The sequence below is a fragment of the Chlorocebus sabaeus genome, chromosome 21, assembly GCF_047675955.1.
Source record: "Chlorocebus sabaeus isolate Y175 chromosome 21, mChlSab1.0.hap1, whole genome shotgun sequence".
NCBI lineage: Eukaryota > Metazoa > Chordata > Mammalia > Primates > Cercopithecidae > Chlorocebus > Chlorocebus sabaeus.
The window spans coordinates 127,994,772-128,065,791 of record NC_132924.1 but is presented as its reverse complement, the minus strand read 5'-3'; the positions used below and the strand labels follow the sequence as shown (position 1 = coordinate 128,065,791).

Genomic DNA, 71,020 nt, shown 5'->3' with positions numbered 1-71,020 from the left:
GTTCTGAAATGCACACCTGCATTTTTCAGGGTTCTTCAGAGACACAGAAGCAACAATGTGTGTGTGTGTGTGTGTGTGTGTGTGTGTGTGTGTGTGTGTGTGGTTTATTATAAGGAATTGGCTCATATATTTCAGGGGTCTAGAAGGTCCATATTCTGCCATCTGCACACTGGAGGCCCAGGAAGCTGTGGTGTGGGTCAGTTCAAGCCTGAAGGCAGAGAACCAGGAGCGCTGATGGCATATGTCCCCACCTGAAGGCAGGAGAAGCTCGATGTCCCCGCTCAAGCAGTCAGGCAGAGAGTGAATTCTCTGTTGCTCAGTCTTTTGTTCTATTCAGGCCCAAATGGACTGGCCGAGGCCCACCCACACTGGGGAGGCCATCTGCTTTTCTGAGTCCATTGATTCAAACGCTAATCTCATCTGAAACACCCTCATAGAAACACTCAGACCATGTTTAGCCAAATATCTGGGTACCCTGTGGCCCAGTCAAGGTGACACATACAATCACCCATCGTGAGACCCATGGGAAAGCTGTGTAAATCATGAGACGCCACTTTTGTTGGCAAGAGAATCGTAAGAGCCACTGGGAAGGGAGGCTGGGGATCCTCAAGTGCCCCAGAAACGTACAGAAGACCGGGGGAGGGCGGCTCTCCGCCTGCAAGGAGTTCCATCATGAAATCAGGGCAAGGGCCCTCGGCAATTTGCTCGGAAATTTGCACTGTGGGCAGGGGAGGCAGCCTTGCCAGGAGCCTTCGCCACGGCCACCTGGCCTCACGGGAAGCCTGTCCATGGAGCTGCTCATCCCTGAGCTGACCGTGACTGAGCCTGCTCAGTTGTGCTGAGGCCCAAGAGGCTGCTTCGGTGAAAACGGAGAACCACGCTTTGCACATCTTTGCTTTGTAACTAGAGGGACTTTCCATCCTCAAAGATTTATGTTTGAAGCCCTTCCCTCGGCGCGTTTTCCTGCTGCGCAGCTGCTGTCTCCTCAGCTAATTCTCCCAAACCCTCCTCATCTCTCTTGCCGACTTCTCCGTGCTCCTCTCTTGCTTGGGAGCCAACAACTGAGCTTTGATATCCGCTCTCACAGCTGGGATTCAGGCCACTTCGCAGATGAGGGGTAAACCTGTCATGAAGTCCTTAGCCCTGAGCCTTGGAGAGTTTAAGGGTAAGCCCTAGGTATTTATTAAACCACAGGCCTGACAGGAAAAAGGTATCTTTAAAAACATAATAAAATTCCTGTCAGTATATGCCCCGTCCCGGTTTGCTGAGTTCTTAGAGGCCCGGCGAGGGTACCCAGAAGCAGTAAGTCCTTCCCTGGCTCGTCGCCTCCCTGGTGGCTCTGGAGACTTAACTGGGGAGGAGAATTCGGGGTTCTCTGCAATATGCCCCCATGCTTTCAGGGCTTTGCTTACTTGGAGCTTAGAGTTTTTGGGTGTGTGTGTGTATGTGTGTGCACATGTGTGTGTTTGTGTGTAAATGCATGTCTATGGATGTGTGAGTATTGTGCATGTGTGAGCACACGTGCATGTGTGTACATGGCTGCATTGTGTGTATGCACATGTGTGCATGTGTGTGTGTGGGTGTGCATGTGCAAGTATATGTGCATGTCTATTGGTGTGTGAGCATGGTGCATATGTAAACACAAATGTCTACGCATGCGTGTGTGGTACGTATGCATATGTTTTGGCCATGTGTCCGTGAGGAACAGGAACATGGCTGCCCTCCTATGTTCCTCTCTCCAGGCAGAGGGAGATCCTCTCATGCAGATCTGATCAGGGATAATGGGATCAGAAGGCCCTGCTCCATGGGTCCATATGGGAGTAGCGGCCCTCCCGCCCCCACTCTCCCTGCATGCAGAGCTGTGGCCCAGCCTTCCGCCGACATGGGGATGAGCCAGTTGGCAGCGTTTGAGGACAGATTTCATATCCAGCAACTGGGAGCCCTGCCTCAGGCTGGGTTCCGCCTGCCATGCTGCAGAGCAGGACTTGGGTGCTGGTGGCAGGAAGCCCTCATCGCATGGTTCTGGGGCCTTGGAGAAGACCGTCCACAGCCCTCCTGCTCCCTCCTCAGCAGCCAGGTGCACAGACCAGAGACTGTCCCATGGGGGACTCCCTGCGCTGGAAGAGAAGCGCTCCCTCCTCCACCATAAATGACTCCCTAAGGCCTCTCAGTTCACGGAGGAGGAGACTGAAACCAAGATAAATCATGGAATGTGCCAGCTCCACAGGGACTTACTGGTGGAGTCTGGAGAAGAACAAAGCCTCAAGTCATTAGTTGTGAATTTTTTAGCATAACCACATGTTAAACATAAATGTAGAGCAATTTTTAAGCCTTTTTGAGGACTAGGAGTTCACTCTGCATCTCCCGCGGGCAGTTTGGGAGGAGGGCAAAGTGCAGGATGATAACAGTTCCCTGCAGGGGAAGAGCCCAGGGGCTCCAGGTGCCTGCGTGGAGCCCGAAGGTCAAGGGGACTTCACTCCGAGGCCCACTGCCTGGAAAAGGAATCAACTAAAGAAGGAAAGAGCTGAGCACAAAGAATGCAACAAAATGGCCTGGTCACAGCAGGGAGAGAAAGCAGCTGGGCAGGAGGGAGAGCAGCCTGGCAGGGTTGCGCATGTGTTGGTCTGTAGCGCGGTCCGCGGTGCGGTCCGTAGTTCTGTGGCGCGGTCCGCGGTGCGGTCCGTAGTTCTGTGGCGCGGTCTGCGGTGCGGTCCGTAGTGCTCCCCGGATGCAAGGCTCCAATGAGCTTCCTGTATGGGCTGGGCATGGAAATGCCCTTTCAGACCCCTCCAGGGGAGACCCTGACCTCCAGCGCTGGGAGAGCAGCCTCAGATACCTCCAGCTGTCCCTCCTTCAGGCTGCCTCAGCTGCAGATGGTCACTTTACCCAAAGTGGCCCACACCCGGGACCAGCTGTGGAGGGTATGAATGTCCAGCCCTTCCCGCCCACCATGCAGCAACTCCAACAGGCCCCACAGCCCAGGGCTCCCTGCGGGTGCCAAGGCTGGACCAGGGTGCATCTTGCTGGGCTTCTCTCTCTGCCCCTTTCCCAGGCATGGGTCCCTGATCAATATACTGCACTCTAAACTCCATCTTAGCATCTGCAAGCAAGCAGGGGACAAGACGCTGTCTCAGCTTCAAAGAAGACAGAGAACTGATAAGGGCGAATGCCAAGACTGGGCCAGGGAGGGTGCAGCAAAGAGCCACGACAGGTGGGAGGAGTAGGGGGGGCTGCCCCTGAACAATGGGGAGCAGGGCTGGGGAGGATGGGGCCCTACAAGCCTGGTTACAGCCAGGGAACAATTCCTAAGCAAAAAAACCACAAGCAGTGAGCCTAGAGGGACTGGGCCTGGGGTTAAGGGGAGAAGGAGAGGTGGTGAGAGCAGTCAGACAACCCACTCAAGGGCAAGGCATGGAGGGCTTGACTGGGTGCCGTCTCCCAGATCCAGGAGGAGCAGCAGGAGGCCAGAGGTGGCTGCGCCATTTCTTTCCTCCACCTGGCCCAGGGCTTCCTGACTCTGAGGAGCACAGCCCTGTAACTGGCCAAACAAGGTGCAGGTGGTGAAAACATGTCCCTTTGCCACTGGGGCAGCTGTCAACAGCATTAAGGTGTGTGCTATCTTTTGAGCTCCATGTTCCCTGTGGTGAAGAAGGCTGGATGCCTCCAAGAAGGCAGAGCGAGATGGGAGCAGGGGCCGGAGAAGCAGGCAGCGGGAGATGGGAGCAGGGCCCGGAGAAGCAGGCAGAGGGAGATGGGAGCAGGGCCCGGAGAAGCAGAGCAGAGGGAGATGGGAGCAGGGCCCGGAGAAGCAGGCAGAGGGAGATGGGAGCAGGGCCCGGAGAAGCAGGCAGAGGGAGATGGGAGCAGGGCCCGGAGAAGCAGAGCAGAGGGAGATGGGAGCAGGGGCCGGAGAAGCAGGGCAGAGGGAGATGGGAGCAGGGCCCAGAGAAGCAGGCAGAGGGAGATGGGAGCAGGGCCCGGAGAAGCAGGCAGAGGGAGATGGGAGCAGGGCCCGGAGAAGCAGGCAGAGGGAGATGGCAGCAGGGGCCAGAGAAGCAGGCAAAGGGAGATGGGAGCAGGGGCCGGAGAAGGAACTTGCCTGAAGCCTTCTCTTCTGAATCTGTGTATAACTATTGTAACCATCCTTCATATAGAAAGAGAAAGTATGTATTGATAAGAGGAAAATGATTCAATAGAAAAAAACAAGGGAAGGATCTGCACAGCTAATTTCACACGGGAGGAAATCCAGATGAAAGCAACTCAGGGCAGGCAAGCACCAAAATTAGGGCTTGCCCAGGAGGGAAGAACTCCAGGGCGGGCTGGGGGTGCCAGACAGCAGCTTTTGTGGAAGCAGCCGTGCACAGTGGCGGCAACGGAGGGACTGCTCTTGGTAGAGCAGGGCTCCCCCATAGGCATTGTGCCCAGGGTAGCAGCTCAGCAGCAGGTCTGCAGTCATCTTTAGATCTGGTTTTAATTATATGCAAATTAAGGGGTGGTTTATGCAGAATTTTTAGGACAAGGGTGTAACTTCTGGGTTTCGGGTTATTGCCATGGAAAAGGGTGGTATTCCGGGTATCACCATGACAATGGTAAACTGACATGGCACACTGGTGTTCTGCCCCACCCTGTTTCAGCTAGTCCTCAATTTGGTCCTCCAAGCAGGGCAGACAGTGCCGCCTCTGGACTCATGTCCCACCTCCTACCTCAAAAGCAAAGGTCTGAAGGTGGCCGCACCACACTAGCGATGAGGGAGATGGAACCGAGGCCACTGAAGTGCTCCACAGCCAGACACGCACTAGCAGAAGCCGTGTGGCATTCTCTGACATTGAGGAATTAACGGGGTAGCACCTAAGTTGCTAAAAAGTCTTGGAGCATTAGAAATGCATATGGATGTCTATTGGTGAAATACCATAATGTTTGGCAGGGATTTGTTCTAAATATATTCCAAAAAATGGCCAGGGAAACAGACGCGATACTGTTAGTAAAAGCTGATGGTGGTCACAGCTAGGTGGTGAGTGTGGTTCGTTGTTCTATTCTCCGGACTTTTGAGAAGTGTATGTTTGAGATTTTCCTTAGAAAGAGTTGAGAAACGAACAAAGAACCATACACCTGTCTGGTGAGAATGCGGGGAATAGTTCTCTCACACAGTCTGCTAAAATGAGGTCATGGGGGGGGCCCTGGTCCAATCTAACCGTCCTTATGAGAAGAGGTGAGCGCACGGACACACAGAGGGGTGGCCATGGAAGGACGCTGGGAGGAGACAGAGTCCACAAGCCATGCAGGGAGGCCCCAGGAGAAACCAGCCCTGCCCACACCTCAGTCTCAGACCTCCAGCCTCTGGGGCAGGGAGAAAATAAACTTCTGCTGTCTATACCACCTGGTCAGTGATATTTTGTTAGGCAGCTCTCGGAAGCTGATATATTGACCCTATTTTTATAAGAACAAATAATAGCATGAGCGTGGATACACTTGGACGTGCGTGTTTGTGGGGGTGGCAGAGGTGGGGGGTCTGGGGAGGGGCTCCACTCATCTTCACGTTTTGTGTATTGCTTCCCGCCGGCATGCATTACCTTTGTCACTGAAATAATAAATGGCAATTGTCTGAGAATCAAAAAGAAAGAAAAGAGAAATGAAAAAAAAAAAGTCGGACGATGTATCAGGACAGTGGAATAAACTGAGGCTGAAAATTTCTGGAACTTTCCAAAAATTCCTTATAGAACTACCTTTAAAAATCATTTAGTTGGGTCTATGAAGTGAACATTTATAAAAGAAGGAAAATGTTCCCGTTTCTTTTGCTAATGCTTTTTGCAGGTACAGAGTGAGCCTATGATATTTACCATAGGACCATGACACTGTGTTATATATATGATTATATACACGTTGGTTTGCTCATCATAATACCACATTTTGTCTTTCAATAAGGAGGACATTTTCTTGTAGTTCTGTAGAGAATCTGAGAATCACAGTCTTAAGAGGAATCCAGTTCCAAACCTCAAACCTTCCTACACATTCTTTCTCCCTCTTGGCCTTGAAGCCTTTCGCCCCTGGCGAGTCAGTGAGTCTCTCATTTCACCTCTCATGGGGAATGAGTCTGACGCTGAAGGTGCTCCTAGGCCAGTTCTCTAAGGCCTGGTCGGGAGGGTGGCGGTGGGGGACACACTTGTCCACTCACCTCTGGAGCAAAATTCAGCAACATGCTGGGCTTCAAGTCCAGTGATTCGGAAGGATGACAGTAACTAGCATGGGAAGCCCCGGGGCCCAGCGCAGCCACGCACTGGTTCTTTGACGTCCTGTCTGCCGCCTCTGCTTTGCCTCTTTGTACTTTAATAGGACACCGCGATTTTGCATTATAAAATCCTCCAAGTGCATAATGTTTTGAAATCATTTATGAGAATAAAGAACCACCACATGCTGTGAAAGGAAAATAAATCTTGGGGCTCCAAAATCACTAAGCTAAAGGGAAAAGTCAAGCTGGGAACTGCTTAGGGCCAACCTGCCTCCCACTCTATTCAAAGTCACCTTCTGCTCACTGAGATAAACGCATCTCTGGTTGCCTCCTTTGGAGAGGCTCATCAGAAACTCAAAAGGATGCAACCATTTGTTTCTTATCTACCTGTGACCTGGAAGCCCCCTTCCTGCTTCCCGTCTTGGCTTCAAGTTGTCCCGCCTTTCTGGACAGAGGTCCCAACTTCCCAGACTAAGCCAATGTTCATCTTGCATATGTTGATTGATGTCACTGAGGCCCCGCCTTTCCGGACCAAGCCAATGTTCATGATACATACGTTGATTGATGTCACTGAGGCCCCGCCTTTCTGGACCAAACCAATGTTCATGTTACATATGTTGATTGATGTCACCAAGGCCCCGCCTTTCCGGACTGAGCCAATGTTCATCTTACCTATGTTGATTGATGTCTCATGTCTCCCTAAAATGTATAAAACCAAGCTGTGTTCTGACCACCTAGGGCACATGTGGTCAGACCTCCGAGGCTGTGTCACAGACACACATCCTTGGGCAAAATAAACTTCCTAAATTGACTGAGACCTGTCTCAGATTTTGGGGTTCACAATGCTAAACACTAAAATAGAAGTTTTAGAGTCAAACATGTTTTGGTTTCCTTCGAAACCAACATTTTAGGGGAAAAAGAGAGATAAAATCATGTATTTTTATTTCTAAGCATTTATATTAGTTTTAGACTCCACCCATGAGTGCTGGTTATTCCCCGGAGCTCAGGAAGCAGCTCATGGAGTCTCGGTTGCTCCACTGATGAGTCAGACATAGATGAAGACCTTGTGGTTGCTCTGAAAAAAAAAGCGCCAGAAGAACAATGGTTATTGTTACTCATTTTAATCACTGGAATTGAAGCTCCAGGGGCAGGGACTTTTGTCCGTTTTGTTCACTGCAGTGCCCAGAATAGAGGAAGCCTCAGTAAATGTCTGTCCAATGAATGGATGAACACATGGAAGATTGCGTTCTTCCCAAAGTGTACAAGGCCAGGTCCTCCATGCACTCATTGAGTCCATCCGTCGATCCTGCTCCTCCCCGACTCCCAGCTCCTAGCACGGCACTCAGCTCACAGCAGGCACTCACCCATTATCTGCGGAATGAGTGAACATCACAAAGGAAAGTTAGGGACCCCTGCCCTGGACTTGCTCCCCACCCAGGTGGACTCCTAGCATTGGAGAAAGAAGTCGGGGAGGCGTCAGTGCCACCCCTGCTGCCCGGGGACTGCTTTCCTTAGAACCTCACCTAGACAAGAAACAGCTTTGAGAGGCGAGAGCTTCTCTGCCTGCTGAGCTGGTGCTCTGCCTCTCCCCAGAGGATGGCCAGAACACCCTCACCACTGTGGTACCCTGCCTTTCCTGTGCTCGTCCACTGGGCCCACCGGCCTCTCTGACCCCAGGGCCACTGCCTGACCAGCCACGAGGAACCTTCCACAACGAACACTTCCCTTCCCCAAAGACCCTCATCATCATCAGAGTCACAGCCACCATTGATGCCCAGCTACTACGCGCCAGGCAGGACCCACATGTCCCGTCAGCCTCAGAGCCAGGGCCTGGGGCACATGGGTTACCCCCACGTCATGGATGGGAACAGCAACCACTCCCTGCAGTGACTGCATCTCAGGGTGCGGCTCCTCCTTGGCACCTGGTGTGGCTGCTCTGGTTCCTCCCCTGTTGTCACCACAGCAGCCCAGAGTGGGTCCCCTTCAGCCTGTTCCCCTCTCCTTCCTCACCCTCCCCTGTCCTTAGAAGGCTTAGTAAGCCTTCTAAGAAGTGAGCTGGTTCCCACGGCTCACAGAATGGATTGCAAACTCCTCAGAGGGAATGGCAAACCCTCCCAGCCTGGCTCCCATCATCCCTGCACCACCACTGTGTGGCAGGTGCACTGGTCCCCGGCAGCTGTGAATTCACAGGAGACCACCTCTCCCTTTCACCTTCTCTGCCAAGTAGATGCAAGTCTCCGGACTTGATCAAGTGCCCTCGGGGGGGCTTTCCTGTGCCTGCAGACACAGGGCACAGCAGCACTCCCACGTCCTCCCTGGCAGGGTGTGCACACCCGATGCCGCCTTCTGTCCGAGGATATTGGAATCATTCGGGTCCACATCCAGGTCTGCCACGTGATGCTGAGGTTCTCCAGGGCCAGGGCAGGGCCTGGGTCATTCCGGGTCTCAAGCACCTCCTGCATGGGATGGAGCCGCACTCTACACGCTGTCCCTGTCTACAGAGGTGATATCTGACTATTGTCACAGGAACAACGTGCAGCATAGAGATGCAAGAACTGCCTCCGGCATGTGGAGACCTGGCTCTTCCACATGCAGCTGGGTGGCCTGAGGCATGCAGTCCACCCTGCCATACCTCTGTGTCTCCAGGGGTGACAGGATGAGGCGAGAACATTCTTGACTATTCTAAGCATCCAAGGAGGGATGCCCAGGGATGCCTGGGCTGTGAGGCCCTGGGGTGGGATGGCCTGCTCTTGTCTCTAACACCCTGCCTTGCTCCAGACACCTCTCGCTTCCATGCCATTCACATTGCACTTCTGGATTCTCAGATCTTGTTGCAGGCTTAGTATGTGTGAGTCTCACCCCGTCACGTGACATGGGCAGGAATCATCACCCTACTTGACAGGCAAGGAGGATCTGCAAGGGACAAGTGACACAGTCAGACCCCAGCACTTGTTGGTGGCAGAATCCAACTCAGACCTAGGGCTCCTCTTTCTCATTTGGCTCCTTTGATTTTTGTGTGGCCAAGTCCTGGCAGGGGCCCACCTGCATTCTCATAATAATGCCGATGATGATGGCCATGAAGATGATGACGACGATGATGGTGATGATGATGGCAGTGAAGATGATGGTGATAATGATGGTGATGAAGATGATGGTGATGATGACAATGAAGACGATGGTGATGATGATGGCTATGAAGATGATGGCAATGATGATGATGATAGTGGCAATGAAGATGATGGTGATGATGGTGATGAAGATGATGGTGATGATGGTGATGGTGATGGCGAAGAAGATGATGACGAGGATGACTGTGAAGATGATGGTGATGAAGATGATGGTGATAATGATGGTGATGATGATGATGGTGATGATGATGGCCATGATGATGGTAATGATGATGGCTAACTTTTACTGAGCATGTTGCTATGCTGAATATTCATATTATTTCAGTTAATCTTCGCAGCAGCCTTATGAGGTTGGTACTAGTATTAGCATCCCCATTTCCCAGATCACAAAACCGAGGCACAGAGAGACCGAGTAACTTCCCAAATCACACTGTTGGCTGGAGGGGCCAGGCCTTGGTCGCTCTGTGGCTCCAGCAACGTGTTGGATAGGTGGCGGTCATCTTTGGGGCTGACAGTTGGGTTTTAGGGTGTATATTTAAGACTATCGAATAAGGAGGAGGCACTAAGGCATCCCCACATCTGCAGTGAGTGTCTGCTGTGGGTGAGCCCTGTGGGGCCTTGGTGGTAGGCAGGGGATGCACATTAGGGCTGGGCTCTGCAAGGGGTCTCTGGAAGGCCTTCACAGGAAGGCTCACTGAGTTCCTCAGAGGGAGGCTGTGGGAAAGCAGGAGGGGAGAGAGACCCCCCAGATGACCTGGAGGGACCCTCTCTTCCCGGGAAAAGGAGGTAAGAGTGGTGAGGAGGCGTTGGTCGGGGACTGGCAAAGGTCACAGTGAGGGAGAGGCACATTATGGGCCCTGTAGCAAGGTCATGGTGGTTAGTGAGGAGGCAGGGAGCCCCGGGGACTCCTGGCCAAAGAAGAGGGAGGAAACTTGGGGGTCTCTATTATTAGATGTTGGCAAAACAGTGGCTTCTCCATGATGTCCAAGATCAAATCCCTAGAACCTGTGGGTCTGTTGCCTTACGTGGCCCTTATGTGGCCCTTATGTGGCAGATGAGACTGAGGCCCTGGAGACAAGAGAGTGTCCTGGGTCTTTCCTAGCTAAGGCCAGGGGCAGGTGTGACTAGGAAAGATGGCCAGACACAGGCAACTTTGCTGCCTGTGAAGATGGAGGAAAGGGCTATGTGCCAAGGAATGTGGGCAACCCGAGAAGCTGGAAAAGGCAGGAAACTGTTCCCCCCTAGAGCCTCCAGAAGGACCCAGCCTGGCCAACACCTAGACGTTAGCCCAGTGAGACCTGGGCCAGCCCTCTGGCCTCCAGGACTGTAAGGTAATACATGCGTGCTGTTTCAAGCCACTAAGCTTGTGATTTGTTACAGCAGCCACAGGAAACTAGGAACGTGATACAATATGCAACAGGGCTTCTGGCCAGGAGCTATTCCCCAGTTGGCCAGGTCTGGAGAAGCGGGAGCTGCATTCCTATTCATGGTAATTACAAGAGGAAGGGCGTCAGGCGAGGAATGTCATCTCCTCCAAGGCAATGCAACTTACAACAAGGACTAGCCTGCCTCTGGGACAGGGGAGCAGAGGCATGGGTTAACCCTCGGATCTCTCCAGCCCTGCTTCCAGGAGAGATGCTATCTGAGCAATTTCCTCTGCATGGTGCCGTGCAGGTAAGTCATCAGCCAGGTGATGCAGGGCAGGAAGGGGTGGCTTGACTCTGTGACTTCAGACGCAGCCATCTGTGCATTCCTGCTGACCCTTGGCTCTCTGCTTAGCATGGAGCATGGATCCGTGTGTCACCAGACTGTTGGCTGGCCCAGGTGCAGGGTCCTCAGGGAGTCCCAAAGGGTGCGTGAAGTGGAGCCTGGGCATTGGAGCGTGGCTCCTCTCCAAGGTTACCTGTGCGCCTGGACCAGGCCCGTCCTGCGCCCCCTCCCTGCATGAGCCGTGGGCAAGGCAGGGAAGTAGGTGGGGGACCCGAAGGGTAAGCACGTGCATGCATTCACACAACACACTCTTCTATACACACAGACACCTGTGCTCTCACATGCGTGTGCACACACCCTTACAAACACATTCACACAAACACAGACACGCACACAAGCACACACACACAAGCACCGACACACAGGCACAGATACACTCACACACAGAGATACACTCACACACAATCACACACAAGTACACTCACACACAAGCACAGGTACACACACAAGCACACTCACACACAAGCACAAACACACCATCCTGAAACCATTTCAAAATTACTGAACCACCGGGACTGCCTCTCAGAGCTATGACATGATGGCTCCGAGCAACCGAGTCTCCTTGGGTTTCATTCTTTTCAAATGAAACCCCTGCACCCTGGGAGTCTGATTGCCTGTGCAGCTCCTGGCCCCTGGCTGAGGTACTGAGCAAACACCAGCCAGGTGACAGCCAGGTAAGCACAGCCTCAGGAGGAGGGGCTCTGCAGATGCAGGGGGCCAGGCTAGGAGGGGGCAGCCCCATGAGCCCACAGCCTGCCCCACGTGCCACAGGGTGCATCCCTCAGGAGACATGCCAGCACCAGTGTGTCATGGCACAGAAGTGGTGGCAGAGGCTGGGACACGGTGGGCCCCTTGCTGCAGGGCGCTGCCTGTTGGCCATGCAGGGCTTGCAGGGTGTCCGCTGCCCTCCCTGCAGCTCACATCCCTGTGACTGCCCAGTGCCTCTCTCTGAAGGGACTGCTCTTTTCACCCTTCCTGTCTGCGGTGGAAGGTCAGCGCGACACGCCAAGTGCACAATATCACGAACGTCAGCCTGCGCGCCCACCTACCTATGACTTGGACCTAGATCCAGCTGTTTCCCTCGGCAGGCCAGCTTCCCTCCGGCCTTGGCAGTCAGTTCCCTTCCCCACTGCGGCCAGGACTCTTTGACAGCTGCACAGCTTTGACAGCCTTGAGCAGCACTGTGGGTTAGCGTGAAGGCAGTGGGGGTTCCTTCCCCACCCCAAGGAGTTCCCTGCCGTGGGTGCCACTGTGTCTGGAGCTTCACTATTAGATACCCATTCCTTTAGGCGACTTTTTCCTTACTCCCAACAGGTACAGTAAGTCAAGAACATCTACACTAAGGTGTTGACAACTGTCAGGTCCCGAGAGGCGCTGGGTCAGGCAAGGAGAAGGTGGCTGGGGCGGGAAGAAGCAGAGAGCCCTGGAGGAAAGGAAGAGCTGTTGTAGATCTTTCCAGCCCAGTGTGGCCTGCCACAGTCCCACATCCCACACTCTCACACCCCAAGTTCCCACACTCCACACTCCCATACCCCACACTCTCACACCCCAAACTCCCACACCCTACACTCTCACACCTCACACTCACACCCCACACTCTCACACCCCAAACTCCCACACACCCTACACTCTCACACCTCACACTCACACCCCAAACTCTCACACCCCACACTCTCACACCTCATGCTCTTACACCCCACACTCTCACACCCCACACTCTCACACCCTACACTCCCACACCCCACACTCTCACACCCCACGCTCTCACACCCCACACTCCCACACCCCACACTCTCACACCCCACGCTGTCACACCCCATGCTCTTACACCTCACACTCTCACACCCCACACTCTCACACCCCACACTCCCACACCCCACACTCTCACATCTCACACTCTCACACCCCACACGCCCACACCCTACACTCTCACACTTCACACTCACATCCCACACTCTCACACCCCACACTCTCACACCCCACACTCTCACACCCCACGCTGTCACACCCCACACTCTCACACCCCACACTCTCACACCCCACACTCCCACACCCTACACTCTAACACCACACTCACACACCCCACACTCTTACACCCCAAGTCCCCACACCTCACACACCCCATGCTCTTACACCCCACACTCTCACATCCCACACTCTTACACCCCAAGTCCCCACACCTCACACTCTCACAGCCCACACTCTCACACCCTACACTCACACCCCACGATCTCACACCCCATGCTCCCACATCCCACACTCTCACACCACAAGTTCCCGCACCCCACACTCTCACACCCCACACTCCCACACCCCACACTCTCACACCCTACACTCCCACACCTCACACTCTCACACCTCACACTCTCACACCCCACACTCTCACACCCCACACTCTCACACCCTACACTCCCACACCTCACACTCTCACACCTCACACTCTCACACCCCACACTCCCACACCCCACACTCTCACACCCCACACTCCCACACCCCACACTCTCACACCCTACACTCCCACACCCCACACTCTCACACTCCACACTCCCACACCCCACACTCTCACACCCTACACTCCCACACCCCACACTCCCACACCTCACACTCTCACACCCTACACTCCCACACCCCACACTCTCACACCCCACACTCCCACACCCCACACACACACACCCCACCCCACACTCCCACACCCCACACTCTCACACCCTACACTCCCACACCCCACACTCTCACACCCTACACTCTCACACCCCACACTCTCACACCCCACACTCCCACACCCCACACTCTCACACCCTACACTCCCACACCTCACACTCTCACACCTCACACTCTCACACCCTACACTCTCACACCCCACACTCTCACCGCTGCTGCTCCTCTCAGAAAGCGCCTGGCAGCATTGGCTCTGGGTCTGGGGCTGGTCTCTTCATAACCGCAGCACATGGAAGAAATGAAGAGTCATCCCTGGAGCAAATACACCTGAAAGCCATAAGCACTCGGCCCAGACCACTTGGATTTGAACCCAGCTCCACCAAGCGTGAGCTGTGTGGCCTTGACTGAGCGTCTTAATGTCTCCACACTCCAGTTTCTGCATCTTTCCAAGGTGACAACAATAACACCCACTTCATAGGATGGTTTCAAAGATTAAATTAATTTCGTTAATATTTATTAATCACACAGCAACATGCTTGGTACGGGGTACGCGCTCTATCTGCGTTTGTGAAATAGGTTAAAGGAAACGGCGCTGTCATAGTACAGTCAGGCATTTGATTCATTCCTTCTGATCTTTGATTTTCCACGTATACAACCAGGAATTTTTACATGCATAATTGCCTGGCCATTTCAATTGCATGTGGTAGCACTTTCTGCTTTCAAACCATTTCTGAGGTCTGTAGGCCCCCAGTTCTGCTAGGTGCTTTCACAAGTAAACACTGAGAAGAATGCCTGATCCTTGCCCTCGGAGAGGTCAGTGGATTTGGGAAGACAAGAAAGATCCACATGGTTCAGGAACAAAACCTGTGGAAAAGGCTGTAATGAGGAGCCAAACTGTGTGTGGCCAAGTGGAGGGGCGGGCAGGGTTGAGGTGGGGCCAGGCAGCAGCCTTGGTGGGGGTGGCAAGAACCGCAGCCCCTTCTTGCTGGGGCCTCCTGTGGGCTTCACGAATGCCACCACCTAGATGAGGACATGAAGGCTCAGAAAGATCACACAAGACACACGGTTCACAGTGGGGAGGTGGGGCCTTCTGCCCATCACCTGCTCGGCAGCCCTGGTCCTTAAAGAACACCCTGGTGAGGGGACCTGCACGGCCCAGCTGAGCTGGAGTGTGGACTCCTGGAGACAGTCCAACCGGACGGAGAACGTGTCAGGAGGAAGCCGCTGGCAGTTGCCACCCAGCCCGGGTAGCACAGGCCCCCACAGGCTGTGGGCGGGAGCTGCCGAGGATTTCTGAGCCAAGGGCCTCTTGAGGAAGACAGAGGCCCAGAGCCATTGGCACCTCTGAGCACGGGTGACCAGGCGAGGACTGAGTCTGGGGTCCCGGAACCAGTCGGGTTGTACTGGGCGAGTTGAGGGGACCGTGCTTCAGCACACAGGTGGGGGTTCAGGGGCAGCCTGTGGCTCTCCCAAGGACCGGCTGAGTCTCCCCATCTAGCTCTACCCTCTTCTGTATGTCTAGCAAACACCACCCCACGGACGGTGGGAAAAAAGATTTCCGAAACTGGGAGAATTGCTGTCAGGCTTCCAAGCCAGCAGCACAGAAAAGCCAGGAAGACACCAGCACGGTTCTCTCGAACTCAGTTTAACTATGGCGGGATTTTGTCATTGTTTTAAACAACAAAATCTCGTTTGATATTCTCTTTTTAATTGATTCTTCATATTTTTCTTTAAAAAATAATTCATGCAGCTGTCTCCTGATAGGAGAGAAGCAGGGAACTGACACGCACAAATTCCTCCCGAGTGGTGGTGCTAGGGCCGGAGCAGCGGGGCAGGTGACCCCAGGCCTAGGACGCTCACCTGTGCTGCCTCAGCAGGTCGGGTGGGCTTGAATCCCCCTTCTGGGGCCACAGCCAGCAGAGCCACCTCCTCGAGAGACCACAAGCAGGCCTGGGCAGGCATGAGACGGGCAGACGGGAATGCTGACCCTGAGCTCAGCCCTCAACCCAGTGGTGGGGCCACAGGTGCCATGTAACGATGATGGGTACCACTTGGGGATGAAGGCGGGGGCCTGTGCCAACTGACTTCTGACCCACAGGAACCCTCTCCACAGCATGAGCAGGGACAGGACCAGCTGGCAGCACCTCCTGGGATGGGCTCTGGTCCTGGCACCTCTCTGGGCTAGTACTGGGCCTGCTTCCTCCCCTGCCCAGTGGAGAAGACAGCAGTTGCCCTGGGGGAGCTGTGCTGGGGAGAGGGCAAAAAAGGGACAGGGAAGGCTTTGAAGGGGATGCTGGTGCAGTCCCTCAGGCACCCCACCTCTCGGGAAGATGGGCCCCGCTGGGGAGTCCATGGTTTGGAGGCCACGCTGCTGCCCGAGCTGTGGGACCCGAACCCGCAGGCCCCAGAAAATCAAAGGGCGGAGTCACCCGCCTCCAGCCTGGGACTGCACCAGCCCAATCCTCAGCCCCAGCAGGGCTGCCCACCTCCAACTTCCCCACCCCACGGCCCTCCTCCTGCTGTCCTCTCCCCATCATAGTTCCTGCACCACAGGTCTCTGGAACCGTATAAAGTTATGCATCTGAGTGGCTGACAGCAGCCTCCAGGCTAAACTTTTGATCCGCTGTGTGCTGACATCTTCAAACCAGAGCGGGTCTGTCCCTCTCTGTTCCTGGGTTGGCGGTGGCAGGTCTCCTGCAGGATATGGCATGCAAGTAAGCAGGCCTGCGCTGTCACTCCCTGGCTGCCAGACCCCTGCCTGGAGCCCGGAGCTGGCTGTCCCTCCAGGCCACCTCCAGCAGCGAGGCCAGAGCCCTGGGTCGCTCCCCGCCCCTTTGTTTCCTTTGGGTAGGTGCTGGTGACCGGGGCTTAGGAGGGCACCTGTCCCTAAGAAGGGGCTCCCCCAGGGATCCCCGCAGAAGAGAGGGGGCTGCTGAGGGGTGGGTGGGCAGCGGCTGGGGACTGCCTGCATGGACTGAGCTTCCTCCCAGGCTCAACCCCCACCCTCCATCAAATGCACCTGACTCACAGAGGCTGTTAGAATTGGGGGGCCGTGAATCTGACCACCTGTCCTGTCCTGGTCCCATAGCTAAGGCTCAGCGGGAGTCTCAGCCCCAGCTCCTGGCATGGGGCAGCTCAGGAAAGGGGTTGGAGCTGATGGGTGTGAGGAGGGTGGGTGGGTGAGGTGGATTTGGGGCCAAGGGGAACCTGGGAGACCAGGTGAGAGGTGTGGGAGGCTGCAGTGGGGCCAGGAATCCTGGGTCTCATCCTTGTTCCCATGCCAGCAGCACCAGCTGACACTTTGTCACAGATCTACTGTTTCCCCACACCTTAGCCCCTCTGTCTAGCCTCCGCAGCCGCTGGGAGTGAAACCCTTTAATCTGAAGACTTAAAAACCCATCTCTTCCTGGAGCCAATGAGGACCAAGTGGCTGCCAGTGAGGGTCTGCCGCCAGCCCTCCCTGCTGGGCTCACCCATGGCTCCCACCAGGTACACAGCAGCATCTGTGGGCTCCTGCCCTGGCTCCTGGGTCACTTCTGTCTCTGGGAGAGGCTTTGGACTTGAACCCTGGCAGCTTCATTGGAGAGTAGCCCCAGCCTGCATGCCAGGCCCTGTCAGTGTCCTGGACAGTCCTGTACTGGTCCTGGTCTCTAACCCTGTGCGAGGCCGTTTGGGCTTACTTTTCTCTCTCCCAGATCTGCTCCTGGGTTGCAGCGTGGTGACTAGTGAAATCCTGCATTTCTCTGCTGTGCCTCCAATCCCTTTCAAGAACATGGCCTCCTGGGATGCTCTTGGCCCTCCAGGCCCTCTGCCCGGTTCCCTCCTCACCCACCACGCCAGGCGCACAACACCCCAACACCACAAAGACTTTCGGTCAAAATATCCTCCCCTCTGGAGCTTGCAGTGAGCCGAGATCGTGCCACTGCACTCCAGCCTGGGCAACAGAGCGAGACTCTGTCTCAAAAAAAAAAAAAAATCCTCCTCTCCCTGCTCCTACCACCCCCACAGCCTTGCTCTCCCTCTGAGGTCCAGCACAAAGGTCATTTCTTCTGAGAGGACCTCCTGTTCCCATGGCTACAAAATCCTCACTATTTACTCCCGTCTCTGTGGGCACCACCAGAGACAGCACCGCTCTTGCCTTTCTTATGATGAAGATCAATGGGACATCCTAGTGGTCTTCTGGGCATCTATGTGATGGCGTCATGGGTTATAAGCCCCCAACAGAGAAAGACTGTGCACCTGGACCGTCTCTTCCCTCTGTTACGCACATAATCTGCCATCTTACAGGTTGGGGGAAGCACGTAAGAAGGTGTGTGCTGTGGGCTGAATTCCCTGAATTTGTATGTTGGATCCTGATCCCCAGGACTTCAGAACGTGACTATGTGTGAAGCTGGGGTCTTTATAGAGGTCATGAAGGTTAAATGAGGTCACATGGGGGTCCCTAGTCTAACATAGCTGGTATGCTTATATGAAGTGGGGATTAGGACACAGACACACACACAGGGACACCCTGTGAGGACGCAAAGAGATTGCTGACTGCAAGCCAAGGCAGGAGCAGGGGGTTGGGGGGGGGGGGTCAAGAGAAACCAGCCCTGCTGACACCTTGGCCTTGGACTTCCAGCCTCCAGAGCTATGAGGAAGGAAAGCTCTTGTTTAAGCTGTCCACGGTATTAATATCTGCTAGGGCAGCCCCCAAAAACTCAGTGCATGTGTGGTAAACCAGAGACAGCTCTCAATTCTTCACCACCTGTTACAGATTGGTGCCTGTCTGACCTGTGCCATGGGGTTCTGCAGGGTGCCCGCTGTGGTGGACGGAGTACACATTCCTGCCCTGAGACTTGGCCTTGGCCAGGTGAGTTCTGCCAACGGAACATGAACAGGAGTGACAATATCACATCTAAGCAGAGGCACTAAGTGTGATCCATGGTCTGGTTTGCTCTCTGGCATCTCTGCCATCCACTCAGGAGAGCGTTCCCAGACCCCACTGATCCCAGAATCAGCAACATGTGGAACAGACTTGACCAACGGCCTGACACAGGGCTCCTCATTGCCCAGAGACTCCAAAGCAAGACAAACAGATGTTTGCTGCAGGAAGCCATTTCCACGTCAGGGCCATTTGTTATGCAGCCTTGTCACAGCGGTGGCTGACTGACACCTGAGCAACCTCGTTTCCTGTCCCACACCTGCCTCATTCCTTCTGCTCTCTACACAGGTGGCCACTGTTATTAGTTTTAAAAGGCATTTGCTTGGTGAGGAAGAATCAAGCAAAGGCATTTGGACTTTATTCCACAGGAAACGTGGACCAGTGGAAGGTTGGTGAAAGGGAGGTTCCATGATGAAATGACGGGGGGATTATTCTATCCATGCTCCCCAGGCTTCCGGAGAAATGAGGGAGGAAAAACAGATGCGGAAAAACCTGGTCATGGTTTTTATTATTTCTCTTAAATTAAGCTCCACCCCATCTCTTCAAAGAATTTTCCTCTTTGATTTTAATGATGTGCTTAAGCCACAAGTTGGACAGTCTTCCATCCTCAGAGCTGTCTTCTGGCTGAGGGAGGCTGCTCTGGGCTTGGTGGGCAGTAGAGGAATGGGTAGGGGTGGGGAACTGTGTCACAGCTGGCCCAGCCACTCTCCCTTTCTTGGGGTGTACTAATCTGACTCCCAGAATGGTGCCGAGTCTTTCCAAGGCTTCACATTCCTCCTCCTCTAGCTCGGGGGAAAGTGAGTCCTGATTTAGACTTCTGTAGTCATGCAAAGAATTTCTGAATGCAGGGGGCTACTCCAGGCTGGATTAAAAACCCACTTTCATGCCAGCTGGGTTTCTGACAGAAATGCCACAAGCTGGCACCTGGCAGTGTTACTGGGCTGGCAAAGTCAGAAAACTTTGAATTTGTGCAGCTCACACAGTGCAGCCTTCAGCATTTTACAGACGTGCCCATGTGACTTGCATCTTTGAAAGGGGATGGTGCAGGAAGTCATGTTCGATGCCCTCTGATATGATTAGGAGCTAATGGTGTTATTTGAAGTTCCAACTCAAGTCCAGTCAGGTCACGGTCACTGCCGCAGATCAGGAAATCATACTGACCTGGATTCCTTGGTTCCCCCATGTCTGTTTAATTGACGGCCACTTTCTCATCAAGGCCATCAGCAGCCAGCACTCAGGCTTTTTAAAAATTAGGCCTTAAGAAAGAACAATAACAAAGTAAAATCTTTCCTGATTTTTAGGCTTAACTATCGAAAATGTTATCTCTCTAAAGAGAAGAGGTGCCTTCAGTCCAGTGAAGAGCACTGGGTTGCTACCCGAAGCATCTGCACGGGAAGGAAGCGCGGTGAGCCGGTGACTCGTTGCTGCGGGGGCACGCATGGTACACGCAGCACAGCACCGGGAGCTGGAGCAGCCTGCACAGGGCAAAAGTCAACATGCACACGATGGGCTTGGGGGCTTCCGCGAAGGGAGGGAGGGGGCAGGAGAGATGCTTGGGTGCCAGTCCTGAAGGCACCTCTTCTCTTACATGCTTGGACTGTGTGATTGTGACAAATTCCTCTCCCACGATGAGGAGCATCCAGAAAACGGGGTGACCTCACAGCCTCCCTGGAGTTCTGTGGGCGTCCAGTGGACACCATGTGGAAACCCCTAGCACCGTGGCTGTTTGTGAGTGTAGAACCGTGTGCACGAAGTGAACAGAGGCTTCCACGTTGCCTTCATCTCTGCTTCATTCGCAAAGCAAACCTTGCCTCCAAGATGACAGCCACTTTGGGTTTTACACTCTGGGGCTGAGTCTGCTAACTGTCCCTCGGTGTCCAGACTCCCCTAACTCCTTTCAGCAATGGAACCTGGCCAACAAGTGTCAGCGGGGCTGCAGCTGGGGAGGCCAGGGCGGTGAGCAGAGACGCCCTCCCCTCAGGACTCGTTCTCGTGGAGGAAGCTGCTTGCCATCCGCTTTCATTTCCCGATCCCACCACCTGGAGCATGATGTGGTGCTGTTGCCCCTCAATCACCCAGGTGAGGGTGACACCCCAGGCAGGGCAATGGGACATGGGGAGCCCGGCCCCGGGCACCCTGGGAGTGTTGTGGCCTCTGGGCTTCTGGTGGGAGGGAGTTTTCTCGGGCTGCCTCCAGGGTGCTGCCGCATCCCAGCATCACACAGGGTTGGTCCTTGTCCCCTCATCCTCATAACACCTGACCGAGGCGAGCACTGTTACCTCTGTGAGAGAGGAGACAGAGGCGCACAGAGGTTCACCAGCTGTCTAGAAGCACCAGAGCTGGAGTTGGAGCCTGGCTGACTGCCCCGGAGTGTGAGCTTGTGACCATGATCAAGACTGGCTGGCATCTATCAGAGTCAGGCACTGTGTTCGGCTCTAGGCATAGGAAAGCCAGGTCCGCAGGGGGACCCCAGTCAGAGGAGAAGGGAGACAGGCTGTCCTGAGGACAGCAACGTGCTCAGTGCTAGGGCAAGTGGGCGGTGCTCTCAGTGGGTGGGACGGGCATCTCCGAGGCAGGGGTCCCAGGTGCTGTGCTTCCTTTCACATTCCTGCCTTGAGGTTTGTGGCCCCACCTGTCACCTGTCCTTCCTCAGCCTTTTCTGGTTGCCAGAACATCTCCTTGAGTAGTAGTAGTTACAACTACTGAACTCTAATAGTTACAGGAAAATTGTCAGGTGTTAAGTAGAAGTGTAAAGTTGAGACTGCTTCCCTGGCATAAAAAGAATTGAACATTCAGAGTTGTGGAGAGAAAGACATCTTGGTCGTGGAGAAAAAGTTCTGTTTATCTCTTCTTGGAAAACTCGGAAACTCTCGAATGCCACCTTAGAGAAGCCACACAGCTCAAGAGATGTGCTGGGTCTCCACGCAGCAGGCAAAGCAGGAGCAGAGGCAGAGCCGGAGAACAAGAGGAGCAACCTTACAAGTGTGTGACTGGCAGCTGGCGAGGCTGTAGCCCATGCAGTGGGGGGATTTGACAGCAGGGACACCCCGCAGCCCCTGCAGGGGGCAGCAGTGAGCAGAGCACTCCCTGGGTGGTGTGAGGAGGCCCCAGCTCCAGCCTGGCTCCGGTCTCCCACATGAACACGGAGGGCTGGCCCCTGGCTTCCCACTCCTTCCCCTCCTGGCGTCTTTGCACAGTTCATGGCTTCCTAACTTCTTGAAGACTCAGTGTCTTCCTCTGTGGGGGCAGCCTTAACAAAGTGCCGCAGACCAGAGGGCTGAAAACAGTGGAAGTGTATTCTCCCACAGGTCTACAGGCTGGACGGCAGAGATCCAGGGGTTGGCAGGACTGGCTGCTTCCGGAGATTTCAAGGGATGGTCTGTCTCAGGCCCCTCTCTTAGCTGCTGGTGCCACTAGTAACTCTTGGCGTCACATGGCTTATGGATAAATTGCTCCCGTCTCTGCCTCGGTCTTCACTTGGTCTCCCCCTGGGTGTCTCTGTGTCTCCTCTGGTCTTAGAAGGACACAGTCATATTGGAGTAGACCCTGCCCCACTCCAGCCCGACCTCAGCGTAACTCATTCCATCAGCCAGGACACTACTTCTGAATACGGCCACGCCCTGGGGTGCTGCAGTGAGGATTTCCACATAGCATATAGGGATACACAATTCAGCTTGGGGCACTCGGTTTCCTTGACTTGAAGGGAGACACTGTTACCCACCCAGTCGGGTTTTTGAAAGGATTAAATGATTAATGCATAGAAAGTTCTTTGCACTAGTGCTTGGCCCATCTTAGGAGCCGCATAAACATGACCTATTATTACTGACATCTTGGAAAAGCTTTGTGAGATTTTGTGCCACATTAAAGCGGAGGGTTGGGCTTGGGAGGTGGCCGGTCTGAGGCCATGGAGACCCAGGTTTTCTGCTTAAATCTGCACTAAGGCCTTGTCAGACCTCAAGGGTTTAAAAGGCAAATGCTCAAAGTCTGTGTTCACTTCCCTTTGCCACGGGGGCACCGTTGCTGCTCAAGAACCCATTCCCTGGGAACACAGCAGGAGTCCAAGCAGGCTGTGTGGAGCCACGGTCATTAACCGGCTCTGGGGCACCCCACGAGTTGCCCCCACCAAAGCCAACTTCCAGCCTCAGAAGAGAGGAGTCTGAACCCAGCGCTACAGAGATGTGCACGGCTGGCTCCTGTGAGCCAGGAGCCAGCTCCACCAGAACGTAACTCTAAAAGCCTCCCACCACCTGCTCTATCCATGCGGAGTGTTTCCACCGTATCCCTGTGTCCTATTTCATAATCAGTGGCCGTTGCCACTGTATGGCTACTCACGTTGCAAACTGCAGTCAGGTCCCCCGTGGGAGGCAATGTGTGTAAGCAGAGATTGAGAGTGTCCAGCTTAAAGAGGCCACCAGGGTGGTTCCAATTCACCGCCCTTCACCTCACTCTTTCCTCCTCAGGTGAGATCCCGTCATGCATTCATTGAGCTACGTTTTTTTTTGTTTTTTTGTTTTTTTTTTTTTTTGAGACAGGGTCTTGCTCTGCTGCTCAGGCTGGAGTGCAGTGGTGCAATCACGGCTTACTGCAGCCTCAACCTCCTGGGCTTAAGCAGTCCTCTCGCCTCAGCCTCCCGAGTAGCTGGGACCACAGGTGCAACCTTTTTTTTGTTTTTGTGGTACAGATGAGGTTTCATTATGTTGTCCAGGATGATCTTGAACTCCTGCACTCAAGCAATCTGCCCACCTTGGCCTCCCAAGCACTGGGATTACAGGTGCGAGCCATGGCACCCTGTCTATTGAGCTACGATTATGTCTCAAGCATTGTGGAGGGTAAATGAAAACAGAGAGTAACAACTAAACCAAAACAAGGTCCACGCCTGCAGGAGGTGTCTTCACCAGCTAGAAAACCCAGGGTCCCACCGGGTGACAACCTCAATCCATATCTGGCAGACAATCATGAAGTGTTGAGATGCTGGTTACGAGCAGTTAAGGAAGGAAGAGCTCAGAAAGGGCAGGGAACAGAGTGATTAAACGGCCTGGGGACGGCTGGGGTAGGATCCAGGGAGTTGGGGCACAGTGGAAAGGAATAAAGATTCCTGAACAGTTGTTCTCCATCTCTTCACTACTAGAATCCTTTTTAAAAATTTCTCCCCAGTGTGTTTTCATTTTGAAATGAAATTGTTCCTCTAACAAAGAGGACACGAATTAAGAAGAAATTAGTTCTCCCCAGTTCTCACACTCAACATCGAGCCAAGCACTGAGTGGATGCCATTTTAGTCAGACGCAAGGACACCTGCTGTTTGTCGGCCCCACAGCGTGAGTGCTGGGACCTCGGGGGCCTGGGAAACTGTGGGAGGAGCCAGGAGGGCACCAGGCAGTGCCAGTCAGCAGCGGGCCCCAACAGAGGCCCAATGCAAGGCCCCGAGCACCAAGGGGACAGAGGAAGACAGTCCCAAAGGAAGAGGATGGGGGCACAGTTCCCTGCATTGGCTGTTCTGTGGGGTCCAGGGAAGTAGCTGTGGAATTTTCAAAACAGGGCTTGGTTTGGAGCAGAAGCCCTAGTTTTGGTTTCAGCCCTTGTTAGCTATGAGATCGGGGCAAATTACTACATTTGTCCAAGCCTCAGCTGCCACATCTGTGAAGTAGGCAGAATGCCAATTGAGCTGCCAACCCTACAGGGCAGGGCGAAGTCTTTCGAAAACCAACCTACAATAGTGTGTTGCTTGGTCAAGGGCATCATTCAGTCTCCTGAGCTGCAGCAGCCCGAGGCAGTCACTGTCCCCTGCCCTCCTTCCTTAGCGCTGCCTTGGTGATGCCTCTCAGATCTGCCTGCCACTTCCCTGTGCCTCCCCTGGCCCCGTGCCATCCTCCTCTGGACTGTCTGAGTTGCCTCTGACAACTTGCCGGCCACCTCCATCCATCCAGATATTCTTGGCAAAATTGTTCTCCTGAAACAAAAAGATGGCAGTGTCATTCTCTGATCACACGCCCGCCCCCCACCCTCCGAGCCCACGTTCCCCTTCCCCACAGGGTAGAAGCCTCACATGCTGCCCTGAGCCTCATCTCTCCTACATCTGCCCACCTCGAACCCCCAGAAGCTCCAGGAACATGCCTGGCCTTGCCATGGCCCTGTGCTTTGAACTTCACCAAAATGTCCTTCCCTGCCTCCCTGGCATCCCCCAGCCCCAAACTCCCTCTTGACCACCCCCTGAGAAGTAGCTCCTCCATGGAGCTGTCCCATTCCTCAGCACCACACTCGGGTGGCGCCTGGAGTCAGCATTGGCCAGACAAACTCGTGCCCCCTTGCCTTTACAGCTGTGGGACCTGTGAGCTTCTCCAGGGCAAAACCATGAGTGCCATCTCTCCCTGCTTCCACCACCATGGAGTAGGTGCTCCACAAGCCACCCTGTGGGCAGGAACCCAGCACTGAAGCTCCATGCAAAAGCGATGCCATGGGGTCATGGTGGTGGCATGGTGGCACCGAGTGTGTTGGTGTGTCGCCATTTTGTTAAGGCTTCAGACCCAGGATCTCGTTTAATACTTACAACATCCCTTCATGTTTAACCACATTTTACAGATAAAAAAAATGGAAGCTCGGGAAAATTAAATCCGTTACTAATGTCTCACTGCTGTGCAGCAGCAGGATTCCAGCTCGGCTGTGCTGACTCCAAAGCCCGTGCACATCCATCTCCAGCAGGCTGACTCCTCCTGACCTTGAGTCTCTTAGAAAGTGCTGGGTCCAGGCCAGGTGCAGTGGCTCATGTCTGTAACCCCAGCACTTTGGGAGGCCGAGGCAGGAGGGTCGCTTGAGCCCAGGAGTTTGAGACCAGCCTGGGCAACATAGTGAAACTCTATGACTACAAAAAATTTTTAAAAAATAACCAGGCATGATGATGCATGCCCATAGTCCTAGCTGAGGTAGGAGGATTGCTTGAGCCCAGGAGGTTGAGGCTGCAGTGAGCTATCATCGCACCACTGTACTCAAGCCTGGGTGACAGAGTAAGACCCAGTCCAAAAAAAAAAAAAAAAAAATTTGGCTGGGTGCGGTGGCTCACGCCTGTAATCCCAGCACTTTGGGAGGCCGAGGTGGGCGGATCACGAGGTCAGGAGATCGAGACCATCCTGGTTAACATGATGAAACCCCGTCTCTACTAAAAAAAATACAAAAACATTAGCCGGGCGTGGTGGCGGGCGCCTGTAGTCCCAGCCACTTGGGAGGCTGAGGCAAGAGAATGTCGTGAATCCGGGAGGCGGAGTTGGCAGTGAGCTGAGATTGCGCCACTGCACTCCAGCCTGGGCGACAGAGCGAGACTGTCTAAAAAAAAAAAAAAAAAAAAAAAAATTAGCCAGGCATGGTGGCAGGAGAATTGCTTGAACCCGGGAGGCAGAGGTTGCAGCGAGCTGAGATCCCACCACCACACTCTAGCCTGGGCCAGAGAGTGAGTCTCTGTCACAAAAAAAAAAAAAGAAAAAAAAAATTAAGAAAATTCAATATAAATTGCTGGTTCCCTTTGTAGAGTAAGTTCCCTGTTTCTAAGAAAGCTTAAGAATTAAGTATTAATAAATAAGAACGCTCAACCACAGCCCAAAATTCCCAGCCAACATTACCACTGACTCTTTTCCCTTTACATGGCAGGGATGGGGTAGAGGGGAGACACATCGGAAGGGTTAGGTGGCAGGTCTGTTTTCTCCCTCTTGCCCTGTATTTGTAGACCTCATGTGGTGGGTGAGTACGAAGTTCTGATATGCCTCACTGCTCCTTAGTGGCTGAAAGACACACAACTCTGTAATGAAGCCGGGGGTGGCAGCAGCTGCCCCTAGGGCTAACCCACGTACTTTCACATTTGTGAGTTCAATTCCTTTCCGAGAGGGTTTTTACCTGTCCTCCTGGCCCCTGGGGCAGGAGGAACCCTCAGAGGTTGCCCAGGCCCTCTGCCCAGCAATCCCACAAGGCCACTGACTACCTTGTATGATTATGAGCCGGCTCCCTGGCATGCCATTGTTAAAACATCCTTAAGCAGGGATTATTTTTTCGTCAAGCTACAATTAAATATTGTAAATTCAGAAACGTGGCTGGAGGAACAATGGGCCCGGAGAACGGGAAGAGACACCAACTGGGGTAAGTCACCGCGGCACGGTCCTCTGCAAAGTGGATGAGATCGAGGCCTCTTTGTCTGCGCCCGTGGGTGAGTGCTCTGCGGCTGCCGGCTTTCTGATGTGGGACTTCCAAGCATTCACACACCGATTCACAAAATACTCACAGCAGAAAATCGTGTTTGCTCAGGGTAATGCCTGCCCCTGGAACCTGCCCCAGTCCGTCTCTTCCAGACAATGCCGTTCCCAGCCATGTGAAGAAAAAACCCCGCGCTATTGTTTCCAGAAGACACCTTCAGAATGAAACCTGCCTGGTGAGCACCTCCAAGCAAGGACAGCGGGAGGCACCTGTGTACCCGGTCACCCCAGTCCCCAGCACGCAGAGGCCCTGCAGGCAGGTGGGAGGCCGGGCCTGCCTCTCAGCAGCTCCCTGCTGCTCCCCGGTTCTCCTCCTCCCTAGGATTACTTAGGAAGAAAGTGTTTCACACAAAGACCAGACACAGGCTCAGTGTTGATGCTTCGGGTAGAGAAGTTGAAGTTGGCCAGGCGGATGAGGCCGTGCTGTTACAGAACGCCAGGCAAAGTCCATCATGGGGGAAAATGAGAAATGGGCAGCCACCTTTCAACGGCTCCTGGGACATCTACCCACAGGCAGAGCCACGCCCGCAAAGAATCCGCGGGGATTCCTTCCAGGTAGCATCTAAAGATCACCCATCTCAGTGCAAAACCGTGGTTTTCCCAAAGCAAGTCTGGAAAAGGTCTTTCAAATTGGTCTGTGCAAAATGGCATTTCCATCATTGTCACCAAAGACAGCAGCAAAACGCCTGGCATCTGACAGAAACATCAGTTCTGCCTGCGCTGGTGAGGTGGAAGGAGAAGGCCCTCCCTCGCTCTGTGGATTGCCCCTGAGCTTCCGACTAAAACCATTTGGTTGATATCTAAGGAAAATTTGATCTCGTGCTGCTAGGGCTATTGGTACAAAATGGAGATTCCAGAGAAAGCATCACTAATTTAAAATTGAATTTTAAATTGTCTTTTCCAGCTTTCAAAGCCCAGTCCAATTCCTAAAGCAACACATAACTGGTTTTTCATACTTTCCATGAAAAACAAATGCACATATTTTATACTCTTTCTTCCGAGCAGTGGTAAATGGCTCTTTTCTTGACTTTTTGGATTTTTACCCTTTTTCCCAATGCTTAGGATGGAAATTCCAGACACTTTGCAGAATTACACAGTACTCTAATTTCCCATTTGGGGAGCGCTTTAGCACGTGGGCTGACTTGTGAAAGCTGCAGTCTGAGAGTATTCGGTCTCTAGGGTCAAACCCTCATGGACTTGGGCCCCATGGGGGAAGTGACGCTGAGGTCTGTTCCCTGCAGGTGGGCTGGACACGGGGCCCTGGGTAGGCAAGGAGACTCCTGGCTCTCCTCCACATCTCTCCAACCTGGGACCACTCTGGCCATCCTCCCCACCCCTGTGCAGAGCCCTGGGTACCCCCAGCTCTCCATGGAGTCCTGATCTTTATTCACGTGGACACACCGCACAGATTTCAGAAACAGGACTCTGCAGGGGAGGCGTCTCCTGCCCCGAGGGAGTGGAATTTGCAGGGGTGCCACATCAGCCCTTATTGGGGAAGGGTTTTGGATGGGTCCTCTTGGCCTCCTAGGTCTCAACATGTTCATAACTGGGCTGGGCCCACCTAAAATAAACGGACTGCTTTAACTCCCTCAATTTATCATGAGGACTAATATGAACATAGAAAAGGAAAGAAACGTTTGGGTTTCCAAATGATTGCACATTTTCTGAAGTCATTGCCACTTCGAGTTTAGGCTCCTTAAACGTTTGACTCCGGGCCATTCACATGCTGGCTTCAGGGACTGCACTGGCTACGCTTTCTCTGCAATATCCTCCACAGCTGTAGAACCTGTGGTTGTGAAGGCAGATGCATTATTAATCCTGCCTCCCAGGCTGTGCATATTGAAACTAGCTCTCCGACATTTTAGACTCCAGCAGGCATGGACCCTTTCAAGACAGTAGGATTTTGAGCTCAGTTACGTGAACTGTGAGCTCTCAGCCACGCCAGCATTAGGTTAGTATACAACCCTTGTACACAGGGTGTCACACTCGGATTTTAATGAAATTGGGAGATATATGCATTATGCTTTTCTTTTTTGTTTTGTTTTGCTTTCTTGAGACAGGATTTTGTTCTGTTGCCCAAGCTGGAGTGCAGCGGTGTGATCAGGGCTCACTGCACCCTTGATCTCCCAGGCTCAAGTGATCCTCCCACCTCAGCCTCCCTTGTAGCTTTGACTACAGGCACACGCCACCACACCACACCACACTACAAATTGGTGTATTTTTTGTAGAGACGGGATTTTGCTATATTGCCCAGGCTGGTCTCAAACTCCTAGACTAGAGAGATCCACCTGCCTCAGCCTCCCAAAGTGCCATTTTGTGGTATTTACCAAGAAACACTATAATGTGAATTTTTATACTTAATGATTTCTTCCCATTCAAACATACTCAATTTATGAATACACACTGTTTGTTCTCAAGAAATAATGTTGGCCAGGCACAGTGGCTCACACCTATAATCCCAGCACTTTGGGAGGCCAAGGTGGGCGGATCACTTGAGATCAGGAGTTCGAGTCTAGACTGACCAACATAGCAAAACCCCATCTCTATTAAAAATACAAGAATTAGCCAGGCATGCTGGCACGCACCTATAATCCCAGCTACTCGGGAGGCTGAGACAGAAGAATCGCTTGAACCTGGGAGGCGGAGGTTGCAGTGAGTTGAGATCACACCACTGCACTCCAGCCCAGGTAATAAGAGCGAGACTATCAAAAAAAGAAAAAAGAAAAAAGAGATAATGTTGAATTTATTTGGACATGAATGTCTTTAGTCACCAACATTGATGAGAATCCTCCTTGCCCTTGGCACATAGCACAATGAGTTGAGCTGTGGTTTGAGTGAGAAGCAAGTTGGTGCCTCTGTCCACGCATCTCCGAATCTCTGGCTGTGGCTCCGATGAAGCCAGGCAGTGCTAATGGCCATGGGCACTCGACAAGCGGATTCCTAAGCTTTAGGCCAAGGTGCTTTTGCTCAGATTTCCCATTCTATTTCATGGTATAAACATGACTGGAGGACTTCACAGAGATAAATGAGAGAGTTTGGCTCTCCCTTGCTTAGTTCAAAGACCACATCATTTCAGCAGCTGATGTAAGCAGTGACAGCTTCATCTGTGCCAACCTGTCATAGCCACCTCCCACTTAACATATGATCGTTCACAGAGTCCACTCCTCTAAAGACGGCAGAAATTGAGCATTTCACCTGAATCTTTCCAGAGTTGGTGGTGCATATCATGTGGTTCCAGGGGAGAGATGGGCCCTGACTCCCAAGTCCTTTCAGGGACATCTTTCCTGATCTTCTCCCACCAGGCAGCTGCTCTCCAATTATCCTCCCAGCTTGGATGCTTGTACCTGGTCCACGTTCCTGGGGAGCAAGCCCCGACAACCACACCCCAGTGCGTCCAGCTGGGGCTGCCTTGCTGGGGTGTGGCACCCATGCCTGGCTTGCTCTGGGAGCCCCTCTATGTACAGAGGATCTGGCTTGTGTCTAGGAGGAGAAGAGGCTCCATGGCCAGTGCCTCTTAGCCAGGCAGCACCAACCTGGGCTGAAGGTTGACTTCAGCATAGAAGTTAAGGTTTGGCCAGCTTTGGTATCAGGAAACCTGGATTTAAATTCTGGCTCCATGCCCTGCCACCTGGTGACCACACCACAAATGATCTGTCTTCTCCACTGTAAAATGGGGAACTACGCTTCTTCACAGCACACAAGAGACACACTTTCCAAGGTGTGGGTCAGTGCTGCCTGTCCTTCCCTACCTGCTCCCATTTGACCCCAGAGGACGTGGCATGGCCTCGGGTTCCAGGGGCTTGCCTCACTGCCACCCATGACCTTCAGCAGCTCATCTGCTTCCTGGGGCTTCGTTCTTCCCTTTCTCTGGGACGGGAGGATGTTACAGCAGCCCTGGCCCACCTGCCCCGCTGCTGGACAACAATGAACACAGCACAGTCTGCACACAGAAATGGCTCAGGGAACCCGGTTAGTAGGGGACCCCCGAAGGCTCGCTCAGGCCGGCTGCAGACTGCCTTTGGCTTCTGGGAGCCACTGAGGGCAGCAGCCAACCTTCTGGTAGGGGAACCACTGCAGCTGCTGGGGCAGACAGAGACCACAGGAGGGATGCTGGCACTGAGCTGGGAGGACCACAGGAGCAGGAGGAGTGCACGCACCTTCTACAGTCTTCAACTGTGAAAGCCACTGGTCCTGCAAGGGAAAGCCTGGCAGGTCCGGACTAGAAGGATGGGGCACAGGTGCAGAGGAGGCCTTCTCTGGTCAACCCCTGCTCTCCTCTGAGCCCTCAGAGAGGCCAAGCCTCCATAGAGCTTCCCTCCCTTCCAGGAACTCCTACCACCGGGTACACTCTCCACAACACTGAGCCCTTGCCCTCTCCTTGATGCTTCTTGTCAGTGGTTTTGTCTTCCTAACTGGACTGAAAAATGTGCAGGTGTGACTCATTAGCACAAACCTGTGGATTGATGAAATCAGGAAGAGTGGGAGAGTAAGCAGCTCTCAGGTAACTCACTGGACCACTGAGGACTTCAGTTTCTTCCGGAAACTGATGGGATTGGAGGAGTGTCTGCTTTTTGTTCCTACGGCCATAGAGCGGGCACACCCTGGTGATGCCTATGCTTTCTTTTTTTATCCTAATTCTCCCCTTGCTAAAGGCTAGCCTGTTCTTTTTTTAAAAAAATCTTAATCTATTTTATAGTTTAGATAAATTCCACCTAACGCTTCTTCATCCAATGGCTACATGGCCCCAGAAACCTCAGACTAAAAGGCTTTTCCATGACCAAAATTACAGTCCCAATAAGAATGTGTTGTTTGTAGAAACAAGTGGACTGAAGGAAAGACAGAACATGAATGAGAATCAGAGACCATCCTTAGCCACAACAACACCCCCAGAATTCCCACCCGATGAAGGCACCTCTTCGTCCCATCTTCAGATATAAAATGTCAAATATTTTGAGCTGAGTTATTATAAAAGCACCCTTAACATAAGCTGCTTGAAAACATCTTTTGACAGGCTGAAGCCCACGTGGTCTAACTCCCGATCCAGCTCTTTCCCACACTAAGGAAAGGCAGTGCGTTCTGGTCTAAACAACTGAAACCTTTTGCCCCAGGTTGTTTGTGTTGTAAGGATCGCTCACTTTGAGGACAACAGATGGCTATTGTACACAGCTTCAAACTTTCCAAAGCACTCTCCATTTTCCCCAATTGGTTCGTCTCAACAACCCCACAGGGTAGGTTTTAGTGGCCCTGTTCTGTAGATGAGAGGACAAGGCCTGCTTGAGAGATGCTGTGATGAGACCTGGCTCTGCCCAACCCCCCACTGCCTAGATCCTGGCAGCCAGGACTCCAGCTGGACATACCCTCTCCCTGGGCTGGGTTCCTCCTGGCACAGCCACCCAAGTGCTGCCCTCAGCCTTTCTGCTGGAGGCACAGGATCCATGTGGATCTGCCCCCAGAGTGCAGATTACCCCCCCAACAAGACCTGCAGTGCGTATTCCCCTGGGTGGAGATGGGCAGAGGTGGCCACCAAGCAGTCAAGCTAAGTGGATTCCCCAGGAGCAAGGCCTTGGCTTTGGCCCATGATTGCCCCTCATCCCCACAGCAGAGCCCACACTCCAGCAGACACTGGCCTGGTGTGTCCCGGGCCCTCCACACATCTGTTTCCTCATCTGCAAAATGGGGTGATCTCAGGCCACCTTCACAGATGTGTCCTGAGGACCGAAGGAGTTAGTTGCACGTGGGAAGTGTGCACACAGTGCCCGGCCCCTGTGCCTGTCGCCTAAGTGTTTGAATTATGGCATCCATCATTTCTGCAGGCGTGCATTCATGCAGCATCTCTGTCTGCACAGCTGCGGGCCTACATCCCTGTGATTAAATCCATGCTCAAGTTCATGTGAACTGCAAGCATAAATATTCTAGCACGGAGGGAAGATCATCCATCCACGTCCACCCAAGACTGGGGAAAGCCCAGCAAACTCTTTGGGAGGCAAAGGAGTCCTATCTGAGATCATGGCCTTGGGATGTTACCCACAGCCTGAGGCATCGCCCTGTGGTTTGGGACTGAGATGGCTTTCAGGAGTCATCTCCCAGGGCTGCAGAGGGAGGGGCTTGCAGCCGGCTGTTCTAGCTGTTTTCCATCTGCAGCACCACCCCTCTGATGGCAGTGTCTGGATCCCCGCACATGCTAGCTGGAATCCTAAATGTTCTGGGTTCGTGGTAACTTGTCTGGACTTTAACCTACATCTCTTTCTTCCTCATTGCAACAAGACTTCTCTTCTTGTCCCTGTCTATGGAGTTGAGAGTGGGAAGGACGCCTTGATTCAATGCTACCCTATGTCATGTCTTTTTGGAATACAACTTCCAGGCAAAGCAGAGAGCTTCCTCATCCCCGTGGACAGAGAGGTGACCAGGGTTGCATTCACACCCATTTGTTCAGCACCTGCTGCCTGCAGGCCTGTGAAAGGCCCTGTTGTCCTGGGGATACAGAGACAAGAGGCCTAGCCTTCAGGATTTGACATCAGGGATAGGCCTGGAAACACAACATGGGGGCACACTGTGACTGGGGTGGAGGCAGACCTCGGAGGAACAGAGGAACGGAGAGACGCCATTCTCAGCCTGGAGCTGGGAGGAAGCTGGGGAGCGGTGCCAGGAAAGGTGTCCCCGGGGCTCAGAGCTTCTGTTTCTGTTCCAGATTCCCAGACTCACAGCCCAGGGAGGGGCTTTGTGCTCGTGGCTTTTTGACACTTTCAAAAAACAAACAAAAACGGTATGGTCTCTGGAAGAAGTGGAGGAGTGACTCACAGGCGTCACCCTTCTGCCTGTCTCTAGGCACCTGGGGCCACCAGAGTGCTTCTGCCCTGGGCTTTGAGGGAAGCTGATCACCCCGGTCTTCCTGGCAGGAACTAGCAAGCAGGGGCAGGTTTCAGCAGGTGGAGACCCCAAAGATAACCTTGGTCTCAACCTTGATGCTATTTAGAACTACCCAAAGAGCCAAAGCCCCCAGGTGATGAGAGACAGGACTAACTGGATTTCCTAGGCTGACTAAGAATCCCTAAGCCTAGCTGGGAAGGTGACCGCATCCACCTTTAAACACTGGGTTTAAAACTTAGCTCACACCCGACCAATCAGGTAGTAAAGAGAGCTCACTAAAATGCTAATTAGGGGAAAACAGGAGGTAAAGAAATAGCCAATCATCTATCGCCTGAGAGCACAGGGGGAGGGACAAGGATCAGGATATAAACCCAGGCATCCGAGCTGGCAACGGCTACCCACTTTGGGTCCCCTCCCTTTGTATGGGAGCTCTGTTTTCACTCTATTAAATCTTGCAACTGCATACTCTTCTGGTCTGTGTTTTGTTACGGCTCGAGCTGAGCTTTCTCTCGCTGTCCACCACTGCTGTTTGCCACCATTGCAGACCCGCCGCTGACTCCCATCCCTCCAAATCTAGCAGGGTGTCTGCTGAGCTTCTGACCCGGCGAGGCACCCACTGCCGCTCCCAATCGGGCTAAAGGCTCGCCATTGTTCCTGCACGGCTAAGTGCCTGGGTTTGTCCTAATGGGGCTGAACGCTAGTGGCTGCGTTCCATAGTTCCCTTCCGTGATCCACAGCTTCTAATAGAGCTATAACCTCACCGCATGGCCCAACGTTTCATTCCTTGGAATCTGTGAAGCCAAGAACCCCAGGTCAGAGAACAAGAGGCTTGCGGCCATCTTGGAAGCAACCCACCAGCATCTTGGGAGCTCTGGAGCATGGACCCCTCCCCCATAACAGTGGCACTCAGCCTTGCTCCTAGAACTCACACACCCTGTATCTTGTTTGATCTTCAGCCCAGCGGGTACTTAGGATACAGAATGGTCTTCCCATCTCACAGAGGAGAAAGCAGATTCCTGGAGGCCAAGTGAATTCCCCAAACACCACAGACAGAGCAGGAGCCAGGTGTGGGGTCTGAGGTTTGCAGGCCCAGCACCTGCCCCTTCTCCACTCCGAGTCAGGGGACACAACCTGAAGTCCTGGCTATGTGCTGCCCGGCATGTAGCCAGAGACTCGGTGGAGATGCTGCCAAAATGAGCAATGGAGGGTTTCCCAGGGCCCCTCTCTTCTGAGCCCCAAATCTTCTCCAGTTATTGTCCCCATGCACCCGTTGTTGGTGCTGCTGTGCTGCAGTCCTGGCTGGACCTGGATTCTAGTCCAGGACAGATGCAGGCACAGGGTGCTCCAGGGTGTGAGGGCCCAGGAGGGCGTCAGGGGTACACTGAGTGGTGGGGAGAGCAGCCATCCAGCATCCCACCGTTCTCCCAGTGCCCTCCCTCAGGAGCCAGGAGGGAAGGGCAGACACACACATTGTGAGAGCCACAAGATGAAGTCAGAGGTGGCCTCGGGATGCTGCACTTCTGAGTCCAGGGAGCAAGGGTTCCTGGAGACAGTGGAGGCTGACAGGACGGGGAGGGCCCTGCCCACGCCTGGACTCTGGACTCCGGTCCTGTGAGAGAACATATTCCTGTTGTGTAGGCTCCCGGTTTGTGGCACTTTGCTAAGGCAATGCCAGGAAGCTGATGCAGATGGGTAAAGTCACAATCAGGTGGTGATTTCCCACCAGGTGAGCAGGACTGGGGCGGCGGCCCAGTCCACCTCCAGCACCCACAACTGCTGAGAAGCCAGGCAGGAGGCAGTGGAGCGGGGTGTTGAGAAGCGTGGAGACAAGCGGATCTGGGCCCTGCTCTGCAGACCAGACACCCCCCAGAGAGGGGGGCACAGGAAAAGAGGCTAGGCTGGAACTAAACCTGGGTGCCCCTCCTGGGAAGCAGGAGGACTGTGAACACCTCCAAGGTTCTCTCCAAAGCTGTACTGTAGCTCTCGGCCTCCCCAGCCCCTGCTGGTGTCTGGAACACAGAAAGGGGTTGGGATAATCTAGCAGCTGCTTGCAGTCCCAGGCTGGCCAGCCCCCACAAAGTGTCCCCATCTGGCCTCACCCTGTGCAGGCAGCACTAGCAGCCCCCCGTGAGTACTTCGCAGGCTTGGATGGATGGGCAGAGCCGAACCAGCTTCAGCCAGTGGAGGGAAGGCCTTGGCCTCTAAGGTAGGGGAGGACAGCTCAAGACCAAAGATTTCCATCAAATCCTGAAACACCTTTGCCCAGCCCGGCCACCCGAGACTGCACCCAGCCAGGAGCACTCCCCAGGGAACCCACACGCACTTCCAGGTCTTCCTTCCCAACCTGCCAACTCAGTCGCAGCATCACTGGTTTTGTTTCACTTAAAAAAATTTTTGTTTCCCAGCACTTTGGGAGGCTGAGACGGGCGGATCACAAGGTCAGGAGATAGAGACCATCCTGGCTAACACGGTGAAACCCTGTCTCTACTAAAAAATACAAAAACACTAGCCAGGCGTGGTGGTGGGCATCTGTAGTCCCAGCTACTCGGGAGGCTGAGGCGGGAGAATAGCGTGAACCCGGGGGGCGGAGCTTGCAGTGAGCTGAGATCGAGCCACTGCACTCCAGCCTGGGCGACACAGCAAGACTCCGTCTCAAAAAAAAAAAATTTTTTTTGCTTCAATTTAGCTTCATTTCATCATTTCAAAGAACAAGTTGCCTGTGCCCCCAGGCAGGGTTATTTTCTACGTTGCCCATCCTCTGCATAAGGTGTCACTGTCCCTGGGAATATACAAGGACTCTATGCCTGGCCTCGGAAAGTGAAATGAAATAAATTTCCACCATGAGCGAGTAAGTCCAACTCTGCACAAATTAAAACAAAACAAAACAAAAAATGTTTCAGCCAGAACTAACATTCGACGTGATCTACCCCCATCAGCTCCTTTATAGGTGAGGAAGTGGAGGCCTAAAAAGCTGGAAAGATTTGCTTAAGGTTATGCTCAAGGTCACATCCACCTCTTCCTGCAGGGTAGAGGGTGGAGGGTCTCAGAAAGGCTCCCTTCCTCCCTTCCTGCTTCACAGCTGAAGACTGAAGGCCCAAATGCAGACCCAGAAGCTGGAAAGAAATCCCAGGTTGTGAGGCCCGTCCGCCCACTCAGCCCCCAGTTCTAGGCCTGGGACCCTCCACAGGCCCCCAGGCACCAGGGGGCCAATCGGGATGGAACCAGCCCCTCAAGACCAAGGGCCACTTCCTAGCAAGTCCCCCCTTATCTGGGTTGCCTATGCCCCCACCTTGCCTTCCCCAGGCCCTGTGCTAGGGAGCCCTGCAGCAGCACATGGCGGGTGGCATTTGTGGCCCGCTGCCTCTTTCTCCCTCCCTCCCTCCCGGCCTGCCCGCTGCCCTTCAAAGAAATTGAATTCCAAGGAGGAAGAGGGGAGAAAGAACACCCAAACCCCTGCCTCCTCACTGCATAAACACCTAAATCCTGGGTCCTCCAGAGCCTGCCTGGAGTCTGCCAGCCGCTGTCTGGGGTCCTGCCCTCTGCCTGAGGTCCAGGCCTGCACCTCCTCGTAAGGCCACACTGGCGGTGCTACGCTATGGGCTCCCCTGGGCTCCCTCCCCCGCCCAGCCTGACCTGCACATTCCACTCGCGTCGCCCACCCTTTGCTGCAGGAAGGGGCCAGGGCAACTCTCTGCAGCCCAGAGCTCCCGTCCGTTGAATCCTGCGGGTGGAGCAGTGGGGAAGGGGAGGCCAGGCGCGCCTAGCCCCCGACCCGCAAGCAGGGACCCTCTGAGCGGCGGCCCGCACAGGGCAGGGGCTGCTGCAGACAGGCGGCCTCCAGACACTCACCACGCCATGCCCAGCGCGCGCCAGGGCTCCCATCAAGTCCTCTCAGAGCCCGCAGCAGGCTCCCACTTCTGTTTTTCTCTGACAGCCATGCAGGCAGCAGGCCTTCAGCCAGACTCCCCGCCGCGCCTTCCTTCCACGCACGCACACTCACACTCACCCTCGTGCACATGTACACATTCACACGCTAGTGCACACTCAAACTCACACCCACGCCCACGCACACTCACGCTCGTGCACACTCGCACGCCCACGCACACTCACGCTCGTGCACACTCGCACGCATACACTCGCCCGCGCTCACACGGACACACGAACTCGCCCCGCTGCACGCCTCGCTCCCGGGACACCTGGAGCTGGGGAACGAGGGCCCCGGCCGCCTGCGGCCGCCAGGGGAGGCCGGAGGGGCCGGCAGGCGCAGGGAGCAGCCGGAAAGGCGGTGCCCGGCCACCAAAAGGCCAATTACTTGAGGGGCCTGAGGTGTCGAGCCCAGGCTGAAGATCCTGGGTCTGAGGAGGCAGCGGCCAGGAGGCCGCCCTAGAGCCTCGGGAGCGGGCGGGGGAAGGGGGTGTCCGCGGAGACCAGAGTTGGTGGCTCTGACCGAGGAGGGCCTCGCCCTCTCCACGCCACTTGGCAGGACTGGGGACACTCGCCTCTCCCCGCTCTCCCTGGGGCCGCGCAGGGCTGTACCCCGGCTCTGCCCAGATCCCCTCGGAGCGGAAGATGCAGGTTGCCTTTTGTCTGACCCGGTCACACAGAGCCGTTTTGTGGGATAAAGGCTTAACGCTCCGTGAACACGCAGAAAAAGCTGCGCGCTGGCCCTCTGACAATCCCATTGTCTCAGGCCTGAGCCCGGCGGTTTGGTCTGAAAGCGCCAAGTTCATGACATTTCAAAGAGAAATGATACTGGGAGAGGGGGGTAGGCAGGGGAGGGAGGGGTGTGCAGGAGAAATAAATTCCCAAAATACGAAGTAACCGTATTTGACTCCTTCGCCACCGTGTTCCTCAGCTCAGCCCCCCGCCCCACCCTCCACGTACCCATTCAGATACGTCTCCAGTCCCGCGTGGACCCAGAGGCAGGCTGAAAAAGTCAGGATCACCAGGGACTGCGGTTGGGAAGGTGAAGGTGTGAAAAGATGCCCAAATAGCTGCGTGGAAGCTTCTGGACTGTTAGCAGAGTGACAGCAGCCATTTAGCACAAGCTCCCATTGTCTGCATTGCCTTGCAAGATAAGAATTTGCCAAAAAGGACTTTAGGTGCCCACATAAGTTTATTTTAAAGAGCTAGAGTGTTACTGTTTTCTTTCATTTGTATTACTGTTAGTACCATATCCTTTTAAAAAAAACCTATTTTCTGAGCCAGGAAGCAAAGGAGCTTCCATTTTTAGTGTTTAATTTGTTTTATGTGCCTCTGCAAAAGCAAATAATTCCAGAGAGAAAGCAGAGTCCTCAGGAAATTGAATGTGTTTTGTCTCCAGTGAAGTTTCCCTTGAGTGATTTCGTTTGCTTTCTGTCTCGCCAAGCAGGCTCTGCACTGGGACCTCTAGCAGGCTGGGGCCAGGCTGGGCAATCTGCAGCCCCTGTCCCCACCTTAGGTGGTGGGGCTTCTCTGATCCTCAGCCCACTGACCAGGTAAACCGTGCTCCCAAAGAACAAAACGTAGCTTTGTAGAGTCATTCTAATGCGAGGAGAAAATAGGATTAGGCCAGAGTGTCAGCCAGGTAAGTCGGATTAACAGCAAGGTCCAATACATTTTGGCATTCTTGTGCTATTTTTAATTGTACAAAGGTATATGCTTCCCTTCCCTGGCTTTATTTAAAGGGGCTGTTTGTTTGTGCCCAAGAGGTAAATGATGAGCCATAAGGCTCTGTGTGGAATTGGAAATGTATAACCTTGCAAAATGACATTTCGCCCTGGAAAGTGTGACACGCACGCACGGGTAGATAAAGGGAGAGTGCGGAGCGGCCCGGCTTTGTTAACGCTTCTTGCCCCCTGGCGTTGCTTTGATGGAAGGACACCCCACGCTTGGCTGCCGAGGTGTCTGCCAACGGCAGGAGCTCCTTCCCTACAGGCAGTCAGGCAATGACTACAAATCGATTCATTTTTTAAAAATATCCAAAGTCAGGTGTTAAAAAACGTATGAACCAGCATGGTAGATCATTAAACCGCGGGAGAAAAGAGTTGGCAAAAACCTGCTTCTATTGTTTTTTAAAATATATGTTTGTATTGCATTTTGCCACCTGCAAATTTAGTCTAGGTTTGTTAATCAGGCTCGTGTGAGTGTTTCATAAATTAACATGATTTCTTTGGGGCAAGTCAAGAGAGAATGTATAATTGTTTAAGTTTGCAAATCATTTAGCAATTAACTTGGGGGGCAGAGGGCTGCAGTTCCCCGGGTAGCCAAGGACATTCATGAGCCATGTGGAAGTTACTGAGTCAAACTGTAACTGTCCATGGCATTTCTGAACATCCTTTCCAGGCCAAATGACAGACAGAAAGCCAGAGGGGACAGCATTGAATCCAAATGCTTTTGCATTCTGGGTGAGTGTGAACGGAGGGCACAGAAGCTTGGGGCCAAAGGAGAAGAAAGTTGCATTTGATCAAAGTTCCCCCTCTTGGGCAGAGGGCTGAGAGTGAGGATGACCAAGGGGTTTTGGCTTCCCTTGCAGACTCTGCATATGTGAGATGGCAGGGCAGGGATTAGGAATGTCATTTTCCATAGATAGAGAAGGGTGTTCCCAAAAGATTTGTCCAGGGGTCAGGATTCTGGGAAAGCCATAACAGACGTATGTCTGTGAGGGCTTCCATCAGCTTGTGGAATGTTTTCTTCCTGTTGCAGAAACAGAAAGAGAAGTTTGTTTAATCTGAGAGTTGGTTTTGCCGACCTTGTTTAACTGCTGTCTGTCTGAGAGCTTCTTGCAGAGACTGCTAGAGAATTCCTGGGGCGGGGGTTATTTCAAGCTTGAGAATCTATCACTCCATTTCGATTAATCTGGTAAAGCGGGATTCTGTTTCTCTTTTAAAGTTTTTCTTCTTCTCCATATTTGACATAGATATGCATGTATATGAGAAGTAATGGACATTCAAAAAGCCAGATCCTGCTGATTCCACATTTCAATGGCTTGGTTTGCCAACTCATGCATGGGTGCCTCTAAATACTAATCAGTAATCCAGTTCATTGCTAAGGCTGCAGAGCTCCAGGATCTGTTATTTTCTCACAGGTGGGAAAAGACCTCCGACCTTCTTGGTCTAAGCTCTCTTCTGGTTACTTGGCACCCACATGTTTACAAGGTATTTATTTTCATTAGACATGTGATCGTTCTAAAGGCCTGCAGAGCCTGACCCTTCCTGCCTCCTCCTCTCCCTCTCTTTAAGCTATAAAACCTTTGGGGAGTTTTCCGAGCTGTTCTCCAAGTTTTTGTTTTCCCCACTGTCCAGCATGGTACCTGAGAGAGTGCAGGCGCAGCCCACAGGACAGAGTGGGCCCCAGCACCAGCTTCCTCTCCATCTCTACCTCATCCTTCTCCTCTGACTCATTTTGCTGAAACTCTGCGCTTAATCTGGTGAGGAAGGGTTCTTTAGAATGTAGAATGTTGAACAAAATTCTCGCTAAAACATGAGGAAGAGCTGGCTGTGGGGAGTGGGTTCTATAGTAGCTGCAAGTTGACCAGGCATGTAGAAAACATCAAAATGTGTCTCCATTCCCTTTCCTTGGGTCTGGGAGGAATGTCCCTGGGCTGTTCTTCCCAGCCGTTTGTAACCAGTGGATGCATCTGTTAGAGAGGTTCTGTTGTTATCCCTGTTCTTAGCACTGTTCCTTCAGCTAGAAATTCACAGTAAAGGTGAGCCGTCCTCCGAGGCCGAGGGGCATAGCTGCAACTCAGCAACAGGAACAGAAGTGAACCTTTCTTCTCCATGTGTATTCGTGGGGTGGGAGTGGTGAAAGGGAAAGGAGGTACTATCTGATTTTGTGAATCCAGGGTGAGGCTAGAGGCACCCCAAAAGCCTCCTCTTCAGGCCCTTCAGTCAGCAAGGGCGGCCTCCCATCCCCAAGGCACAAGCAGCGCAGATACCATCACAGCCGCAGCCCAGGCGGGCGGGCCCTCGGCCACTGTGTGCCTTCCCTGGACGCTGGTCTATGAGGAGCAGCCCTCAAGCCTGACTGATCCGGGTCTGCATCCCGCGGGTCTGGACGCGAGCTAGGCATCCGACCGCACCGCGGCGGGGCGGGGAGCGCGGCCGCCTGGAGTTGGTGCTTCTGGGCGCTGGGCGCGCGCTGCCGAGCGCGGGACTGGGGCTTCCTGGGGCCAAGCCGGCTCAAGCCCGCACAGGCTCGCGGCGGGGCTGCCTGGCTGCGGCGTCTTGGATCCGGCCTGGGCCTGATTTCCTGGATCTGGGGTTTTGTTGTTTTGTTTTTGTGGAGGAGAGGGGGTTTGGAGACATGAATTGCACTGGCAGGGTGTAGGGGAAAATTTGGAAATACTTGGCAAGAATTCATCCCCAGGTTTAAGGAGTCCAGCCAAGCCCGGTTTTAGGGAAGCCCAGCCAGGTGTGTCCTGAGACAGAAAAGGACATCGCGCTAGGCCTGCGGGGCGGACGCTGAAGAGTGGCCCCGCTAGGAATTTCCTTCCTTTGCAACCGTGAAGGGCTCGCTGCTGCAGTCCAGTGAGCTGTGGGACTCCAATGCCTGCTTCCCACTGCCAGCCATGTTCAGGGGAAATCAGATCAAATCCATCTGCAATCACAACTCCTTTATCAGGTGGGGGGCCCCAAATCAAAAGAGAGAAATGGGACGCTTTAGGAGCCCACCAAATTTGTGATGAGAAATGGAGAAGGGGAAATTCATGTCCGATTATAAACTGATGTAAAAGTAGGTTTGGAAGAGGAAAAGTGAAAATTGTACATATGCTTTTAAGTATGTGTTCATATTTATTGAATATTTGTCTTCTCTAAGTATAGCTTTATTAGGTGTCATAAAAGCCCTGAATTGAGCAGAGTCCAAAAGCCGTCTTTTGGCCAAGTTCACACACATCAGCTCTCTTCCTGGGTGTCCCCCGTGCATTTTATTTATCTTTCAGTTTATTCAAACTTATTTTGAGCCACATGAAGGCAGTTTTATTTGGCTAGTAGAGATTGTGTTTAATTCATTGAGTATGCATTGTAAAAGTTTAGCAGTCAATGCCAGCCCGAATTCCAAATTGGGAAGTTAAATATTTGTTTTTAATTTTCTGGCTCAAAAATGTTAACTAACAGAAATGATTCTTTCTGCTCTAATGTGCTTGCATAAATGGGGTTATTAGAACTTTCCCCGAAAACAACATTTGCTTCCTGTCCAGACGCATTGTGTTTGGAAACTTCACTCCTAGAAAAATTTTTAATATGTATAAATAAAAAGCAAATGCCTGGCCTTTGAATGTTTTGGTACAGAGGCTTATAGGAGGAGGAAAATAAGAATGCAGCATTCATACCTCAGTAGCTTGATTACAAGCAAATTTAGGTTGTGGTGGAAAAGTATTAAAGGGCTTGCATTACAGAAAATATTGACACCACAGGCCCCTTAATGGTTGTCCTTTATAAGATATGGAATTTTGTAAATAATTTCAAGGTTTAACTTGCCAACTCTTTCAGGTTTGTTGTATTGGAGGTGTATTTCCAGTAAATCAAACTGCAGACAGTTTAGAACACGATGCTCAAACTGAGACCTTCACATGCGAGTGAAAATGAACTGACTATAAATAGAGATGTGACTCATTATGAAGAACCAGAATTCCGACAATCGTCAAATCTGATTTTTTAAAAAGTGAGCTTTTCGGAAACAGATATATCTAAAGCTTGGAGAGAACCCCATAACAACCATGTAAATAACTGTGCCTTCACTACCATGTCACTTATTTTCTCCTTACTTGATTTTCTGACTTGTTCTGGAAGGAAGCAAGGATGCCTCCTGCCTACATTTGGGTCTCGGTTGACTCACTACATCACGGGACTGCTAGGCTCCAGGGTGCAGAGATCCAGCCGTAACTGGCACCAGAGAACAACAGAAACTTCCTTCCCATCTCTGGTGGCCTGTTCACCAAAGACCTTCTGGTCTCCTCAACGTGGTGTGAACTCCTGGGTGTAAATGCCTTTAAGAAAATACCCCCTGCACCTCCTACAGTGAATCCCACTGCTCACACAGGGCAGTTTGTATGAAGTCTGCCTTCTATGGGCCATCTACACATCTCTTGTATAAGATATAGAAGGTGAGTCTACAGTCGGATATAGGAAGAGCGACCTAGGATTTAGTGGGCCAAATACAACCATAAAACGTTGCCAGACAGCCTGATTCCTGATTCCACAAACGCTGTAACCTTCCTCCTCCCTTCTGTGGGGAGCAGGAAAGAAAAGGAAAAGAGAGGCACAGCCTCTGGTCTCAGAGGTAGCAGGAACGGAGGGGTTTCTAAGGGCAGGTCATTTCCTTTCAAGGAACTCAGAGATTTAGCAGGTCACCAGGTAATTCTTTCAACCACAAAATCCTCAGGCAACACAATTTAAAATCTCTTGGCAGAGACTTCCGGAAGTGCTTCCTCCCTTCTTTCTCTGGAGCTCCAGCTGCTGGACCACCGTGGGGAAGCTGTCACCGTCGCTAAGGCTGGCTGCCCTCTCTGGGAGTTGCACTTCCTTCCTCCGGTCCCTAATCTGAGGACTGCTGGACTGGAGACCTGGCAAGTCCAGTGTGTACCTACTCTCACCCCACTGGAGTCCTGATGTGGCGGAGGCCTGGTGGAAGGGACGGGGGTATTTTCCCTTTTAATTTATTTAATGTTTTGTCTTAAAAACAGCGGGAGGGTAGGCAGCGATCTTACCTGTTATTAACTTTCCACCCCCACTGCCATCCCCTTAGCTAGAAGAGCCACTGTTTTTTTGTTTTTGTTTTTGTTTGAATGACCTTTCCTACTTCCCCTCCCCTACACCGTTTGAAACCCCACTGTGGGGTTTGACTGACCCGACCTGGGGCGCTGCCAGCACGTGGACGCCGGCCCTGGTGTGCCTCGTGTGCACGGGGACGGCTGTGCGCGCGTCTCTGGACGAGACCCATTTCTACATCGCGCGGCCATCCCCGCGGACAACGTTTGCAAGGCGGGCTGAGGGTGGAGGAGGTCGCGGGGAAAACGGACCGAAGGGAAAGAAAAATCAGAAAGACAATTAGGATTTGTCCCGGTGCCTGAACTCTCCCCTCTTCCCTAAAGGACCAAGCCGTGGCGGCGGGGACGCCAACACCATTGCGGGGGCTTCCCTGGGTCCACGGTCCCGCGCTCCGCGGCGCAGAATGAACTATCAGTGGGCGCTATCGATCGCGCCGCGCTCGCGGCCTCGCCCGGATCACACGGCCCCGGGGAATGAATGCGTCCATTTAAAACATTACAGGAATACTGGAGATTGCGGAGGAAGTGACACTTGACCCTGCAACCCGAGCCCCGCGGGGCGGCCGCTGCCTTTCAAAATAGCAGTCCCCGAGCAGCGCCGCGCGGCGGTGGCGGGCCGAGCCTTCCGGGGCCTCTCCGGGTCCCCTTCCTCGCCTCCACCCCCGCCTTGCTCGCAGCCTGCCTCGGTCGACCCCTTCCCGCAGCCGCGTTTCAATCAAACTCACTGGGACGGCACGGAGCAGGCGCCGGGGACAAGAAACGCCGCGCTGGCGACAACGCTCGAACCAGCGGAGCCGCGCGCCCCAGCGCCCCCGCCCACACGCGCCCCCGCCCACACGCGCCCCGCGTGCTGGAACCCGCACCTGGCCCGCGGGTAGCCGGAAAAGCGGGGTCCCGGCCCTCCCGCGGGGATGCCCCTGCTCCCGCTGCCCCAGCTCCAAGCGCTGCGGCTGAGAAACCCACTCGGCCGGCCTAGCCCCCGCCGGAGCCCTGCACCGTGGGGAGCCGGAGGCCGGGGAGGGGACCAGAGAAGGGGAAGACAGGGCAATGCGCTTCTTCCTACCCTGGGACAGCGCCTGAACTGGGACTGGGTGCAGGGGAAACGACGGGAAGAGCTGACCGAGAGGCGGAGGGAGAAAAGAAAGGAAAAGAGGAAGAGACGAGGCGGGGAAGAAAGGGATCCGGAGTGGCCCGCCCTCGGGCCTCCGCGCCCGTGAAGCCCCGCGCCCTCGGCAAGGCCACGCTTTGCCGGCATGGGAAGCCAAGAGGCAGCGGAGCGCGGGTCTGGGGCACCGGGGACATTGACACACATAATTGGGGTGCCAAACTGGGCTTCTTAATTTCCAAGCCAGGATGGGCGGGTGTGGCCGGGGGCGCGCGGGGTCAGCCAACTTGGGGTGCTTTCCTTGTGGGCTCACACCGGCAGCGCGGACCCGCCGAGGCCGCGGGGCCTGCAAGTCCATCGCCTCCTTTTGTTCTGGCCTCGGCTGTAATTTAACATAAAATGCCTGTTAGAATCACTGCTGCTGAAACACGCGTTTCTCCTTGTTTTGCCACCAACTAACAGGATTAGCCAACAAGAGCGAGATTTCAAATTAACCATAAAAATTACAAATTGCAATTCATTTAGCTGCCCACTTACTACATTAAAAAACATAAATAAATGAATCTGCGTATTCAGAGGGTTGAACCGCCCGCAAGGAAGCGAAAGCGGTTGAACTCAGGCCTCCGGGTCGGAGTCAGGGCTGTGGCGCTGGAGAGAGCGGGCAGCCGCGGAATTTGCACCATCTTCCGAGGGCCCAGAAAGAGGCAGCTTGGGTCATTCGAGAAACCGAGGAGGAAGAAGGAAGCTGCGGGGCCCAAGCATTTTTAGCACCTGTATTCTCCCTGGGGAGGGACTGTGTGGGGGAAGAAGGGTGGGGCGCGGAGACAGGTCTCGTGGGGAGAGCACTGGTTCCAATTCGAGTTCGTCGGAAGGAAAGGCGAGAAAACCCAGCAAACGTGCTTTGCAAAATTCTGGGGAGGGGGTGATTCTCGTGTGGTGCCTCGTGTGTGAAGAATAAGACGCTGGCGAATTTTGCAGTGAATTTAGAAGAGGCCCTGGCTAAATTACTAATTCCAGTCCATTTGCAAGAGCCTTTGCCCTTTTAGTTTTGTTTTGTTTTTAGGGAAGCAGGCCCTTCCCCTTGTGAAGCCGCGACGAGCGTAAAACCCCGTTTGTGCATTGAAGCTTTTCGAGTGATGGATACTCAGAAATCTACAGATTTGTCCGAGCAGTGGACCTGGCGGGAGGCATGGGTCAGCGTGGGTGAGCAGAGCGGGAATCCCCCCCTGCTGGGGGAGGCGGATGTGGGCGGGAGTATTCGATCTTCCCCTTTGGCCAAGCATTACCCAGAGGGAAACACTCACCACGCTGCCCACTCACCAGTTTTATTTTTTGTTTTTAGTTCTAGAGTTTTCGTTCCTAAACCGGCTGGTCACGGACCCACGCTTTCGTCTCTCTGCAGCGGGGACGAGGCCTCCCGAGGGGAGGTGGAGTTGCCCCCGCAGCGCGCGGTCGGCAGGGGGCGCGCTGGGACACCCTGGCCGCGCCCACTCCAGCCCAGCCGGCCCCGCGTTAGGGCCACGTGGGGAAAGCTCCAGCTTCTCTCCCTGGGAGAAGCGGCCCCGCAAGTCGGCCTGAGCCCGCGGGTTTCTACCGGACAACGTGGGCACCTGCCCGGGGATTTCCCTGAAATGGAGGAATGCGCGCCCCCGGGGAGCGCGAGCGCCGCAGCACCTGCAGCCTGGGGCGGCGAGGGGGCGGGGGGGCGCGGGGCCGGGGCATAAGAACCGGAGCTGGTTCCATGCAGTGTGTGCGCCCAGCCCCAGGCCAGGCGCTGTCCCAGGGTAGGAAGAAAGTGCGCGAGGTCGCCCTGGTTGCACCCACCAAGCGCACCCTACTGCTTTCCGGACACGCATTCTCCAGCACCCAGGGCACTCCCCGCCGGCGCTCCTGCCCTAAACTCTCGGCTAAGTCCGGAGCCGGGCGTGCCTTCTCCCTAGAAGGTTCTCGAGCAAATCGCAAACAAGTAGTCCTATTCCACTCGAGCCTCATGCCTCCACGGGTAATGCCGTTTAAGAAGGCCAGGGGCGAGGGGAGGTGGGAGCAAGGCCAGGTGGGCGCCTAGGGGTGTCCAGGGCACACTGCTAACGCTGGCCGCGCTGTTCCGCTCAGCCTAACCTTTCTTGCCCTCCTGAACCTGCTCGTGGAGAGGGCGCCATGCATCGGGAAGGCGGGGAAGCGGGGGCGCAGACTTTTCCAGAAGTTCTGTGGGACCACGGGGCGGTTGCCTCACACGGGCGAGGCCTCGGCGCCTTTGTTGACCCCCAGGAAACCGTGGGCAGGACGCCTGGACTGCCCCCATCTAGCTGTCCCAACCTGTGCTGCCTCTTTACCGCAGGGGAGAGGGGGCGCCCAGCCTGGACCGGTGCAGCGCGGTCGGCTCGCCGTGGAACAGGAAATGAGGGGATGGAGCGGGTCACAAAGTTGTTTTCCTATTCTCCTGGCTGGATTTATCATTCTTGCACACCAAGCCAAAAAATGCAAAGGGAATTTGTTCTTTCATTTTCCTCTGCCAATAACCACCGATCAGACTTTCATTCCACTCCCCGCCCCACCCGCCCTGCATTCCCAGGTACAGAAAGGGCGAGAGGCCTTTGTTCCATCCACTGACAAGAAGGGAGGCTGGCCCAGCTAGGGTCCCCGCAGGTGGGATGGGGCCTCCTGCACGCCTCTGCAGGTTTGGGGGCTGCTGAGTTAAACCCCTCGCAGAGGAGCTGGGGCCATCCTTGGGTTGTGATGGTGTCCGATTGGACTCCTAAATGGTTCCTTTGAACCTTGAACCAGAATTCTTGCAGAATCCTGGCAAACATACCCAGCCCTTGCACACCAGGGCTTTAGGGTAGGAGTTGAGGGGTCTGGCGATGACCGTTTGAATACAGCATGAGTGGATCGCTAGCCACCACTTGGTGGGGCGTACAGTGTCTGGGGACAGGGTGACATTAGTAGCCACTCCTGTAACAATGACTAACTTCCACGAGTGATTCCAGCAGGCCAGGTGTCTTTTCAGCATGTTTTGTGGGTGATTTTATTTTTATTTATTTATTACTATTATTTTTTGAGACAGAGTTTTTTGCTCTTGTTGCCCAGGCTGGGGTGCAATGGCGTGATCTTGGCTCACCGCAACCTCTGCCTCCTGGGTTCAAGTGATTCTCCTGCCTCAGCCTCCTGAGTAGCTGGGACTACAGACATGCACTACCATACCCAGCTAAATTTGTATTTTTAGTAGAGACGGGGCTTCTGCATATTGGTCAGGCTGGTCTTGAACTCCTGACCTCAGGTGATCCACCCGCCTCGGCATCCCAAAGTGATGGGATTACAGATGTAAGCCACTGCCTCTGACCTATTTTATTTATGTACTTTTTGAGATAGTCTCGTTCTGTCTTCTAGGCCAGAGTGCAGTGACGCGATCATGGCTCACTGCAGCCTTGACCTTCTGGGCTCAAGCAGTCCTCTCACCTCAGCCTCCCAAGTAGGTAGGACTACAGGTGCACACCACCAAGCCCTGCAAGTTGTTTAATTTTTGTAGACGCAGGGTCTTGCTATGTTGCCCAGGCTGGTCTTGAACTCTTGACCTCAAAAGATCCTCCCTCCTCAGCCTCCCAGAGCATTGAGATGACAATCATGAGCCGTCACAGCTGGCCCTTGGGTGATTTTATTTATTCCTCAAGATAGGTGCATTTATTATCTCCATTTACATCTGAGGAAACTGAGGCATAAAGGGGCAAAATAACATTTCCAAGGCTACCGACTGGTAAGTGGCCAGCATTTGACTGAGGAGGTCTGTCTTTGGAAACCCTGCCTCTGCTGCCCCTTCTGTGTCTGAGTGTGGCAGTCAGACCCCGGAGGGAGTCCCGTACCTGTAAAATAAAAACAATCAGCTGCCCCTGCTGATCTCATTCGGGAGCGAAGCCCAGGCTCAAAAGGGATGGGGTGTGGCCACGCAGGAAACGCTCTTGCTTTCTTGCTTGCCTGTCATAACCTGAATAGTCTCTGCACCAGATCCGTGTTTGTCTCTACCCTGCTGTAGGTCACTGTGGCCTTGCCCCTCAGAACAACAGAGCCATGGGCAGCGGCCAGACAGCGCTCTGCGCTTTGATGAATTTTAAAGTGTTGGAGTGATCACAGGATGCCTGTCCGAGTTTCACAGTTAGTGAGCTGCTGAGCTGAGCCGAGCTGAGGGTTGGCCGGGTAGAGTCCTGTGGGAGAAACGCTGCTTGGATCACAGAGATTTCTGTGTATCAGGAAGCAACAAACACTAAGTAAGCACTTGCTGTGGCTAAATGTGTATTGCACCCGGTGAGTGGGGGGATGTGCAGATGGGGGAGTCCCACAGTCCATCTGGTCCCAAAACCAGCTACAACGTCCACGTTTTACTCAGACAAGGGGCCCTCAAGCGCTGCCTCACGCTGAAGTGCTGCTTCACGTGAATGAAGCTCAGGATTCTAAGCCAACAGGCTTATCTAGAACTTTCTGCATGTACCAAAGCAGCCTGCTTCCATCTCACTGCCTCCTTTCCACTGTTAGTATTCTGCTGAGGCTTCTCTTGGGCTCTACCTCTCCCTGCCCAACACCTGAGAAAGGCCTGACTGGAGCTGGAGGCACTGGGGGCACCTCTCCTTCGGATGTGCTTCCCACGTAAGGCAGGGATAGGGAGACCTGTCTGTCTAGAGAGACATATGTTTATACGTCAGAGAGAAACACAACACCTGAGTTCTCCAACCATTTCCCACAAGACCCCTCGACACACCTGAGGAGTTTCAGGGCCACACTGCCTGGCACAGCTGGTTCCCAGTGTGGACCTGTCTCCACTGCCAGCCCCTGCCTCACCCTCTCCACCTGAGTCCTGATCCCTGATGACCAAGAGAGGCTATGCTGCCTCTGGCCCTCACAGTAAGCCAGCTGGCCTGCGGAGCGAGACTCTCTCTGCCTCCCAGCACTCCAGGCTGCAGTTGCTGTTTCATCTTCCATGGGTGTAAAACACCAAGCAAGTGACATAGTGACATGATACAGAATGACCTCCCTGTGCTGGCAGTGGCACCACAGAAAGAGGAAGACTAAGGGCCAGAAGCTGCCTGTGCAGACCACCATTATGGAGCCTGGGAAATGAGTCCTAGAAAGATTATCTTTTTTTTTTCTTCTTTTTCTTTTTCTTTTTTTTTTTTTTGAGATAGGAGCTTGCTCTGTCGCCCAGGCTGGAGTGCAGTGGCATGATCACTGCTCCCTGCAGCCTCTGCTTTCTGGACTCAAGCAGTCCTCTAGCTTCATCCTCCCAAGTAGCTGGGACTACTGGCATGTGCCACCACGTGTGGCTAATTTTTTAAACTTTTTGTAGAGACTATGTTGCCAGGGCACTATGTTGCCCTGGTTGGTCTTGAACTCCTCAGCTCCAGTGATCTGCCTGCCTCCAGTGATCCTCCCACCTCGGCCTCCCAGAGTGCTGGGATTACAGGAATGAGCCACTGTATCTGTCCTAGAAAGATTAAAGGATCAACACTCAGGACCCCAACCACAAGCCCAAAGAGGGAAGCCTTGGCAGATAATAGTAGTAATGACAATAATAACCCACAGCATCATCAGGCATCATGCAGCTCTGTGAGTGCAATCCCACAGCAAGCCCCAAAGGTAGGCGCTCTTCTCATCTTACAGAGGCACCCAGGGGCTTGGTGACTTCCCAAGGCCACACAGCCTGCTAACTGTGCTAAGTGGTGACTTGAATGGTAACCACACCATCTGGCTCAAAACCACTGGCCAGCACTGCCTCTCACAGAGATGCCTGTCCCATCCAATGTGGATAAATAAGCATAGAGAAGAGAGAGGCTGAAGGAAGGCCAGCTACCCATCCGGCTGCAGGATCCCTGCTTTTAATCCTCAGAACCTCCCTGTCTTTGAGGGCAGATGTAACGAAAGAAGGTTTGAATCTTCTAGTTTTATCTGAAAGGACACAGCTGGCCCCGAATGCCGTTCACCCAATAACCCACATGGGAGAGATTCCAGATGTTGTCTTAATACCCGAGCCCCAGCTCCCACTTACCCTCTTTCCTGGGCTTTGATCTCATGAGTCTTAATCCCCACTGGCGACCTGGCCTTCATCCACCTGTTTCCGTCCACTATCCGGGCAGGCAGCAATGCCAGCCTCTTTGGAATTCTTTGGCCTAAACACCTGTTCCCAGCAACGATTCCCGTTCCTGAAACCTCCTGCCTTCCCAAGGGATGGCCCCAACACAGCCTGAGTGAGGCCGTCACTGTTCCCTCCTGCAAATGTCCCGAAATCATCAAAAAAAAAAAAAAAAAAAAAAAAAAAAAAGTAAAACTTAGTTAATACCCTGCAATTAAAAGTCAGGAGATGTGTCTGTTTAATAACACATTAGATGATTTCTTCCAAAGTGGACAAAATATGATTAAAAGTTGAGATTCTTATTATACATCGAGAAAATTTAACTCCCTACAAAAACAAAGAGTTTTGCTGTAGTTCACTCCAAGGTTTTGCAATGCAAACGACCACCAATGAAGAGTTAGGAGCCTGCCTGGATGGTGGCTTTGAGCATGGGCTAAGCACCCAGCAGACTAAATTGGAGCTCACTAGCTGTGCGGCTCTGTCCTCCAACCCCTCTGAGTCTTATTCTCTTCCTTCCAAGGTATAACTGCAGATGCTGCGACGCTATACGAGAGAAACTCTTGGGGATGAATTCCTGTCACTAACGCCAGCTCCTCTCAGTCACTCTTCTCTTTAGACTTCAGCAAGACCAGCGGGGCTCAGTTGTGCCCGTCTGTACCCACAGCTCTCAATCCCAGGTCTAGGGCTTAGGTCAGGGAGAAGATGAAATGAGCCCAAGGAGGGAGGAGTAGAAATAGGGGCACAGGGCAGAGAAGCACAAGGCGCTGGGGTTGGGAGGAACTGGTGCTGTGGTTCCTCCTTCAGCTCTTTCTTGGAAGGACACTCAGAAGTGTCCCATGGAGATACCCACGGTGTGTCTGCTCCTGCACAGCCCCTCTGGATGCTGATAGAGTCGGTTTAACGTTTGACCTGCCTCACGGGCCTTGCTTCACGTTTCCTGTGCATCTGGCCTGTCCTCCGTGAGCTCCGCAGCCAGGATGCATGGTCTTTGAATTTCTGTGGAGCACGCCCTCCCCATCCACGTTTGTATCTTGATGGTGTGGAGGAAAGAGGGCAGCTTCCTTCCCCTGGCAGCTGAGCCCTGAGTCTCCTGTACTGGCCTGTCTTGAAAACTGCACCTGAGTTTCTTGTATAACAAGTAGGGTTCCAGATTTCAAAGCTTCATAGACCACTGCCGGGGATGGGAACAGCCTTGAGAAGTCACCTGCTTCGAACCAATTCTCTGTTCTCTGAAGCCACATACATGGATGCAGCATCAATGACTTGATCTTTTTTTAACTGCACCCTCTGCAGGCAGAGAAGGGGGCAGGGTTGAATTCCGCCTGCACGCTGTCCTTTGCTGACCTTTTCAGTCCGTGCAGGTAAAAGGTGCAAAGTCCCCGTGGGTGAGGCAGGCAAGGGGCAGAGGGCTTTGGCGTGGGTGGGGGTGTTAGTCCCTAAGCTCATAGGTCCCCAGATAACTGAGAGCTCACTCAGTGCTCCCTGGTTGGACTTAATGTAGTCTAAAGAGATGAAAACTCCTGGTAAGTCTTTCCCTGGCCCTCCAACCTCTGTGGTCACAACACCCAGTCACCACCGACCTTCTCTGGAGGAAAATAAACCCCAAACTCTTGACATTCAGTTCATCTAGAGTTGCAAAATTGAAGTTTAAACAGGAAGAAGCACTCACTGTGAAGGGAAGGCACCTGCAAGCCCTGGGGTCTGGGCAGAGGGGAGCCTTTGAAGTTTCGGAGCTGGGTGCCTCGTCACTCTGCAGGTGGCAAATGAATTTTCATTCAGAGAAAATCAAATCGCTTTAGAAGGTGGCTAATGTGGGAAGAAGATGGGGGTTAGATCACTGAGGTTAGATCTGTTGTGTGACACCTGAAATGGTTTTCCTGAATTCGGAGTGCCCAGGCCAGGTCTTTTCGTACTTTGCTTTATTTTTTGTTTCTGAGACAGGGTCGCATTTGGTCACTCAGACTAGGGTGCCGTGGTGCAATCACTGCTCACTGAAGCCTCCATCTCCCATGCTCAAGGATCTTCCCACCTCAGTCTCCCAAGTAGCTGGCATGCGCCACCACACCAAGCTAATTTTTTTTTTTTTGTAGAGGTGGGGGTCGTGCTGTGTTGTCCAGCTGGTGTTGAACTCCTGAGTTCAAGTGATCCTCTTGCTTTGGCTTCCCAAAGTGCTGGGATTACAGGTATGAGCCACCGCATCTGGCCCAGTCTGGCTTTTAAATGGAGATGACAATGAGCCCAGGGGAGTATTGGTAACACCTGAGCACCGAGCTGCCTCCTTCCCTGCAGGCCTGGCTTTGTAAATATCAGTCTGGCAGCAGGTCCCTTTCCCCCAGGGAACTTCACAAATCATACAGTAACCAGAGCTCCTGAAACAGAATGCCAGGTGGGACACACTGCAGCAGGAACTGGCTCACCACCATCCTGAGTCCCACATCCCAAGAGGCTGTTTAAATCAAAACACAGCCTATGCAGGTAAAGTCTCGATGCAGGTCCTGAGGTGGCCTCGCTCTCTGTGGACGCTGGGGCTCTGTGGCCAGCGGGCACCCCTCACAGTTGGTTTCTTTCTGGAGGATTCTCCCTGCTGAGTGTGTGCTTCCTGAGGGCAGGGCCACCTCTCAGCCAAGTCTGGGGAGTGATGGGGTGAGACGTGGATGGGAGAAGCCTCTGGGTTGGCCAGACCTCAGCAGGCATCTGATTTCATGATCATCTGGGCTCTCCGTGCATGAGCTGTCTTGGTGGTTCACTTGGGGTGGCTCAGATGAACTCCAGGGTGAGCTGGCATCTCTGGTCCTCCCTTAGAGCACCTCCAGTCTTACCCCGAGAGTTCTTGGTACCTTCTGAGTGCATTCAGCTTCCAGAGCCTGTGGAAGGGCTGCAGGAGGCTGTGCTCTGTGGATTTAATTAATGAATCTGAACCTCGGAATGTGACCTTATATAGAAATAGGGTCTCTGTAGATGTCATTGGTGAGGTTGGGGTGAGGTCATCCTGGAGTAGGGTGGGCCCTCAGTACAATGGCTGATGTCCTTGTAGGAGGAGCAGAGGCACAGAGAGACACCCAGAGAAGACAGCCACGCAACAGCAGAGGGGAGACTGGAGCCAAGGACCCCTAGGGTTGCCGGTCACACCAGAGCTGGGCCAGGTGCGGGGCGATCCTCCCTGCAGACTTCAGCGGGGGCAAGGCCCTGACATCCTCCTCTAGGACTTCCAGCGTCCAGAGCTGAGAGAGAAGGAATGTCCACTGTTAAAGGTGCCCATTCTGGTGGTCACAGGAGACTCATACAGCGCTTGGAAGAGGGGTCAGTGGACAGCCAGAAGGGCAGCAAGGCCAGCAGCTCCAGAGCTGCCACCTCCGCTGTGGCGTCACTTTGCTTATTTTGGTGCCTGTGTGTCCTCACTTGTCTGCCCTGAGGGAGGCGAAGCGCAAAGACTAGGGGTGGGGGAAGGCAAGTGAGGATGCTGCAGCCCACCCCCATTTTCCTTCCAGCCACTCCCCAGCCCCAGCCCCCACCTAAAAATACCTCCTGGGGCTGCCTTGGTGTTCCGAGAATGTCCGTGCCCATGTGGTATGGTCAAGTCATGTGGCCACAGGAGGTGATGAGGAGGAAGTTTAGTGCACTCAGGGCCATGGTGGGCGGTGGCAGGGCGGTCAGGAGGCAGCAGACAAGAGCAAGGGAGTGGCTGGGCAGGACTGGGGTTTCCGTGAAAAAGGAAGGGCAGGGAGGTGAATGCTTTAGGACTGGCCAGCTGGAATCATCTCAGCAGGTTTGGCTGTGGGTGGGGGTAGTCCCTAGTCACCCAGGACCTAGCCCTGGGATGGTCAGGGCAGGGGAATATTGCCCAGGGTGGGGGGGCTTTAGGGCCAGAGAGAGGAGGTCTGCTGGCTAGTTTGCATATGAAAAGGCATGCTCTCAGAGTCCTCGCTTTATCAGAACTGGCCAGCCCCTGGAGGGACAGGCTCTCCCCAGCCAGAAAGCTTTTCTAAGATGTCAAAACAAAGTACACAGAAAATTTAGAAAATATATACAATACACACAGGTATTACTGTCATGGAGACCTGCAGTGAGCAGGGCTGCAGAGCCAGAGCTCACGGCCACCTGTGCCCCTGGAGTCCCTGGCATCTCAGGTGGTACCTTTGACCAGCACAACGTGGGCTGTGGAGCTGCAGAGCTCTGTCTCTCAGTGGGGTGGGCGTGCAGGCCGGTTCTGAGGGCAGCGCAGGGGCTGCGGCAGGAGCCTGGCGTGTGATGATGGGGGGCTTCAGTTTCATCTGCAGAGCTCCGCTTGCAGGTGCCCACAGTGCAGAGACCGCAGGGGTCCCCGCGCCGCCGGGCGCCCGAGGACGTGGGACCGCGCACCATCTGCCCGCTGCTCGCTGCCATGTCCGTGTGCTTGAAGCAGGGAAGAGCTCAGGCCAGTGACCTTGAAAGAGGGAACACAGCTGAGAAACGTGTCAGACACCCTTCCGGGCTGGCAGCACCGGCTGCACATCTGTCTGGAGTGCGTGGATGCCAGAAGTCACTGTCCATGGGGCGACAGCGCAGCCTGGAGCTGATGAGAGGCTGGGTGCACACTGCACGTCTCCAGCAGGTCCCCACAGCAGGCTCTGCTGCAGGCATCGGGGCGGAACTGAGACTGGACAGACCTAGGCTGCCAGCAGAGGGAGGGTCGGGAGGCCTGTCCCAGGGAGGCACAGAGGGGGTGCAGCAGGGCCTCCCCCAGCCTCTCCCTCACCTGGCGCCCCGCCTTCCCTCCTTTCCTCGTGATCGCCTTCCCTTCCCTTCCCTTTCTTCTTCAGAAGGAGGAGCTGTGGGCAGAGGGACTTCGGAAAGCATGGCGTTACTTACCTTTCTCACCTCTCAGGGCTTATGCCATCTCCTACGAATGATGAAAGCCATCATCCCTGCCTCCACCTGGGCCCTGGAAGACAGCACTGAGTTAGAGAACGGGAGCTTTCCCCTTAGCGTGGCCCCCAGGTCAGTTTTCCCAGACGGAGGTCCTCGGAAGATTGGCTTCTCTTGGTGTTTCCACCAGGCCAGGCAGAAAGTGAGGGGCAGCTCGTGTTGGAAAGAGTTCAGGACTCGCCGCCACCCGTGGCCTCCCCGGAGGTGACGGCATACATGTGAGCACAGCGAAGGCTCCGAGCAGCCCTGGAGGAAGTACACGTGTGTGGCTTTGTCTAACCAGACATTTCCCCTGGAGTCCTTTCCCCCACAGAGGGTGGACTGACACCTCAGAATCCTGTGTTCTGGAGACCCCGGGGAATCCTCCCTGGCGACCCTGCAGGGAACCGGTCTCTCGGTGCAGAGCAGCAGTGCCTGTGCTTTTCATGTTTGTGAGTCACTCACCGAGCAGTCTTTGCCCAGTGAAAGGTTTGAGGAGCTGTTAACTGGGCCAAGTCCTGGGGAAGTGATGAAGTAGAGACGGTTTGTCTTCAGTGCTGGCCACCTCCCATTTTTAGTCCCTTCTTTCCTGTCTCCAGAGAGAGTTTACTCTCTGGTCTCCCACCTGCTCCAGCATCGGTGTTCTGATTCTGCCCAAACTGTCCTCTCTTTTAAATTATCCTTCATGGCTAAGATGGGAGTACTTGTTTATACTAATGTGTAAATGACTAACAAGCTAATATTGCTTAAATTCTGTGTGGGCAGGAGGCTTTGCACAGACCTCTCACGTGTCCTGAGGTTTGCCTTTAAGCAGAAGACTGTCTCCTCTGACAGTGTTAACTCAGTGCACCTGCTACACTTGATGAGTATTTAGGCTTGGTGAATACCTAGATGCACCAGGTCAGTTCTGGGTGAAGAACAAACACTGTGAGCAGGACAGGCGGGGTCTGGAGGGGTCTGGAGTGGGAGGCAGATGCACCAAGGCAGGGGGAAATACCTAAAGACGGTTAGTGTCAGCACAGCATCGCTTCAGGCCGAGCAAGCAATGCCTGTCGAGGAAGTGGCAGACGGTGGAGTGTGGAGCAAGACATGGAGAGAGAAAGACGAAAGATGCTCAGATGGGGGCTCAGCAAACTTTCTCTACAAAGGCCAGATGACAAATAAAGGAACGGTGGCTGTGTGGGCCACTCAGGGCCTGCCTGAATCATTGTCTCTGTTTTCTGACAACCCTTCAGGGATGTAGGCACCACGGTCGGCCTGCCTGGGGCCACCTTTGGCCCAGTTGCCTGGCTAGACAATGGAATTTTGCCCACTGGAGGGCACTGTTTTTAGAGAAATTTCCTGGTTTCCTTCAAAGGAATTAAAACACAAATGTAAAACGTACTGGTGGAAGTCCAGGCAGGAGGAGGAGGCAAGTTCCTGTTGGCAGCTGTGGTGGTGAGTGTCACCTTGTCATGCTGGCCTGGCCGTGCCATTGTGCAGTTAGACGCCCATCTGGATGTTGCTGGGAAGGTATTTTCTGTTTATAGAAATGGCTAGGATGGGAGTACTTGTTTATACTAATGTGTAAATGACTAACCAGCTAATATTGCTTATATTCTGTGTGGACAGGAGGTTTTGCATAGACCTCTCACATGTCCTGAGGTTTGCCTTTAAGGAGGACCATCTTCTCTGACAGCATTAACTCAATGCACCTGCTACGCTATTGATAGTATAAATAGTAGATACACTATAGTGTTTAACACCTATAACCAGTTGCCTTTCAGTAAACAGAGGGCCCTCCACAGCATGGGTGGGCCTCATCCAATCAGCTGAAGGTCTAAAGGCAAAGACTGAGGTTTCCCAGGGAGGAAGAATTCTGTCTCAAGCTGATAATATAGGAACTCAGCTAGAGTTCCCCGCCAGCTAGCCTGCAGATCTCGTGCTCAGGACCTCAGAATCAACTCTTACCAGACTCTCAGCCAGCAAGACTGTTCGACAGATTTCAGCCTCGCCAGTCCCTACAATCAGTGAGTGAATTTTTGTTAAAATAGATGTCTGTCTTCCTCTTGACAAAGACATAGACATATAGATGTGTGCACACATACACGCACACGCACACGCACACACACACACACACACCCTATTAGCTTTGCTTCCCTGCAGAACTCTGGCCAACACGCAGCTTAGAAAACAGCTGGTAGTCCAAATGATGTATTGTCAATCATATGGGGGCGTTGAACCTGCACACCACAGGCGGGAGAGTCTGGGGCTGCTGGGCAAAGCAGTGTGGCGGGGGGCTGGAGCCAGGGCCAGCCTTGCCCCTCACAGCCATGGAAGGTTGTGCAGTTTGGCTGAAGGGCACAGCCTCCTGCAATTCAGGGACCAGGTGCCTCAGCCTGTCAGGAGGAGGGGTGAGGGGAACACTATAAGAAACCCTCCTTTCCCCTTCACCATCCTGGTGGTCTAGTAGGTGGCTCCCTGACCCCAAATACCAGGCCCATCATATGTTGTTCATCTGCTTTGAATCCAGATTCAAGTTCAGCTATCCCTGAGCAGGTTCTGTCCTGTCCTTTGAAGCCAGCTTTTCTTTTCTCAAGTATGTTCTACTGTAGAACTGAGAAAAGTGTGCAGGCCCAGGGTTTGTGTTCAGTGTGGCAGAGATGGCAGGTGTCTGTTTCGTCAGGGAACCACATGTTAGGGGCGCACATTGCCATCTCCTCTGCAATTAGGTGAGGTCTGAGGGCTACACTTTGGAGGGTGGACAGTAAGTGGATGGAATCCGCTCTTGTTCCACCATCCTGTGGACTGGCGGTGGCTATCTGCACCGGGGGCAGTCTTGGGGACAGAACCCCAGTCATGCAGCCTCGACTTTTACTTGAGAGACAAGTCCCAGGCGTTCTACCCTCTGGGGGGCTCGCCGGGGGGTGCCCTGCCTGGCTTGCCAGCGCCTCGCGTCTTCTGCATCTGCTTGCACCTTGGTGGGGATTCCATGTCGGCCGACTAGTGAAATGGGGCCTGAAGTAGGCTGAAGTAGGGCACACTTGCTGGGTACCCTTGGGAAGGCGGGATCGATGGGGCAGTGCCAGGGCTCAGGTATGTGATGTCACGCCTCCCAGGTGCCCCCACTATTCCTTTTGTCCATCATTGTCATCATCTTCGCCTTGGGCTTTTGTGACCCGGGTGAGCTCCCTGCCCCATGGCCCTGCCTTCCCAGCAGGAGAGTCTGGGCAGCACTGGAAACACACAAGCCCTGCGATTCCCAACCTTCTGTCCTGCCCTCCGGCTCCAGGCCCGCAGCCTAAGCGGGACAGGAAGTGTCTGAGAGCATGAAGGGTTAGTGTGCCTGTGTGTGCATGTCATGTGTGTGCCAGTGTATCATGTATGTGCATGTGTGTATGAGTGTGTGCATGTGAATATGTGTGTCGTGTGTGTGTGCCTGCATGGCATATCTGTGCATGCAAGTGTGTGCATGTCTTGTGTGTGTGCAAGTGTGTGTGTCTTGTATGTGCGTGTGTGTGTGTGCAGGTGTGTGCGCGCACATGTCATGTGTGTGGGCAGGTGAGTGTGTGTGAATGTGTGTGCATGCCATGTGTGTGCAGGTGAGTGTGTGTGTGTGAGTGTGTGTGCACCTACATGGTGTATCTGTGCAGGTGAGTGTGTGTGTGCACCTACATGGCGTGTCTGTGCAGGTGAGAGTGTGTGTGTGCGAGTGTGTGTGCACCTACATGGTGTATCTGTGCAGGTGAGTGTGTGTGTGCACCTACATGGCATGTCTGTGCAGGTGAGAGTGTGTGTGTGTGCACACACCTATATGGGATGTGTGTGCATGCCATGTGTGTGCAGGTGTGTGTGTGCACATGTCATGTGTGTGGGCAGGTGAGTGTGTGTGAATGTGTGTACATGCCATGTGTGTGCAGGTGAGTGTGTGTGTGTGCGAGTGTGTGTGCACCTACATGGTGTATCTGTGCAGGTGAGTGTGTGTGTGCACCTACATGGCGTGTCTGTGCAGGTGAGAGTGTGTGTGTGCGCACACACCTATATGGGATGTGTGTGCATGCCGTGTGTGTGCAGGTGTGTGTGTGCACGCATGTGTGTGCATGCTATGTATGTGCAGGTGAGTGTGTGTGTGCACACATGTGTGTGCATGCCGTGTGTGTGCAGGTGAGTGTGTGTGTGTACACATGTGTGTGCATGCTATGTATGTGCAGGTGAGTGTGTGTGTGCACGCATGTGTGTGCATGCCGTGTGTGTGCAGGTGTGTGTGTACACATGTGTGTGCATGCTATGTATGTGCAGGTGAGTGTGTGTGTGCACGCATGTGTGTGCATGCTATGTATGTGCAGGTGAGTGTGTGTGCATGCGAGTGTGTGTGCACCTACATGGCGTGTCTGTGCAGGTGAGTGTGAGTGTGTGTGTGCACCTACATGGCGTGTGTGTGCATGCAAGTGTGTGTGCATGCCGTGTGTGTGTGCAGATGAGTGTGTGTGTGCACCTGCATGGTGTGTCTGTGCATGTAAGTGTGTGTGCATGTGTGTGTGTGAAGATGAGTGTGTGAAGGTGAGTGTGTGTGTGAACCTGCATGGCATGTCTGTGCGTGCAAATGTGCGTGTATGTGTGTGCTTTGACTGGACCTTACTATGCCAAAATAGATAATCTTTTTAATTTAGTAAGAGAGACGGTGTTAATTTAGTGGGAACACAAAAGTCAGACCCCTTAAAAAAAATCCGAGCTACCGTCTTCATCCAGCCAACTGGTATTAGTTCACGTAAACAGCTGGGATTGGCAATTGCAGACGGGTGGTCCTGGGGCCAAGAGGACAGGCTAATTGGCCACAAGAAAGATACTTGCTGATTGGTTCTCCTTAGAGCTGAGCAGCAATAAATGCCTCGTAGAATTATTATATAGAGGGAATGAATTTTAAAAATTTATGCTTCCCTGTGTTCTTCTCTTTGTCATACGATTCTTCAAAAATAACATTCTCAAAAGCCCATCTTAAATATTTAACAAGATCATTCCTGATGAAAATCTAATGAAAGTTGGGGGCTTCCTTTCACGTAACGTATCTGCTGTATAATCCCAGGTAGGAAAATTCCAGAGGGCATTTGAGCCTCTCCTGTGTGGGCCAGTCTGTTCATCTTCTCTGAGCACCCCAGCCCCACACCTGTTGCAGGAATCCGAGATGTCTGTGTCTTGCCCTTCAGCAGGGAGGCAGGACACGTAAGTCCAAGGATGGGGATCCCATTTCCTGGGGACCACAGTTTTTACCCCATCTCCCCTGCAAGCAGCTGGCTGGTAAGATCACACTTACTAAATGGTTTGGTTAGGATGAGGAGTGCAGCCAGGGGTCCCCTGAGTTCCAGTGTCTGGGGCCCTGGTCTGGAGCCCCAGAGTCCAGAGAACCAAGCAGAAACATGCGGTTGGTAGGGTGGGGGTGGGGGCTCCCAGGGAGGCAAGCTTGCTGCCTGACTTGATCATTTCTAAAGACAGGGGCTTGGTTTTATGCCTGGACATCTTTGGAGCACCTTGGGCAAAACTGTCTTTGCTCTGGAGAAGATATTTCTTGTCATAGCGTCCTTTGGGGATGGAGTTGGCATCTGAGAATAAAGCGCAACTTAAGCGTGATCCTGGGGTGTCCTGTCCAGTGGGTTAACGGCACTGATGTTTTCACAGTGCAGTATTTCAGCTAGCTTCAATTGCTTTTAAATTGTTAAAAACATTGGAATGGTTGGTGCCTTGAACGTTTTCAACTAGTTCCTCCTAAGACCCAGGAGAGCACTTGTAGCCTAAAAAATGGCAGAGAGACAAATTAAATGATAATATTGCACCTGCTCCAATCTGTCATTTAGACGCTCTTAATGAAAAAACAATGAGTGACTTCGACTTTCTGCTGTGCTGGAAGCTTTCACTACAGTTATTTAGGTTACCAATAAAATGCCACCACCGCATCCCTGGACACACACACAGACACACACATGCACAGCACTGCCATCCACAAAAGGCTGCAGTTAAACCCAATGCATTTTCCACACCAGGCTTCCCCAGTTCTCCCAGGACAATGGAAAAGCTCCCGGTGTTTGGGGGTGCAGCTCCCCTTAAGGTGCCCCTCGGATCAGGACGACGACAGTGTCTGCTGTGGGTCTAGCCCCTCCCCTGGCTCTTTACATATGAGGTTGCACCAACAGAGTTGCAGATATCAGCCTTTTTTCACCTCAAAATGGCCCTTTAATGGGGCCTGGCTGGTCCTTGTCTCACTCGGACCTCACAGCAGCCCTGAGGGCACCGCTTGCCACTTGGACAGCTGAGGAAACTCAGAGGGGTAACTGCCACGTTCAGCCAGTGGCGAATGGCAGAGGTTGGAGTTTAATCCCATATCTACCTTTTTCTGCCTGTGCGGCCTGAGCGGCTGTGGCGTTCTCTGGGCCTCAGTATTCTCATCTGAGAAACAGCATAAAGACAGCCCTCCTCTTATAGGACTGTTGTGAAGCTTAGCCAAGGTCATGCGTGTTAGTGCCAAGCCACATTCCTGGTGCTGCGATGCCCCAAGGCGGGGCTTGCTCCATTGCTGTTCCTACTATTCACTCATGGTGTTCATCCAGGTAAGCCGTGCCCCGGTACACATCAGCGGGTGAAAGGAGTCAGAGAGGGATGGCTCCTCCCCAGCCTGAGCCGTCCAGCAGCCTCCTGGGTCCTGGCTCACGTCCGTGTCCCCTGCACACCAGTAGAGCAAGGGGCGAGAGGCGCCACCCTATACATACCCCAGCCGGAAGCTTCTCGGGTCACTTCTGCTGCTGTCCTGGGCCACTGAGTCACACATGGTCCCTTAGCTACATGGAGGCTGGGGAGCGAAGTCTTTCACAGGGTATCTGGGGCAGCCCAGATGGTTCTAGAAGGAAGAGTGGATACTAGGGGACAAGGGACAGTCTCTGCAGCCACAAAAGGATCAGGAGGCTGGACTTATCTAGCTGATCAGGCACAGAAACTTGTCCACACGTTCACAGCTGCCTCTGAGGGGGTCTCTGCCTCTTGGTCCCACCCCAGAATGGAGCTTCCCCCAGTCCAGGGCAGTCTCAGACCCAGGAATGCGAGGGAGGCTCCTCTCTCCACTCCTGCGGTGGGACCTTTGCCAGTGCGGCAGGAGCAGCACCATGACGGCTGTGATGAGGCCTGGGGCTGTGCAGACCCAGGAGGGCCCTGGCTGAGCTGAGCTGTGGTCTCAGGTGCCCAGCCGCCTTCCTCATGCCTCCCCAGGCTTTCCTCCTCCATTTCACCTTTGCTGTCCATCCTGTGGAGGAAGAAACCAGGAGACACTCACAGAAAGGGTCTTAGGGGTAAGAGACAAATGCCCAGTTCAGGGAGAGCATATGGTTTCTTGCGACTACCACTCGAAGCACCAGAGACCACGTGGCCTCAGCAGAAACAGACTGTCTCGCGATTCCGGAAGCCGGATATCCAAGAGCCAGGCGTCACAGGGCCACAGTCCCTCCGGGGCACCAGGGAGGGGTATGTCCTATCCTCTCTGGCTGCCAGTGGCTCCCTGGCTGGCAACAGCATCACTGCACTCTTCCCCTGGCCGTCTCCTTGTGTGCTCCTGTGTCCACATTTCCACTTATTACAAAGAGGCCGGCACATTGGATTTGGGGTCACCATATTCCAGAACGACCTCATCTTAACTCCTTACAGCTCCAAAGACCCTATGTCCAAATAAGCTCATGTTCTAGGTGCTGGGGATTTAGGCTATTACCATATAAATTGGAGGGGGAACACATTTAACCCATAGCAAGGGTTCTGTGTGGGGTGGGGGAATGGGGAGAGGCCAGGAGGAGGGGAGCCCAAGGGGATTGAGCTGTGCTGCAGGTTCTGTTTCTTAACAGAGCGGAACAGCTTGTATCCGTTTCATTATTCTTTGTATTTTTTATTTGTCTTTGTATTTTTTATTTGTCTTAATGAGGTAAAGAATGGAAACTACATAAACCTACCACATAAAGAGCAGAGGCGGAAATAACGCAGATGCAATAACGAGCTCTGAGTTGTGTGGCCAGGAAGCCGGGAGTGGAGGCGGACCCGGAGACTGCAGGGAGCCGGAGGCCCAGTCTCTAGGAAGCCGAGGGAGTGTGTGAGCCCAGCAGGCCGGGAAACTGGGGCCCGAAACCCCCAAGGGACAGCATGAGAGGGAAGAGGAACATTGGCTGGACGTCTTTCAGGGAGCAGTTAGACGCTGGCATGGTCTTCCAAGGCTACTCCCGCAGAGGATGAGGCCTTTGGTTTCGGGAGAAACGGAACCAGAAATGCTCTGTCCTGGGAGCAGCAGTCACAGGACTGAGGTTCAGGGTAGGGCCCAGGCTGAAAGTGGGGATTCGGGAAAGTCTACCCACTGAGTGAGGCCCAGCACACGCGGGGTGGAGAACCCCAAAGTCTTGCTCCGGCCCTGAAATGACCTTGAGCTCCCGCACAGCGACCCTGCAGGGTCAGAAGCCTGTGCAGCGGCGTCTTCAGACATTTCAGGGAAATAAATACCTTCTGGGCTGGAAACCTGCTCCAGCCGCGTACTCCTTGCCCTTACTGGTGGAGCTTGGATGATCGCCCACCCTGTAGTCCTTAGGTCTCTGCGCCTTCTCTGAGCTTCCTACGGGGCGGCGCGGGGCTGGCGAGGGTGCTGCGCTGCTTCGGAAGGAGCTTGGTTCCCAAGGCAGGAGAACCCCAGGAGGACGCGGAGGAAGCCTCCAGGACGCAGGTGGTGAAAGGAGATCTGCAGGCTGTGTGAAGGACACTCACGCCTTGACTTCCACAGTCCTCCTTTGCTTCTCAGCAGTTTTGGTGGCTGGTTCCAGACTCCGTGGCTCTCCTGCTCTCTCCAGCTCGCAGGCCTGTCCTTGGCTACAAAGGGCAAAATGTGGCGTCTGGTGGTAGGACCAGAGAGGAATGAGTGTCGTCATCTCCCACAGGCACCGAGAGGTTTGGCTCCGTGGTTTTTGTGCAGGAAGAATTCCCCAGCCTTCTCTTTTGTTTTTCCCCCTCACTAATATTATTTTTCAGCTGTTTACCGCCACGAATGAAAAAAAATATTTTTCTTCATTACTGCGCCTGCTACCAAAGTGACTCATTTACAGATTCATTTTGGCAGAGGCTGCAGCATCTGTTATAATTTTTACCCGGTCCCCAAGGGCAAAGCTTCTTACCTTGCTGGCTTCAAAGTACTGTTGGTAAGTGTCTTCTCTCTCTTCCTAGGTTTTGACGGTAGGCAGGAGCATCTGGGGATTAATGGGAGGCTCCATTCTCCACCAGGTCAAACAGACAGGGTTTGTAGCCACAGACACCTGTAGGCAAGTAAGGCCACCTGGCCAGAGCTCCTGGCACGGGGCAGGCAGTGAGCAGGGTGGGGCATTCCTGGCAGCCCTCTCCCTCTGCATCTGCACCCCTCCGCCCTGGCAGTGGTGCTGTGTGAGTGCTCTCTCTATGTGAGTGCTCTCTCTATGTGGGTGCTCTCTGTGTGTGAGTGCTCTCTCTATGTGGGTGCTCTCTCTATGTGAGTGCTCTCTCTGTGTGAGTGCTGTCTCTATGTAGGTGGTTTCTCTGTGTGGGTGGTTTCTCTATGGGGGTGCTCTATGGGGATGCTCTCTCTAGGTGAGTGCTCCCTCTGTGTGCCTTGAAGTCACCCGCAGGGCTCTTTTTGTGGGAGTGCTCTCTCTATGTGGGTGCTCCCTCTGTGTGGGTGCTCTCTCTATGTGGATGCTCCCTCTGTGTGGATGTTCTCTTTATGTGGGTGCTCCCTCTGTGTGGGTGCTCTCTCTATGTGGGTGCTTTCTTTATGGGGGTGCTTTCTATGTAGATACTGTCTTTAGTGAGTGCTCTCTTTATGTGGGTGCTCTCTTTATGTGAGTGTTGTCTTTAGCGAGTGCCCCCTCAATGTGTTACTTGCTCTATGCGATGCTCTCTTATGTGACTCTGCAGTCCCTGGACCCATTGAAGGGGTGGATGGTTGGTTATAATCGGATGAAAACAGCTAGTTAAAGCAGCAGATTGCAAGGCGGCTAGGGACCGGGTCTGGGTGGACCCGGTGGCTATTTCTATTGCATTTGTAATTTGACCTTCTAGTTTTTTACGGTTCAGCCACTTATGTGTCATCTCTGCTCTCAAAGCTTCATTTTCAGCAATCTAGAAAACAAGTCCCAAGTCCCTGTCTCCTGTAACCTCAGTGAATACGTTGCCGAAAGCTCTGTCTAGCGTGTATACAGCATAAGGAAAGAGAACCGGCGTACACCCTGCATTTCTCAGCGACGAAATTCCCGCTACGTTGTGCCTTGAAGTCACCTGCAGGGCTCCGCGTTCTCTCTAGGGCGGGCGGGAGTCGGAGCTCGCGGCGCGCGGATGGACGCCAGGGGGCGCTGGTGCGGCGCGGCGCGGGCGAAGGGGCGGGGAAGAGCCCAGGGCGCCACTCAGTCCCCGCGCGGGAAGCCTTGGGGCGCGCTGCCGGGCGGCGTGGGCCGCGGTGGCATCCTACTGCGGGGTGACCGCGCCTCCCGGGCCGGGGCCTCAGCAGCCGCCCTGGCCCCTGGATTGCCCTGGTGGGACAGGTGCGTGGGAGAAGGAGGCGGAAAGCGCCCTCCCACTAAAGACACACGGGCGCAGGGGAGCCCTGGGAGGGCCACGGGAGAGCCCCAGAAAGGTCCCAGGAGGGACTCGGGAGAGCCCCAGGAAGACCCCCAGAAAAGCCCCCAGGAAGGTCCCAGGACAGCCACCAGGAAGGTCTGGGGAGAGCCCCAAGAAGGTCCCGGGAGAGCCCCAGAAGACCCGGGAGAGCCCCAGGATCGTTTGGGGAAAGCCCCAGGACAGCCCCAGGAAGGTACCAGGAGGGCCCCAGGAAGGCCCCAGGAGAGCCCCAGAAAAGTGAGAGCACGGAGCCAGCACGAGGCCCGCAGCAACAGGAGCGACGTCAAGGGGAGGGTGCTTGCACGGCGGCCGGCCGTAGCGCCCCACAGTGTACGGTGTGGGTTTTTCCGTTTGTTTTTTGTTTTTGTTTTTGTTTGTTTGTTTGTTTGTTGAGACAGTGTCTTGCTCTGTCGCCCAAGCTGGAGTGCAGTGGTGCGACCTTGGCTTACTACAATCTCCGCCTCCTAAGTTCAAGCGATTCTCCTGCCTCAGCCTCCTGAGTAACTTGGACTACAGGCATCCCCCACCACGCCCAGCTGTTTTTTGTGTTTTTAGTAAAGACAGGGTTTCACCATGTTGACCAGGATGGTCTCAATCTCTTGACCTCGTGATCCACCTGCCTCCACCTCCCAAAGTGCTGGGATTATAGGCATGAGCCACCGCGCCTGGCCTAGGGTGTGGTTTTCTGAGGCACGATGCCCAGGTAATGTCCCCAGGTGGGCCCCAGGTCACCAGAGGTGCATTTCTGCCATTGGTGAGGTGGGAGAAAGGCCCTGCGCCTCACAGTGGGCAGATCTTTCTGGAATGCAAGCTGAGGGTGTCGAAGTGCCTGCTGTGTGTGGGGCAGAGACAGATGACCAGCCTTGGCCTGCCTTTGAATCCCTGTCTTTGGCTCCAGGGGCCACTGGCAGCGTCTAGAGCTGATTTGGTTGGAGGAGGGGCTGCCACAGGCATCTAAATGGGCAGAGGCCAAGGATGCAGGCAGGCCTGCGGCCATGCACAGGACAGCCCCACAGAGAGATCCCCAGCCCTGCACAGGATAGCCCCACAGAGACGTCCCTGGCCATGCACAGGACAGCCCCACAGAGAGGTCCCCAGCCATGCACAGGACAGCTCCACAGAGAGGTCCCCGGCCATGCACAGGACAGCCCCACAGAGAGGTCCCCAGCCATGCACAGGACAGCTCCACAGAGAGGTCCCCGGCCATGCACAGGATCACCCCACAGAGAGGACCCCAGCCCTGCACAAGACAGCTCCACACAGTTATCCTGTCCAAATGCCACTGGGGTGAGGCTGAATAACCCAGCCAAGAGAGACAAAGACAGGCATCCAGGGAAATGCTCTGATGGGTTTCCAGGGGCATGGGGACAGGGTGCGGAGCCACTCAGCTGTGCGGTATAGACGTCCCCCCAGCGGTGTGGGCATTGGCCCTGCTCCCTGGGCCCCAGGACAGTTACTTGCCGATTTCTTCTTGCATTTGGAATCCATTTACCATCACTCCATGGATATTAACTGGGTGCCTACACTGCAAGCTCAGATTGCACAAGGGAGACCAGGTCCCCTTCCATCTGTTAGGACCTCTGTGGAGAGAGCTGCAGTTGGCCCCTCAGGCTTGGATTACGCCAGGTGAAACCCCAGTAGCTGCTGTGATCTGGCTGCGTGAAGCACATGTTCTGAGTGGGTTAAGCAAGACGGATCCTACACAGAGTTATTGGTGTTCAAAGATGCGTTAAACAGAAGAAACCATTAGGGTTACTAAAGTAGAAATAATCAAGACAGAACAACAGAACACCAAGCTTGTGAACTGAATGCAGAGTCACAGAGTATTTGGAAAGAGGCGATGCGTGATTCAAACATCTATGAACATACCAGGAATTTGGAAGTGGGGAGTGAGAAAGACGTAGAGGAAAGTGAAGATATTTGAACTATACTGGGCAGTGGGGGTTGGGAGGCTCTTGCAAATAAATATTAAAGAGGTAGATGGTAAAGAATGGTTTAGAAAAACGTCAAGGTTACTACTTTTACAACTAAAAATACAGAGAGCTTTCAAATCATGAGAGATGATACAAACAAAATAACAGCTCTCCATAGCTTTTTCCTGCTGCCTCACAAAATATCACAGACTGGGTGGCTTGAACCACAGATACTTATTTCTCAGGCTCTGGAGACTGGAGGCCGGAGGGGTGGGTGCCAGCATGACTGGGTTCTCACCAGGCCCCTCTTCCAGGCTCACAGAACGCCACCTTCTTACCCTGCCCTCAGTGGCCTTTCTTGGTGCCAGCATCAGGGGAGAGAGTGAGCGAGCTCTCTGGTGTCCCTTGTTATAAGAGCACTAATCTCATGGGATCAGGGCCCACCCTAATGGCCTCATGTAACCTTTACGGCTGCCTTACTCCACATACAGCCATACTGGGGTTTCAGGCTCCAGCATGGGAATTCTGGGGCCTCGCCAACATTCAGTCCATAGGAGGCCCTTAGGATGAAAGGCTGGGCTTGAAGGAAACTGCATAAAGCAAAACAGAGACATCTCAGAGTAAGGGAGCTGGGGACCCACAGCCACACAAAGGAGCTGGGGACCCACAGCCACACAAAGGAGCTGGGGAAACCACAGCCACGTGTTTGTTGTTGTGATTAAGAGACGAAGAGTTTTTAAAGCGACATTACACATAAACATCAAAGCAACATTGAACTTCCAGGGAGGAGAATGGATTAAGTGGGTGAGAGTTTCCAAGATGGTAGGGGCTGAACTGTGTCCCCATAAATCCAAAGGATGAAGTCCTAACCCCTAGGACCTCAGAAGGACCTTGTAGGGAGATGAGGTCTTTACAGAGGTGATCAACTTAAGATGAACTTGTTAGGGTGGGCCCTAGTCCAGTATGACTGGTGTCGTTAAACATGGGGGACATTGGACGCAGACACCCACAGGGAGATCCCTGCAGGAAGGTAAAAATAGCTGTCTGTAAGCCCTGGGGGAGGCCTCAAAATGTGGCTGTATTTGGAGGTAGAGCCATTCAAGAGGAAATTAAGGTCAAATGGGTTCACTGGGGTGGACCCTAATCCCATAGGACTGGTGTCCTTAGAAGAAGAGAAGATGAGGACACGGACACACAGAGGGATGACCATGTGAGGACCCAGGGAGAAGGCATCTGTCTACAAGCCACAGAGAGAGGCCTCAGGAGAAACCAGCCCTGCCCAACCTTGATCTTGGACTTCCAGCCTCCAGAACTGTGGGGAGACACATTTGTGATGTCTGAGCCCCCAACATGTGGTGCCTAGCTAGGGAGGCTTTGCAAGCTCTTTCACCATGTCAAAACAGGTGTGTCTCCGGCTTTTGTTTTTCACCCTGTCAAAGTGGGTGGGTCTCAGGCTCTTGTTTTGCTGTTTTGTGGATTTGTTATGTGTGCTAATACGTGGAAGAGACCTAAACATACTTCTAGGATGTGAGGAAGAAGCCAGCCGACAAGGGGAGCCTAAAATACTGGTGGGATGAACCCCATGTGGTCCATCCATACGGCAGAGGGGTGTCAGCCACGAGGCGGGACCTGACGCACACTATATAGCAGAGGAGTGCTCAGCCACGGGACCCAACCCACACTATACAGCAGAGGAGCGCTCAGCCACGGGGAGGGACCTGACCTATGCTCCAGCAGGGGTGAGCTCAGAGGACATGAGCCAGTCACAGGAGGACAAGTATTGAATGATCCCGCTCATAGCAGGTCCCTAGAGTTGTCAC

At 53.6% G+C, this 71,020-nt stretch overlaps 1 long non-coding RNA gene across 1 annotated transcript; it reads right to left on the bottom strand.

Moving 5' to 3' along the window:
- Positions 1-19,197: 19,197 nt before the first annotated feature.
- On the bottom strand, positions 19,198-38,070 carry LOC140709585 (uncharacterized). Its single transcript, XR_012090084.1, has 4 exons — positions 37,871-38,070; positions 37,654-37,805; positions 24,492-24,653; positions 19,198-20,091 (listed from the first exon to the last, which is right to left on the bottom strand). It is a non-coding gene; the product is annotated as an uncharacterized lncRNA (long non-coding RNA).
- Between the last annotated feature and the right edge of the window lie 32,950 nt (positions 38,071-71,020).